The 58,647-nt window shown below is 42.2% G+C and overlaps 2 non-coding genes and 1 pseudogene across 2 annotated transcripts; 2 read left to right on the top strand and 1 right to left on the bottom strand.

Moving 5' to 3' along the window:
- Nucleotides 1-27,870: 27,870 nt before the first annotated feature.
- Nucleotides 27,871-53,872, bottom strand: LOC144458944 (uncharacterized; annotated as a pseudogene).
- trnae-uuc (transfer RNA glutamic acid (anticodon UUC)) lies at nucleotides 29,494-29,565 on the top strand. Its single transcript has one exon. It is a non-coding gene; the product is annotated as a tRNA-Glu (tRNA).
- trnae-uuc (transfer RNA glutamic acid (anticodon UUC)) lies at nucleotides 31,288-31,359 on the top strand. Its single transcript has one exon. It is a non-coding gene; the product is annotated as a tRNA-Glu (tRNA).
- Nucleotides 53,873-58,647: the final 4,775 nt, after the last annotated feature.

The raw sequence follows: 58,647 nt of genomic DNA, 5'->3' as shown, positions 1-58,647 counted from the left end.
ACTTGTTTGGTAGCTACTGTATACCTCCTCTGTCAAGTGAGGCAATGATCCAAACACACTATTCAAACAGACAAAAATGTCCGTCTGGGTGTTGGATGTCTTTTCTTGAACTTTTTGAGTTTCTAGATCATTAATTCACTTTGTCAGCACTGTCATCCATCACTCCACCTTCATGTTTTATTCTTTGTTCGGCTTATAATTTGTTGCAGGAATGATATTGATAAGACTCATCATTTATAACAAACATCTTGGAGAACTGTAGTATGATATTATAAAAATTGCAGATATAGAAATGGACCTGTGCCTGATATTTGCATGTCTAATTCCTAAATGCCCAAACATATATTAGCAGACTGACCGCCACTTCTCTCATCTTAAAACTACTCCAGCCTTTGTCCATTGGTCTTTAATTCCAGAACTGCAGAATCCTATTAGCTCATGTCACCAATAAGAATCAATAGGCAGAGGATATGGTCAATGGCCGCCTCCTCATTAGGAGATACCCACCAGCAGGCCTGAGGGCAGATCAAAAGGGCTGGTCTGAATATCGCCTTCAGGAAGGGAGTTTTTTTTTTTTTCTCAAACACTGCAGTAGTCATGTCTCACTCTGTGAAGCATGTAGGTGTAGCACTGTGCGGGTCATTTGGGTCTGTGTTGGGCTGTTTTTCCTCTGACTGCTCAAACTTGGCTTCACAGGCACAAGGCAGGATGTATCTTGTCCTGTTTTCTGTCTGTTTTGTCCCCCAGAGTGGACGTTGAGACAGGGCATGCGTACATGATGTACTGTTGTTTCACATTTACAAACATGTGAAGGCCATTTATCTATAAAATGTCAGCTCTTTATGAACAGAGAAAAACAGGCTTGTACCAAGCTTTGTGATACTGCATTTTAAAGTTAAGCAAATAAGATTTTAAACATTGTTTATAAGCTTAAGAAGTGGTCACATTTTGCCAGCTCTTAAAAGATAACTGGTATTTTTCAACCTGGACCCTATTTTCCCATGTTTGTGTCTAAGTGACTGATGGGAACAACATTTTTTTTAAAGTGATCAAGTATTGCGTGAGACTGCTGCAGGAGGCAGCCGTGCAAATGGCTGCAATATAATCCCTCAGGGACATCAATGTACATCCACTAAAAGTGCTTGTTTTTGTCACTGACATGCTCAGATTGTCTCAAGTGTCTGACAACATTATGGAAAGGATCCCTACAGAGGTCAACATTTTTGTTAAAGACTAAGATCCTTTTTGTTTAACTAGAGACAGCCCCAAAATCACTCTCACCAAAGCCACCAATCTTTGTTTAAATACACAGTAATTTTGTCATTGTAAGTTAGATGTGAAAATATTGGTAGAGGAGCGGACATCAGGGAAGCAGTCGGGGACAACAGCATGTAGAGCCACTGGAACAGTGAAAAGGTGAACCAAGACAGTTTATGTGAGCTTTACTTTAATTTGTGTCAACTTTAAATTAAGTGTGTTTAACAATGATACAATTATTGTCTATTTATGTGGAGTCTGCCGGCTCTGGCGAGAGCAATATGAGGGCTGTTTCTGGTAAACAAAAGGATTTTACTCTTTAACTACAAAACCCAAAACCAGTGAAGTTGGCACGTTATGTAAATCGTAGATAAAAACAGAATACAATGATTTGCAAATCCTTTTCAACTTATATTCAATTGAATACACTGCAAAGACAAGATGTTTAATGTTCAAACTGAGAAACTTTATTTTTTTTTTGCAAATAATCATTAACTTAGAATTTAAAGGCAGCAACACATTGCAAAAAAGTTGGCACAGGGGCCTTTTTACCACTGTGTTACATCGCCTTTCCTTTTAACGACACTCAGTAAACGTTTGGGAACTGAGGAGACCAATTTTTGAAGCTTTTCAGGTGGAACTCTTTCCCATTCTTGCTTGATGTACAGCTTAAGTTGTTCAACAGTCTGGGGTCTCCGTTGTCGTATTTTACGCTTCATAATGCGCCACACATTTTCAATGGGAGACAGGTCTGGACTACAGGCAGGCCAGTCTAGTACCCGCACTCTTTTACTATGGAGCCATGCTGTTGTAACACGTGCAGAATGTGGCTTGGCATTGTCTTGCTGAAATAAGCAGGGGCGTCCATGAAAAAGACGTTGCTTGGATGGCAACATATGTTGCTCCAAAACCTGTATGTACCTTTCAGCATTAATGGTGCCTTCACATATGTGTAAGTTGCCCATGCCTTGGGCACTAATACACCCCCATACCATCACAGATGCTGGCTTTTGAACTTTGCGCCTATAACAGTCCGGATGGTTCTTTTCCTCTTTGGTCCGGAGGACACGACGTCCACAGTTTCCAAAAACAATTTGAAATGTGGACTCGTCAGACCACAGAACACTTTTCCACTTTGCATCAGTCCATCTTAGATGAGCTCGGGCCCAGCGAAGCCGGCGGCGTTTCTGGGTGCTGTTGATGAATGGCTTTCGCTTTGCATTGTAGAGTTTTAACTTGCACTTGCAGATGTAGCGACGAACTGTAGTTACTGACAGTGGTTTTCTGAAGTGTTCCTGAGCCCATGTGGTGATGTCCTTTACACACTGATGTCGGTTTTTGATGCAGTACCGCCTGAGGGATCGAAGGTCACGGGCATTCAATGCTGGTTTTCGGCCTTGTCGCTTACGTGCAGTGATTTCTCCAGACTCTCTGAACCTTTTGACGATATTACGGACCGTAGATGATGAAATCCCTAAATTTCTTGCAATAGCTCGTTGAGGAATGTTGTTCTTAAACTGTTCGACAATCAGCTCACGCATTTGTTCACTAAGTGGTGACCCTCGCCCCATCCTTGTTTGTGAATGACTGAGCATTTCAGGGAAGCTGCTTTTATACTCAATCATGGCACCCACCTGTTCCCAATTAGCCCGTTCACCTGTGGGATGTTCCAAATAAGTGTTTGATGAGCATTCCTCAACTTTCTCAGTCTTTTTTGCCACTTGTGCCAGCTTTTTTGAAACATGTTGCAGGCATCAAATTCCAAATGAGCTAATATTTGCAAAAAATTACAAAGTTTACCTGTTCGAACATTAAGTAACTTGTCTTTGCAGTGTATTCAATTGAATATAGGTTGAAAAGGATTTGCAAATCATTGTATTCTGTTTTTATTTACGGTTTACACAACGTGCCAACTTCACTGGTTTTGGGTTTTGTAAAAGGTCTGTCTCTGTGTGGATCCTTTCCTTCAAGAATCAGAATACTAGAGAACTACAGAATACTCAGAATAATAATCTGAGTGTGTCAGTGGCAAACACAAGCACTTTTAGTGAACATACATTGGCAGGGTGCAATCACCCCGAGTGGTTATGTTGCAGCCTGTTTCACGGCTGCTGGCTACAGCCTTTTACTGTCATACTAGACCAAATTCAAAAATTGTTGTTCCCATTAGTCATTTATGCACAACAGCATGGGAAAATATCAAAGTTACCCTTTACATTAATTGTTTTATACAAAAAAGTTATACACAGGATTTTCATTGTGACAATATATTTTGTTTTCTGGATTGGGCCTTTTAGTGATTTAGAATACAAAACTAAAAATAAATCACCTGTATATTTGACAGCACCCAGGTGGTGGGTTTACATTATATAGATGAGTGACATATTAGAGGAGAATACTGAATACATGAGTGGAGAAACATACCAGATGCTTCTACACAGGGCACAAGGGCTCACTGAAAGGTCTCCACAGACGTCAGATCTCACCTCAGCTGAACACCTATGGGAGATTTTGGAGCAACATGTTAGATCACAATTTCCACTACCAGCATCATAATATCACCCCTATTCCATATCTCTGGATTGTCCCAAAATGCTCCCTAATGTCTCATGACCAATACACGCCAATAACTAAAGTGAGCAGGATAATCAGTAAGTGATAGACCTGTAACAGCTCCCTCCCTTTGACGAGAAAAGACATGAACATACTAATCCTGGGCTAATAGGCCTGATGTGTGGCATACCCCTATCCAAGATCATGCACTTAAATAAAATGTCTTTTCAGTCTAATACTTCAATACTGTCAAACTGAGCCATTAAAAAGTATAAAAATATGATACAATATTTTAGAAGTATCATCCAGGCCTAAGTGTTGCTTAAACCTTCCTGGAAAACTGAGCTGAATAAGAGCTCTCTCCTGAGGACGCTTACTGTAGAACTGTCTGGATAAACTGCACTTACTGTATGTTGTAAGTCTGTGTGTGTGTGTGTGTGTGTGTGTGTATGCATGTGTCTGGCGGCCCATGTGTAAGGCAGTGGAAAGTGGTCGGGGCTAAATTGCTTTATCGTTTGTGGATGAATTGAATAAAGTCATATCTGGCTTTCTGGAATGTTACCACAGGGTTCAGGAAAATTGGTTAGTGGAGCAATCTCGCAGAAATTTCCAAGATCCTGTTATACACTCACAATGCACTAAGTCAAGGCTGTTGCAGAGAAATATCTTATGGGCTTGGAAAAAGATAAGTGCAACTTCATATGGAGTCATGGCACATTCTTTGAAAGACATCCTGAAAGCAGAGATGTAACTGGAGACAGTGAGACAATTTCAAGAATGTAAAGCTGGAAGACAAGAGGGAAAGCAATCCTATGATCGGACAATGTTTTGCTAATGTACAGTTAATCGTCAGTAATATAGTTGCAAAGTGGTTTGAGTTACTGCAGGCGTCTCTGGTTTCAGAGGTAAACATCCCTGCATTTCCCATAGACAGTGTTGCATGATTCACTTCTACAGCTAAATTATCACAGTTAAATCATCAGTACAAAAGATTAATAACTGTGATGGAAAATAGAAGCTTAAAATTCTGTTACTCAGCGATTGGCGGATGGAAGCTGAAGATAACATGGCTGAAAAACCAGAAAACACACGGTGAATTCCACAAGTATGGCGCTGTGTTTTGTTCCCAGCTATAATGACTAAAACTCTAATTTGCACCTCTGACTGGCTCATGGGTATTGTAGTATGAAAAGCCATCTGGAATGCCGAAATGAGGGACAAAAGAAGATTTCTCAGAAACGAAAATGGCATAATTAAAACTGGGGACAATAACATTAACCTACAGGGTTGTTACATTATCCAGGATAGTCCTGTGCTTCTGTGTTAACATTAAGAGGAGGGTTTTAAGAAGATATTTAAACACTTCCGACACCAGCAGCCCTTCCCACTTTGCAACTCTACAGAAAATCTGGTAAACCTCTTCCCTGAACAGCGATTATCCAACTGTAGCAACTGTAACCAACCATGGCAGGCCTGTCCTGTCTCAGGCCTGTTGAAGCGGTGCGTGGAGCTTTATTAAGAGTAATAGTCGACCTTAAAGACTATGGAGGGTTGTGTCTCCTTTCTGAAACTGAAAACATAAGAGCAAAAGTGTAAGGAAAGGATTCAAGTGTTCATCTGTTCAAATGCAAACTTACACTAACATCCGCTGTACTTGTAAATTCTATCTTTATATCACTGTTTAAATGCACACTGTTTTTAACATGTGTATATCATAATTTTCAAATATATGTATATGTATATATGATCACCAATCTAATGTAGTCTTGTTCAATTAATTATGTTTACAGATTTAATTGATTACATGCACACTAATATTCCCCTATTTTTCCAAATATGACAGCATTCAGAATTTGATGCGGTTCATGTAAACAGCATATTCCATTTTGATTTTCTGAATTAGGCCTTTTTCCAAATTTAGCTTTTTGTCCAATTAAGACATGTGATGCTATGAGATATGCCAGTATTAGACAAGGTTTAATAGCATTTTTTGGGCATGTATACAGCCCATTTGATACATGCATCTCCGCTGAGGTTTTTATCACAGTTTTTGACACATAACCTCTTGTCTGTTTACAGTCAGCTCTGTACGTTGTTATGGATATGCTGAACACAAATTCGCCAACAGTTTGCAAAGCTGGTGTAGAAATGCATGCCGAAAAGAAAAGCCAACATTTCTTATCTGAAGAAGAAACACGCCTTCTTTCAAACATTATGACAAACTTGCATATCAACAGGGTTTTGGATATGGCCAGAGGTGGCTGAGGGAATGCAAGATGAAGGCTGTGCTTGCACGGTCCACCCTGGCTCCAGCTGTTTTATATTTTCATGTGATAAACTACATGTTAGAGCATCTTAATCAGAGTATGCACGGCTGCATGTATTAATGGAGTAGCCATTTTCATTAGTCACGTAAACAGCTTAGTAGGAACATTGTCTTTTTCGAAATAAGGACCAAAACCCAAATATTTTGTGTTGCGTTTAAAGTAATGATGGTCACTCGTTTTTCTTTAGTTAGCTGATTGGTTCTTGCCATAATATGAATTTTAACAGTTGTCCAATAGGGCTGTCGGCTGTGTATTAACCTGACTTCTGCACAACACAACTGATGGTCCCAACCCCATTGATAAAGCAAGAAATTCCACCAATTAACCCTGATAAGGCACACCTGTGAAGTGGAAACCATTTCAGGTGACTACCTCTTGAAGCTCATGGAGAGAATGCCAAGAGTGTGCAAAGCAGTAATCAGAGCAAAGGGTGGCTATTTTGAAGAAACTAGAATATAAAACATGTTTTCAGTTATTTCACCTTTTTTTGTTAAGTACATAACTCCACATGTGTTCATTCATAGTTTTGATGCCTTCAGTGAGAATCTACAATGTAAATAGTCATGAAAATAAAGAAAACGCATTGAATGAGAAGGTGTGTCCAAACTTTTGGCCTGTACTGTATATTTGTATATATGTTTTTTTTTCCAGCTTCTTGTCCTCCTATTCTGTGTATGTACATTAAGAGCAACCGTTAAATTGAGTCAAATTCCCTGTATGTATACACATATGGAGCAGCTTTGAAGGTGAGAGAGCTTGAAGGTGTAGTGACAGGAACTCCAGAGAAGAAGCCATGAGGGATACTCTCTTACCTTTTAAAAAATTTCTAGGAAGCATTAAGTGAGAACTGTCTGTCACAAAATGGGGCTTCAGCTGTAAAGAGTAACCCTCGTCTCACCTCAACCACAACAAACAACAATTTTACTAATGTTACACTAGCCAGGTATGCATTCCATACGTACTATTAATTTTATCCAAAAAGAAGTAAATAAGAGCCTGTATGCCACATGTGCTTGTGTTTGTGCTTGTGCTTGTGTGTGTGTGTGTGTGTGTGTGTCCATCTTTGCAAGGTGGGGCAATTTGATAAATGACGCCAAAGTAGAATAGACTGGTGTTCAGATGGCTTCAGCCTTGTAAAGATGTGACAAATGACGGAGCAGAAAGTATTGATTCCAATCTCTCTCTGGTGCAGTGTTTCACTGTGGAGGCTGCATGCACACAGACACACACACATACACACTTACACACAAACTCACAGTTGCACAAATAAAAAAAGGAGCACAAGGACAGTGCACATGCAATGAACTCATGCATTATGCGTGTGTACATGTACAGAATGTGTGCTTTGTGTGTGAATTTGAGGACACCGACTGTCACTGTGGCCCCAGTGTGTGAAAACAAATGGTGTGTTTGTGTGTGTGTGTGTAAAAAAGATTGGAGTCCATATGTATTTGTGTGTCAGTGACATGTGCAATGTACTGTATATCAATGCTTTGTCCACGTGATTGGGGTCTTTGTTTGTGTGTGTATGTGAGTGCATTTGTATGTGTGTTTCCATTGTTAGTAGTTAGTGTTTGGATGCCAGCAGGAGTCCCTGGTCACACACATTAGAGTCTCATCTCACTGCGTTTTAAACCAGCTGTGTTTCTCCACGCTGTCAGGAACATTCAGTCGCTCAGATGATGTTTGTGTATGTATGTATGTGTGTGTGTGTGTGTGTGAGAGTCAGGGAGTGTGTCAGGCTGTTTGTCAGGGTGCATGGGAGTGTGTGCCGCGTTAGCATGATCACATAAGGGGGCAAAGGTCAAAGACAGCTAACCAGAAGAAGAGAAAAAGGGGGGAGTGGAACTGATCAGATGAGCAGGGAGGAGAGACAGAAACAAACAGAGCAGGAAATAATCCAGCGGAGGGGGGAGGGGAGGACGGTCAGCCATATTGCCTGAGTAGACCTGTGGATGGATGGATGGATGGATGGATGGATAGATGGATGGATGGATGGATGGATGGGTGGATGGAATAGATAGATAGATAGATAGATAGATAGATAGACAGATAGATAGATAGATAGATAGATAGATAGATATTTGATTGGAGCAGCTGTAGTGCAAACAGAGGCTAGAGAAGGAGACTGAATGTGTCCTTTTTTGTGGTGAGTGTGGGGTTTCCCTGTTACATGAAGGCAGACATTAATTATTCAATCAACAGTGTCCTGTGGTTGATTTAAAACCTCCTAGCCTCCTACTTGCCACAAAGAGTCCCTTGAGTCCCAGTGGACTGTTGCTGTCGAACAATGGACGGATGGATGGATGAATGGATAGCCAAACGGATGGCTTTCTTCCAGTTAGAAATCTGTGTGTCTCAAAATCATCAATGATAAAATAAGGTATAAAGATAAACTTTTATTGTGCTCTGATATTACATAAACATGATCGTACCCCAGCATACGTACTGAAAAGCTTAATTTCCATCCTTGCAGAAAAAGGGAAAGTGGGACCTTTCATAACCTGTACCTGAGGAGAATTTGTGTTTCCTAGAATAGCAAAGGAATTACCAGTCCTACTCTCGCTCTGATTGGCTTGTACTTGTTGCCTTCGTTGGTTGGGTTGGGTTGGTTAAGTTTAGGCAAGAGGAGTGGGAATGGTTGGGGTTAGGATATGATTTTTGGGGTTAGCCAACCAGAGGCAGACTAAGGCAGTGTAGGGCGAGTCATACCTTTGCTATCCCAGGAAACGCAAAGTGGCATACCTGAGTGACTATGACATGAGAGGTCACACTCATAAATGTCTAAGAAATACTGAGGAAAGCCTATGGCCTAAACATGTCTTTTTCCTTTTGCTGCTTTGCTTCACTAAAAGTGTTAAATAGCTACTTATTTGTGAGTGCTGATGACGTCATTTGCCCACCCTTACAACCCCTTCATGACTCCTCCCATCAGGCCGCCATCATAAAGACCCTCTCACCAGGACACATATATTTAAAAAAATCACTGCTGTTAACATGACAAACAAGGAGTTATCCATCTTGCCAGTGCCCAGAATTCCCTGCTCATTTGCCAGCAAGAACTACAACATCCGACTGCTGACTCTTGGGCTGTTGCTCAAACTACAGATTGCACTTCCTTATTTTTGAATGCCCGCCTCCACCATGGACACAAAGGGTATAGAAAAGGATTGGGAAACTCAGACCAAAGTCAGATCAAACTGTAGAACTGGGCAGTGCTGATCAAATATAAGCTAAGATTCTGTCACTGTATTGTCTATTTCTTGCCTAAAATATTTTAGAAACATATTTTAGTGCACTGTTTTGTTGTCATATGAGAGTTTGTGAACAGGATGTGGGCGCCAACCTGTTCCCTGCATTGTGAAAGATGGAGACTGAAAAAAATTAGATCAAACAGACAACTTGGGCAGTGCTGATCAAATCTGAACCAAAACTCTGCTATTGCGCTGCCTATTTATTGTCTCAAATATGTTCCGAAAGATATTTTAGCTAACTGTTTAACTGTAAAACAAGATCATTTGTTAACGGCTGGCTGCCATAGCTCTTGTGTAGCTCTTCCTCAGTTCTCTGTGCTCATATTCAATTCAATTCAATTCAATTCAATTCAAAGAACGTTATTTTTCCATTAGGAACTTCGTCTGTGAAGAACGACATTGCATATTAAACAAAATAAATACAAATAGATAAATGATGGATGAGGGTACACAGCTGGACATGGCTCTCTTTGTTTTAAAAGCAAGAGATCTGGAGTTTGTATATAGCACCAATATATAGCACCAATTCCAAAAGTATTTGCTTCTTTCTACTGCATAGACAGGACAGTTTTAGAAAAAGCCATCTTTCCAGCAGTAAATACTACTTTGATTCTATATGATAGATAGATAGATAGATAGATAGATAGATAGATAGATAGATAGATAGATAGACTAAACTGTGCTAGCTCCATGTCATGCTATATGGAAAAAACATAGGAGGCTAACGTGTGTACACACACACACACAAACAATCATTACTGTCTATCAGTCAGTGAAGGGGGAGAGCGTTCAGCAGGGGGTCAGTGCAGAGGTCAAAGGCATTCAGAGGACCAAACACCACTCTCCCCATCCTCCTCACCACCTCCTCCCCTGCATCACCGCCTCCTATCACCCTCGGTCACTCCCAATCAAGCTCTTCACACTCACCTCTCCTCTTCCAATCTCTATGATGTGTGTGTGGCACCCAGGCATGGTGAAACACAGCTCATCCCCCTGATGCTCCTGAAGCTGCCGCGGAGGGGGGGCCGGGGGGAGGCATTACTTCTGACCTCTGACCTGGGGAGAATTGACTCTTCACCAGGCCTGTGGGGTCGCTCACCCTTGACCTCCGAGGTCGTCCAGTCAAAGCCAGCCAATCACGATTGTCTTTGATTCACTCTCTGAGGTTGGGCTTACAGGGGTGGGGGGAGCTGACCATAAAAACATACCACCCTGCTGTGATGGAGCATATGTTGTAGCGTCTGCCTATCATGGCAGATCTGTAGGGTTTCTGTCACAGCAGCCTGCGCTGACAAGCCTCAGCTTGTGTGTGTGTGTGTGTGTGTGTGTGTGTGTGTGTGTGTGGGTGTACACATGCTTAACAAGGTGTACAAAGTAGTGTGAGGTGAAAAAGTGTGATAAGTGTAAATTGGCACTAGACAAACCAGAGAGCTCCATCTGATCCTTCACATTCAACATGACTCCTATATAAAACACATCAGAAACCAGGAACATGCATTCAGCTTGGGATGTATGTCCCTGCCCCATAGCCTCCTGCTGGTCTGGTTAGGTCTCGGGGAATGGAGTTTACTGGAAAGTGATTGAGAATCCTTACGGTCATGACCGTTGGTGTAATCTAATGACCGCTCACTCAGAGCAGGAGGGAGGAGGAGGAGGAGGAGGAGGAGGAGGAGGAGGGAGTGGACAGGAGGAGAAGAGATGAGGGGGGGGATGGTCAGGAAGGATGGGTGATGGAGGTTTGGAAGGAAGGAGGGGGGGCGGGCAATCTTCTGTCCTCAGGACTGACCGGCTGGTGTTGACCTCTATTCGATCAAATCAGATAACCAGCTCTCAGTCAAAGGCATTGTCTTGTCGTGTGGCACTGAAAACCTAATAGAGGCTCAGATTCATCCTGGACTGGACATACAGAAGGTTTCATCAATTATTTACCAGAGAGAGTTTGTAATTCAGATTAACCTTATTCTCTTTCATGCTGGTTCGAGGAGGTTTGTTCTGCTTCTGACTTTATAGAGTGGATTGATCGTAGGTGAGCCAGATAGCACTTAAAATACCATTTGTAGACACAAAAAATATGCTTGAAATGATGGGTGAGACTTTCTGTGTATGGCAGAATATTTTTTATTATTTTGTGGTTATTTCTTTAATGTATAGAGCGTGTGTGTATGCTGCATGTGTGTGTGGCTACCCTGCTGACCTCCAAGGATTTATGGGCTGCAAGTGTGAGAGCTTTGACACAGAGATTTATCTGCAGGACCCATTGTGTTAATGCAGTGTGTGTTTGTGTATGTGTATCTGTCTCTCTTGGTCTCTTTTGCTGTGTGTGTGTGTGTGTGTGTGTGTGTGCGTGTGACAGGGACTAATTCCATTAGTGGTCTAGTGCTACGGGAGATGAGCAGGGATTGACAGAGCTGCAGTCGTAATGAATTGGCTCTGGCAGCATCACTCAGCCTATAAGTTCTCCCTCTCTCCCCTCTTCTTCCTCCACTTCTCTCTCCCTCTCTCCCAGCAACACTTTCACTGCCTTTCAATAAACACGCCCTCGTTAGGGTCTCGCTCGCTAATCACCGCTCTTCATTACGGCCGTGTTCGCTTAACCAGGCGATTTCATTACAACTGCTGTGGCTGCAAAACGCCAAGCTACCTGCATTTGCCAGTTTCCTCTCTCTATTACTGTCGGGGCCACATTCACAAAATGACTAATTATCTCAGAGTCACCCCATCGTATTTTGTTTGAGTAAAGGAATTCTCTGTTTAACACACATGAAACCGGTCCCTAACAATTTCAGCACAGACTTCCATGAATTTCAGATCTTTTTTCACATCTGAGCAACTAAATCTGAGATGATGATGATGATGATGATGATGTTTTTCCCCAGCCTTGCAGATTTCTACTTTCAAACTCTTTGAAACTGTGATGTTCTGCTCTACATTTCAAGTCTTTGTCACTCATAACCTAGGCTTATAAAGATGGAAAAACAAAGAGTTGATGGTTCTAGTGCTGCCTCTGTTCATTTTGTGCCACATTTCTTTCAATATTTTTCTCTGAGGAAGAACCAGCGATGTAATCCAGACATGTAATTACATCTTTAAAAAAATAATCTGTTTATTTTGAAACCACATTGGTACCACAACAATGTGGGTAGTATGGTAAACTTCCGTCAATCTTACCAGCACTGGAGCACCCAGTAGCTCAGGTGCCCCATGTACCAAGGCTGTGTCCTTACCGCAGCACCCAGGGTTCAAATCCAGTCTGTGGGCCTTTGCTGCATGTCATCCCTGCTCTCTCCCCGTCACAGTTAAGCTGTCCTATCAAATAAAGACAAAAAGCCCCCCAAAAAAACCTAAAAATAAAGTTTTACCAGTGCCCAGATCTCCAAGCCCAAATCTGCAGAATGACACATTTTCCGACATATGCCCGCCAGCATGGACACAAAGAGTATAACTGAATTCAGAAAGAGTCCAGCCTCTCTGTTTCTCTTTCAAACTCAGACCAACCTTCAAACAAACTGCAAAACTAGGCCGTGCTGATCAGACATAAACCAAGATTCTGTTTCATTATTGCCTATTTCTTGCGTAAAAATGTCTTTAGAAACATATCTTAGTGCACTGTTTGTCTGTAGTATGAGAATTATGAAAAAAAAGCAGGAACCACACTGTTTCCTGTAATGTAAAAATGGAGGCTGAAAAAACTGACGAACCATAAACCCAAGCAGTGCTGATCAAATATAAACCAAGATTCTGTTGCTGCGTTGCCTATTTCTCGCCCTAATTTTTTTCAGGAACATAGTTTAGCTCACTGTTTTAACTGCAATTCGATATTATTCCTTACCAGCCGGCTGCTATATTGTTCCCTATATCACACACCAGTGGGAGTGTTTACTGGTCCAGTGCTGCACAGTGTATTCTGGTAGTTGTGGGTTTTCTACCCCTTGAGCGAAAACAAATGCCGCAGCTCCTGTTTTCAAAGTATTTGCATCTCTCTACTGCACAGACGGCCCCATTTTTATGAAAAGACCATCTATCCCTCAGTAAAATACTTCTTTAAATGCTATAGCTTCCACGCCTGTGGCATGATATATTAATAAAGGACAGTTGTGGTGGCACCTCAGCTCATAATATTTACGTGTGCCTTTTAAAATCCTAGCAAAACATTCTCCTCTTTCCTGCAGATCTGTACAGCTGTAATGCTTCCACTTCCAGCTTTACAATGAAGACAACTCCATTCCTCTTTCACCCATCACTGAGTTGTTGAGTAAAACTAAACTAAACTTTATCCAAGTGAGAGCATTTGCACTTGCCATTACTTTTGTGCAACACCTACGATTGTGACCATGTCGGTAATGTCAGTGTCTGACCCAACAAAATTCTGACATCAAGAAATGCATTGTACAGTTTCTCATGTTTGAAGTGGATTGGCGGCTGGACAGACAACAGAGAAGCAGAACAGACCAAGGACCTGAAGCCCATGGACAACATCACTGACCTTTAGGTGGAGAAAGCCACTGCTCCTGTAGTGGGGAGAACCCCACTGGTTGCTGCAGAGCCATCCGACCCAGTGATAAAGGAAACCAAAGTGGCGGGGGGCCTCTGAAAGGGCACGCAATGTCGATACAGGAGGAGGAGTGGTCTTCTGGTCCCCCACTAGCACACTGAAGATGAACTCACTCGGGGTCTGTAGGTCTTTATCTGAGCGTCTTGAATCGTTGCCCTTTGTGTGCATTGTGTGATGACTGAATGTGATCCGATGTCACAATCAGGTCTGAATGAACTTCACGCCTGATGACAGCTGATGCAGATGGCACTTTTCTTTCAGTAAAATAGGTTGAGCCTTTCAAGAGCTTTTCAAGATCCCCACAAACATGCAGTGTATTCAGTGGTGTTTAGGAGTTCAGCCACTTTGTGAACAGGCGAAGGGAACCTTTGTGTTACCTCCATGTCTCCCACCCAGCCCACAGTGTAAATTCAACATGAGGAGCTTGTTGATTTATTGAAGCTTTCCCACCTCTTCAAGTGCCAAATTCAAGCATGTTTGAGAGCAGATCTATAGACTCCAATGACAGTATGGTGGCCCGTTGGATTCACTTATTTATTGACAAAAACAATCTCACCACACATGACCACAGTGTCCTGGCACTTTTGATAGTATCGACTAGCCTCAGCAGTTGTCAAGGAAATGAAAATGTTCAAATTCCATTTTTTCTGAGTATAAACCAACCTTTCATGTAATTCACAAGTTACACTGCTTCACTGTGTCTCCTTTGTCTCACAACCCAATTGCCAAAATAAATGTTGGCATTGTACATTTCTGTGAACAACAGATATGTTACATTTGTACTTTTTAAAATTTGCGTTTTTCTTATGTAGCAGATATGCTGATGCCACACTTCTTTATGTTTCAGTTTTCATTTTATATTGTTACAATGCTCTGGTTATCATGTGGTTAGGTTCAAGCATAACATGCTTTAAAAACTGCTGCTTATATTTGTCTCAAACAGGTCCATGTCATTGGTTCGACAGCCCATTGGTTCAACATCCCATTAGTCCGACTGTCCGCGGTGCTGAATGGCTCGCGGCGGGCGTATGGTGCGCCGCGACCGGCTTGAGGCGGAGCAGGCTCACGGCTTATGTGTTTGTCACTTTCTTTTTCATTTTAACCCACACCATGATCTTTTCCTGACCCTAACCAAGTGGTTTTTGTGCCTAAACCTAACCAGACCTTAACCACAGGGCATCATGATGATTTCGGAACGGACTTCGGAACAATGAGTTTAATATGGTCGGAACAATGGGATGTCGAACCAATGGGCTGTCGAACCAATGGGCAGTTCCCATCTCAAACAGCGGTCTGCTGCTGTCTGCAGGTTGGCAGCTGCCTCAAGTAGGTGTCACATCATTCACAGCACGTTCTCATTCCCAACTCTTCAAATGCCATCGTTTTGCCAGTGATCAGGGCATCTGATACCAATACACAGAGGCACCTTTCACAGCAGCATGATATGCACTGGGTGGCGGCAGTTTTTGACACAGCAGCCAACAACCGAACTCATCAAATACAGCTGCTTTGTCAGTGGACATCTGCGTCAGACACTAACACACAAAGACACCTTTAGTGGCGCTACAAAAGGAGGAGGAGGAGTGGTGGTGGAGGGGTCAAACAAACTCTGGACTTTCATCTTTGAGCTTACTGTTTGTTTCTCATGTGAAAACAAAGACAATGGAGTTATTTTAATGACATAGTATGCTATATGTAGCATGCTACAGTAGTGACGTATGTCTCATGACGTTTGTTGCTTGAAGTCAAACTCTTAAGTCAAACTATGATGTTTTTTTCTAAACCTAACCATATTGCCTAAACTTAAGGAAGTAGACATAAAAATTATTACTGCTAATGAGAATTTAACATTTCATACTGCTGCTGCAGTCACATGCAATGTATTTGCAATGGAGTGTTCAGATGAAATGCATCTAACAACTCACTCGGGGTCTGTAGGTCTTTATCTGAGCGTCTTGAATCGTTGCCCTTTGTGTGCATTGTGTGATGACTGAATGTGATCCGATGTCACAATCAGGTCTGAATGAACTTCACGCCTGATGACAGCTGATGCAGATGGCACTTTTCTTTCAGTAAAATAGGTTGAGCCTTTCAAGAGCTTTTCAAGATCCCCACAAACATGCAGTGTATTCAGTGGTGTTTAGGAGTTCAGCCACTTTGTGAACAGGCGAAGGGAACCTTTGTGTTACCTCCATGTCTCCCACCCAGCCCACAGTGTAAATTCAACATGAGGAGCTTGTTGATTTATTGAAGCTTTCCCACCTCTTCAAGTGCCAAATTCAAGCATGTTTGAGAGCAGATCTATAGACTCCAATGACAGTATGGTGGCCCGTTGGATTCACTTATTTATTGACAAAAACAATCTCACCACACATGACCACAGTGTCCTGGCACTTTTGATAGTATCGACTAGCCTCAGCAGTTGTCAAGGAAATGAAAATGTTCAAATTCCATTTTTTCTGAGTATAAACCAACCTTTCATGTAATTCACAAGTTACACTGCTTCACTGTGTCTCCTTTGTCTCACAACCCAATTGCCAAAATAAATGTTGGCATTGTACATTTCTGTGAACAACAGATATGTTACATTTGTACTTTTTAAAATTTGCGTTTTTCTTATGTAGCAGATATGCTGATGCCACACTTCTTTATGTTTCAGTTTTCATTTTATATTGTTACAATGCTCTGGTTATCATGTGGTTAGGTTCAAGCATAACATGCTTTAAAAACTGCTGCTTATATTTGTCTCAAACAGGTCCATGTCATTGGTTCGACAGCCCATTGGTTCAACATCCCATTAGTCCGACTGTCCGCGGTGCTGAATGGCTCGCGGCGGGCGTATGGTGCGCCGCGACCGGCTTGAGGCGGAGCAGGCTCACGGCTTATGTGTTTGTCACTTTCTTTTTCATTTTAACCCACACCATGATCTTTTCCTGACCCTAACCAAGTGGTTTTTGTGCCTAAACCTAACCAGACCTTAACCACAGGGCATCATGATGATTTCGGAACGGACTTCGGAACAATGAGTTTAATATGGTCGGAACAATGGGATGTCGAACCAATGGGCTGTCGAACCAATGGGCAGTTCCCATCTCAAACAGCGGTCTGCTGCTGTCTGCAGGTTGGCAGCTGCCTCAAGTAGGTGTCACATCATTCACAGCACGTTCTCATTCCCAACTCTTCAAATGCCATCGTTTTGCCAGTGATCAGGGCATCTGATACCAATACACAGAGGCACCTTTCACAGCAGCATGATATGCACTGGGTGGCGGCAGTTTTTGACACAGCAGCCAACAACCGAACTCATCAAATACAGCTGCTTTGTCAGTGGACATCTGCGTCAGACACTAACACACAAAGACACCTTTAGTGGCGCTACAAAAGGAGGAGGAGGAGTGGTGGTGGAGGGGTCAAACAAACTCTGGACTTTCATCTTTGAGCTTACTGTTTGTTTCTCATGTGAAAACAAAGACAATGGAGTTATTTTAATGACATAGTATGCTATATGTAGCATGCTACAGTAGTGACGTATGTCTCATGACGTTTGTTGCTTGAAGTCAAACTCTTAAGTCAAACTATGATGTTTTTTTCTAAACCTAACCATATTGCCTAAACTTAAGGAAGTAGACATAAAAATTATTACTGCTAATGAGAATTTAACATTTCATACTGCTGCTGCAGTCACATGCAATGTATTTGCAATGGAGTGTTCAGATGAAATGCATCTAACAACTCACTCGAGGTCTGTAGGTCTTTATCTGAGCGTCTTGAATCGTTGCCCTTTGTGTGCATTGTGTGATGACTGAATGTGATCCGATGTCACAATCAGGTCTGAATGAACTTCACGCCTGATGACAGCTGATGCAGATGGCACTTTTCTTTCAGTAAAATAGGTTGAGCCTTTCAAGAGCTTTTCAAGATCCCCACAAACATGCAGTGTATTCAGTGGTGTTTAGGAGTTCAGCCACTTTGTGAACAGGCGAAGGGAACCTTTGTGTTACCTCCATGTCTCCCACCTAGCCCACAGTGTAAATTCAACATGAGGAGCTTGTTGATTTATTGAAGCTTTCCCACCTCTTCAAGTGCCAAATTCAAGCATGTTTGAGAGCAGATCTATAGACTCCAATGACAGTATGGTGGCCCGTTGGATTCACTTATTTATTGACAAAAACAATCTCACCACACATGACCACAGTGTCCTGGCACTTTTGATAGTATCGACTAGCCTCAGCAGTTGTCAAGGAAATGAAAATGTTCAAATTCCATTTTTTCTGAGTATAAACCAACCTTTCATGTAATTCACAAGTTACACTGCTTCACTGTGTCTCCTTTGTCTCACAACCCAATTGCCAAAATAAATGTTGGCATTGTACATTTCTGTGAACAACAGATATGTTACATTTGTACTTTTTAAAATTTGCGTTTTTCTTATGTAGCAGATATGCTGATGCCACACTTCTTTATGTTTCAGTTTTCATTTTATATTGTTACAATGCTCTGGTTATCATGTGGTTAGGTTCAAGCATAACATGCTTTAAAAACTGCTGCTTATATTTGTCTCAAACAGGTCCATGTCATTGGTTCGACAGCCCATTGGTTCAACATCCCATTAGTCCGACTGTCCGCGGTGCTGAATGGCTCGCGGCGGGCGTATGGTGCGCCGCGACCGGCTTGAGGCGGAGCAGGCTCACGGCTTATGTGTTTGTCACTTTCTTTTTCATTTTAACCCACACCATGATCTTTTCCTGACCCTAACCAAGTGGTTTTTGTGCCTAAACCTAACCAGACCTTAACCACAGGGCATCATGATGATTTCGGAACGGACTTCGGAACAATGAGTTTAATATGGTCGGAACAATGGGATGTCGAACCAATGGGCTGTCGAACCAATGGGCAGTTCCCATCTCAAACAGCGGTCTGCTGCTGTCTGCAGGTTGGCAGCTGCCTCAAGTAGGTGTCACATCATTCACAGCACGTTCTCATTCCCAACTCTTCAAATGCCATCGTTTTGCCAGTGATCAGGGCATCTGATACCAATACACAGAGGCACCTTTCACAGCAGCATGATATGCACTGGGTGGCGGCAGTTTTTGACACAGCAGCCAACAACCGAACTCATCAAATACAGCTGCTTTGTCAGTGGACATCTGCGTCAGACACTAACACACAAAGACACCTTTAGTGGCGCTACAAAAGGAGGAGGAGGAGTGGTGGTGGAGGGGTCAAACAAACTCTGGACTTTCATCTTTGAGCTTACTGTTTGTTTCTCATGTGAAAACAAAGACAATGGAGTTATTTTAATGACATAGTATGCTATATGTAGCATGCTACAGTAGTGACGTATGTCTCATGACGTTTGTTGCTTGAAGTCAAACTCTTAAGTCAAACTATGATGTTTTTTTCTAAACCTAACCATATTGCCTAAACTTAAGGAAGTAGACATAAAAATTATTACTGCTAATGAGAATTTAACATTTCATACTGCTGCTGCAGTCACATGCAATGTATTTGCAATGGAGTGTTCAGATGAAATGCATCTAACAACTCACTCGGGGTCTGTAGGTCTTTATCTGAGCGTCTTGAATCGTTGCCCTTTGTGTGCATTGTGTGATGACTGAATGTGATCCGATGTCACAATCAGGTCTGAATGAACTTCACGCCTGATGACAGCTGATGCAGATGGCACTTTTCTTTCAGTAAAATAGGTTGAGCCTTTCAAGAGCTTTTCAAGATCCCCACAAACATGCAGTGTATTCAGTGGTGTTTAGGAGTTCAGCCACTTTGTGAACAGGCGAAGGGAACCTTTGTGTTACCTCCATGTCTCCCACCCAGCCCACAGTGTAAATTCAACATGAGGAGCTTGTTGATTTATTGAAGCTTTCCCACCTCTTCAAGTGCCAAATTCAAGCATGTTTGAGAGCAGATCTATAGACTCCAATGACAGTATGGTGGCCCGTTGGATTCACTTATTTATTGACAAAAACAATCTCACCACACATGACCACAGTGTCCTGGCACTTTTGATAGTATCGACTAGCCTCAGCAGTTGTCAAGGAAATGAAAATGTTCAAATTCCATTTTTTCTGAGTATAAACCAACCTTTCATGTAATTCACAAGTTACACTGCTTCACTGTGTCTCCTTTGTCTCACAACCCAATTGCCAAAATAAATGTTGGCATTGTACATTTCTGTGAACAACAGATATGTTACATTTGTACTTTTTAAAATTTGCGTTTTTCTTATGTAGCAGATATGCTGATGCCACACTTCTTTATGTTTCAGTTTTCATTTTATATTGTTACAATGCTCTGGTTATCATGTGGTTAGGTTCAAGCATAACATGCTTTAAAAACTGCTGCTTATATTTGTCTCAAACAGGTCCATGTCATTGGTTCGACAGCCCATTGGTTCAACATCCCATTAGTCCGACTGTCCGCGGTGCTGAATGGCTCGCGGCGGGCGTATGGTGCGCCGCGACCGGCTTGAGGCGGAGCAGGCTCACGGCTTATGTGTTTGTCACTTTCTTTTTCATTTTAACCCACACCATGATCTTTTCCTGACCCTAACCAAGTGGTTTTTGTGCCTAAACCTAACCAGACCTTAACCACAGGGCATCATGATGATTTCGGAACGGACTTCGGAACAATGAGTTTAATATGGTCGGAACAATGGGATGTCGAACCAATGGGCTGTCGAACCAATGGGCAGTTCCCATCTCAAACAGCGGTCTGCTGCTGTCTGCAGGTTGGCAGCTGCCTCAAGTAGGTGTCACATCATTCACAGCACGTTCTCATTCCCAACTCTTCAAATGCCATCGTTTTGCCAGTGATCAGGGCATCTGATACCAATACACAGAGGCACCTTTCACAGCAGCATGATATGCACTGGGTGGCGGCAGTTTTTGACACAGCAGCCAACAACCGAACTCATCAAATACAGCTGCTTTGTCAGTGGACATCTGCGTCAGACACTAACACACAAAGACACCTTTAGTGGCGCTACAAAAGGAGGAGGAGGAGTGGTGGTGGAGGGGTCAAACAAACTCTGGACTTTCATCTTTGAGCTTACTGTTTGTTTCTCATGTGAAAACAAAGACAATGGAGTTATTTTAATGACATAGTATGCTATATGTAGCATGCTACAGTAGTGACGTATGTCTCATGACGTTTGTTGTTTGAAGTCAAACTCTTAAGTCAAACTATGATGTTTTTTTCTAAACCTAACCATATTGCCTAAACTTAAGGAAATAGACATAAAAATTAAGTGTTTTACACATGTTGGAAGTCTGTTGTGAAAAGACTGCATGCATTTAATGAGCATAAACTGTGCATTTCCTGTGAAAATGGAAGTGTATTTTGAAAAGACGCAATGTATCTAAGAAGTGTAAATTGACTCTAGGTCCCAGGACGTGCAAAAAAGACACAGGCAGGAGTTTAAGTTTATTTACTTTATTAATCCCCCTGAGGAGAAATTCAATGTTTTCACTCTTGCTTGTCAATTACACACAGGTCTGAAAGACACACACGCACAAACAGGACCTATACATGTACAAAGTGGAGAGATGTCAGAGTGAGGGGGCTGCCCTTGGTGAGGTGCCCCGAGCGGTTGGGGGGTTCGGTGCCTTGCTCAAGGGCACCTCGGCAGTGCCCAGGAGGTGAACTGGCCCCTCTCCAGCCACCAGTCCACACTCCATATTTTGCGGGGACTTGAATAGGCGACCCTCCGGTTCCCAACCCAAGTCCCTATGGAATGAGCTACTGCCGTCCCCTAGCACGTCATATTGTCACATTTAGGTCAGGCAGCAGTATTTAACAAGCTGGGATGAGCAGGTGTAGCCAGTTACCGTCCTTTCCTACTTCTGGTGAGAAACTTAATTTACATGTGATTGTAACTGTGTCACTTAAGAAATGTTGGTAAGTTTGAAAAGCACAAATATAACACATCCTTGGTTTGCAGAAAGGCCAACATTTTATTCTGGTGACTGGGCTGTGTCTCAACTCTTTGTCCATGATTAATTCACTGAAAAAGGCAGTAGAGAGAGAGAGACAGAGAGAGAGACAGAGAGAGAGAGAGAGAGAGAGAGAGAGAGAGAGTGTGTGTGTGTGTGTGTGTGTGTGTGTGTGTGTGTAGGCCATTTCAGCAGCTCTTCCACTGCAAGCTATAAATCCACAGGACTTCTGCGCTGTCATTACACATTAAATAGAATCCATGTAGAAATTAGACTTTTTTTTGGCAAGTACCTTTATATTTTTGAATCAAATAGTTGTGTCTTCTTTTTTGTGTCAGTGCTTTGTACTGTACCTGTCCTCTGTTACTTCCTGATGTTAGCCATTCTTCTGATCTTGTCATTTGCTCTTTTATAAGGACATTGATTCTGTAGGTCAGGTTTGCTGACCAGTCCCCTCCCCCCCTCAGAGACTCTTTCATGTTCCCAGCAGCAACCTGACACCTGCTCTGGACCCCAGCAGTCAGCTTCCATAATCCATACATCACACACGCACACAAACACAGATAGATAGAAACACACAACAGATGCACACACAATGCAAACCGTAAAGTCACAAGCATTCTCTCACAGGCACACATATGGGCATGTCCACATAGGCAAACACACCGTCAACATACAAACACACAACTCGACATGCAGACATTACGCTTTTATTGACACTCGGCCGGACATCAATATTCTGTGACAAATTGATTGGCTCAGTTGTTGTGGTGTATAGAGTGTTTGAACACACTCAAAGCAATTCTCTTTACACTTACACTATACTGGCAACAGGCCATATGGCTTCAGAATAATACAACTTCACAGGCCAACACCTTTTCTACAGTGTACATCAGAGATTACCTGTCCAGAGTGTACCCTTCCCCTCACCCAGTGCATGCTGGGATAAACACCAGCCATGATCAGGATGGGCGGGTATAGAGATGGATGGATAGACTGATGTTTATTGATGCATGTATGGATGGGAAATTTGTCTGAATCGCAAAATATCATCAAGTTCACTGATGGGGAAAAATACTGCTGGAAGAATAAAAAATAAAGACTTACTTACAGGGTGGCACGGTGGTGTGGTGGTTAGCACTGTCACCTCACAGCAAGAGGGTTCCCGGTTCGATCCCGGGTGTGGGAGCCCTTCTGTGTGGAGTTTGCATGTTTTCCCCGTGTCAGCATGGGCTCTCTCCGGGCACTCTGGCTTCCAAAAACAAAGATTGGGGATTAGGTTAATTGGTGACTCTAAATTGTCCATAGGTGTGAGTGTGAATGGTTGTTTGTCTCTATGTGTCAGCCCTGTGATAGTCTGGCGACCTGTCCAGGGTGTACCCTGCCTCTTGCCCAATGTCAGATGGGATAGGCTCCAACCCCCCCATGACCCTCAAGAGGATGAAGCGATTAGAAGATGGATGGATGGACTTACTTACAGGTCCAGTGTGTAGGATTTAGGGGGACCTCCTGAACAATGAACACTGAAGGAGTTCTAACCATGAGAAGTTTCAGCTGGTTGCAATCTGCAGTCCTCACTGCTATAAATGGCACTAAACCCCCTAAACATTACACACTGTTGCTTTAAGTTTACGCTTAAAGTCATAATTCTTAAAATTTCCTTTAAATGTTACTGTATGAATACTATTTATGGTCCAATTTTTTGGCATTAGAAATGAAATGCATTTACATTATGTAATTACCTGTTAAGATATATTTTCATGTTCCTGCCTTGGATCGTAAATGCTTTCACAGGAAGGCAAATTTGAATTCACAGGAAACAGTGCAGCACATAATCCAGCATAACCATTTGTAATTTCGTTCGTTAAATCTATAAAATTACTGCTAATGAGAATTTAACATTTCATACTGCTGCTGCAGTCACATGCAATGTATTTGCAATGGAGTGTTCAGATGAAATGCATCTAACAAATAACACAACAGTCATTTCCCCCATTCTATCATCATCGGTTATTGTAAAGGAGTAATCAAACACGCAGGATTACATTAGATGATAAATAAGACAAACAAATGACAATTTTACATTTTGAATCCAGCTTCTTTGAATTTCTTATTCAGCAAACCTAAGGTAAAGCCAGTGGATAAACCTGAAGAAACTGGATCCATAAAACTTCTCTAACCCATGATATAGTGTTTTTGAGACTTGGTGCACAGTGAGACTTGGCATGTCTCAGTGGTGATTTGTCCTACACTCTACCATCATCACCCTAAAGAAGAAATCATCCTCTTGAGCAGGTGAATTAAGTGTTACTCCTACACAAACATGTGTAATCCTCAGCTGGGACGTCACAGTGACAGGCATTAAAATGATGATTTAACATACATGATTTGCAGGCAGTAAAGATAAAATCTGTTTAATTTCTATGTACATCTCTGGTATAATGTCAAACACTCACTAAGGAAGAAAAACAGCAAGCAGAGTCCAGGAAGTGGAGGCAGTGGGAGAGAGTGAAGACTCCACCAGGACCTTGTCTCATTGTGTGCTAATTGTGTCTTTAACCACACTTTCTGGTGGTGAAGCAGGTGCAGAGCAACGAGTCTTCATGCTGATGGTCTTCCATATATGAAGTACCTTGTTAAGCTAAGGTGGTCGATAGAGTCAACGGTGTTTGTGTGTCCTCATTAGCTGCAGGATGTCCCTCAGTAGGAGAGGGGAGGTAAGGAGGCCCTCATCGATGATGTGTGTGTGAGCGTTTGTGTGTGTGAACCATCACATTGATCGATCCCACTCATAATCTCCCATGACCCCCTAGGCAGCATGAATTACACCAGTGGGCAGTGTTTTCTGTGTGTGTATGTGAGAGCAGGGGGTGGGGGTCTCTATAATTACAGCAGATGGAGATAGTATCTGAGGGACCTGCACACAGGGGAAGCTGAGTGAGGGCAAGTGGATTAAGAGAAAGAAGAGGTGTGAAGACGGCAGAGCAGTGAAGGAGTTCCTCTGCTCTGCTTTACAAAACAGCAGGACCCCTTGCTCCTCTCAAAAAGACTGATCCAGGTGAAAGCTATGATCCCCTTTTGGACTTTTCATCGCTTAAATCCACTTGACACAGAAGTTGTTTGTCTCTTGTTCTCTATGAGCACAGGCCCCAGCATGCAGGTGATGAGATACTTGTGCTGACAGTTTTACCAGCCCTTCTCTGCAAATCACAGATAAGTACAGTTTGTATATAAATGTTTCTAAAGTGATGCCACTCTGATTACATGTATATTAGCTGACATCGTTATCAGGAGGTGGGGAGGATTGTGGATGGTGTGGCGATTGTGGATGCCTTGACGCCTTGGTGAGACAGCTGCCAAGCTGCAGACCACTATTTGAGACTGACAAAAAACAAAAGTGGTTGGTTTTTATTGGGGTCTGACAGAAAGTCCAGCCATGATTGCACCACCAAAACTGGGCATTTTAAGCCAAATGTGATCTTTTCCTGATCATGACCAAGTGGTTTTTCTGCCTAAACATAACCCCAAGTTAACTACAGGGTTGTTGAAACATAAATTAACTTAAGTTTCAACATATCCATTACATACTGCAGAATAACGTTCACATGTAACGTGTTTTGCAGAAACGTACAATTCTGGCAGTTGGGTTTGGTTTTACAGTTTCGCTGATCAACAGTTGGTGCCAAAAACATACAAAGAAATAAAGCAATGCAGCGGCAAAAAGTGGGGAAGAAGACAAAATGCTAGCCTCCTTTAATGTGGGTGTGAAAAGTCATCATTGGAAAAATATTAGTGCCGAGTCATGTACACTGATGGTACACTACTGGCAATGGGAAAGGAGTCTATCACCTATTTTTAACAGGTTTTCCCGCATTTAAAAAAACTGTATACACACGCTACATTTAGTGGGAAAAGGGTTTTACGCTAGTTTGCTAATTAGCACTAAATATAACGTAAGGCTAAGGCTGGGTTGTCATTAATTTTGGTGACTGAACGATTCAAAGTTCAGTCAAGAGATCAATCAAGTTTTTACAGTTCATCTTGAGGGGAACATGTATGTTTGTACCAACGTTTCCATCAACCATTTTAACAGTTGACATTTCACTGAAAACCACAAATGTGAACCTCATGGTTGCACAAGGGTTAAAGTCAGGGGGGTTCAGTAGGCACAGCAGGTATTTTCTAGGCATAGACAATACGTCTTCAAGATGTGATGTTAATCCATCTGATAGCTGTTGAGACATTTTAGTCAAAATGATAAAAAGACTTCACAGAGCCATGTACTGCTAAAAAACTGCAACTACTGCACCTTCAACCATGGTAGTTTTAAATTTACCTAGAATAGAAAAGACATGTTACAGGCCAATCAGTAAAACCTTTCAGCTGCACTAAGGTTCAAGTCCTGAATTTCATCTCCCTACATTTTGTATCGCCTCTGTTATTAGCTCTTTTAGATTAAAAGCTGCTCTGTGTAGCATCTGTGACTGCAGAACTGGGGAAAAACAACTTATGTCCATTATTGTGTGGTGAGTACAACTCATGCTCATAGTGACTGCTCAATAAGCCATTTAAATTTCCATTTAAATCAGACACTTCAAATTTGTATCCCAGAGTGATGCACTCAGAGACAATGGCAGCATTTGATTTAACTCCTACCAGCATCCAACAGCAAATAAGGAGAAGTTCAGATGAAGAGAAGGGCCAGAAATAAAAGTCAGGCACAGAGACTTAATCTGTATTACCTCTGTAGAGGGGGTTATGTTTTCATTTTTTTTGTTTGTCTGTTGTCAGCAGCATCACGGAAAAACTACAAGCCTGATTTACATGAAACTTGGTGGAAGGGTGCAGTATGGACCAAAGACGAACCCATTACACCTTGGAGTGGATCTGAATCACTGGGGTGGATACACAAATTATTTTTCACTTTTGTTAACATCAGGGAAATACACGCAATACATCTTTAAATCCAGTCCATGTTAGTAAAGTTCAATATGGAGACAAGTGACCAGCTAGGAAGAAATATTTTTTTAACCCCTTTTGAATTGTGCCATAGCTTACATATATGTTTGTCAATTTAAAAGATAAAAAAGTTGCAGTTTATCGTAGGTTTGTTGTACTACCACTTAGTTCTGTGTGAACGTGCTCAGTGAACAACATCTCACACAATATATACATTGCCATATACGCCAACACAAGTTAGCCAGCTTGCTAGATTATTTATGTTCCATGCACATTGTAATGTTATCTTACCTGATGTTTGTGATGCCACTTTTTTCTCAAACTAAGGTGTGGCTATGGAAACCAACCAATTATACTTCTACTCATATTCAAATATGAATTGTTTATAATAACGGTACCTGGAATATTAAGGAAATAATGTATGTCCAGACATATATAGAGGTTGTACTTGCAGATTTGCATGTCATACAGACTGGACTATTGGCCTTGGCGTAGGTCTGCGCTGTCCAGGTGCCCTTCTAGTTATGGTTTCTTTTTTATGAGACAAGAGCAAGATCACATCTTCTCCTTCAGTCCTTCAGCCCTACCTGTTAATTTTCTTGGGGAGGAAAGAGGTTGGAGTTATATGAAGGTTGTCATATGAGTCTGCTCATACATCAAACCAGATGACCTTAGCCTCAGTGACAGTCAGGACAGGACGGTGTGAGTGTACCAGCGTGTATTCTTGTGTTACCATGTATGAGCACACAAAACAGACTTGTGTGCTGGAGACTATGTACACACAGTACATCCTGATTTTCCCATAATTTGGCTTGTTTGTCTACGTCACACTCAGCTTCACCCTCTGTTTTTCCTGAGCCTCCTCATTTCCGCATAGCTACGCTGAATATGCTAATCAGAACATGTGAAACAGTGAGCAAAACCAGGAAGCTGTGGGTACGCTCAGGGATATCCTCAGGTATAGGATTACACTGGCTGAAGATTATTATTGATTTGCTCATGGAGCTGTCAGTCTCCTCTCAGCTACCGGGAGCAGGGTGACTGACAGGGACGGGGTTGGGTGGCCCGCAGCCAACCAGGAGGAACCACTCTGCTGGATGGGCTGGGAAGATGGAGGGAGATTGAGAGAAGGATAACACAGAGGGATAGGGGTAATTGATGATTGTTTCAGCAGTGGAGTGGGAGGAGGGAGAGGAGAGTGGAAGAGAGACATACGCAGAGGAAGAAAGGGAGAGAGGCTGATGAATGGAAGATGGAAGAGAAATGACTGAGAGCAGAGAAAGGTAGGTGATGAGACAGACAGACTGTTGTTGTGTCTTCCCTGTCTGTGAAGAGGGACATCCAGTTGGAAAAATATGTAGAATTTGTACATGTTTGAATAGCGTCTTTGCATATGATGTCATACATTGTTGCACTGCCCAGATGAAGGGCGGGTAACTGGAGGCAAAGACTGCCAACACTGCACAACTGTTTATTTTTACAACTGTTCCCATTGATACAATTGGGACAAAACAAGGGCCAATGTTAGTCCCGAAAATATTAGGACGTAAAAGGGAGACGTAAAGAAAAAAAACACACAGAGATGTAGATGAAAAACCTCCATCTTCAGTTTGGAGGAGCAGAGTTAGCTCATTTTTCACGTAAACATTATGGCATTGTCTTTAACATGCCTTGAGCTACAATGTGCTGTTCAAACCTTTCTGTGTTTTTAGCTATCACCAGACTCATGGGAACATAAAAAAAAATAAAAACATTAACAATAGTGGCTAAATTTAGCTAACGTTGGCTAGTAACATTTGCCCGGCAGTGGTGCATCCATGTGCAGAGTTAAAGATATATATAAAAGACAGTTATACTCAAGCATATTTACTCACCTGCAAAAAAAACAAGGCGGCAGTCATTTCAGTCGTCGACCCAACTGCACAAAAAATAGTTATAGCCCTCCAGATTCTTGTACACTTTCATCGGCTCACCATGTAACGTTAGTAACGTTGGGAGGTCTGGAGGATGAGGTTATTTGTAATGACGATCATGTCCACACTACGACAAGGGGCCATATTGAAAAAAATACTTGATTTTGAGAATAAAGTCATAATATTACAAGAAAAAAGTTGTAATATTACGAGATTAAACTATTAAAAACTCCCAGGTTAAAGAAGAAGATGATTTGAGGGTATACTTTATTGACCCCCCAGGGGAAATTCAATTTTTTCACTCTGTGGTCATATACATACACATGCCCGATATACATATACATGCCCGGAATACACACACATGCACAAACAGGACCTATACATGCATTAAATGGAGAGATGTCAGAGCAAGGGGATTTCCCATCGACAAGGACACCCCAGCAGTGCCCAGGGGGGGAACCGACACATCTCCAGTTACCAGTTCATGCTCCATATTTGGTCCGAACAGGGACTCGAGCTGGTGACCCTATGTCCCCATGGATTAAGCCACTGCTGCCCAAAGCCAGTATGTTGAGCACTGCTGAGGTGTCTCTGAGCAGGGCACCGAACCCCCAACTACTCGGGGCAAGCTAGGTGCTTTTGAGTGTGCCTTTTGTGCTTATAGGCCACTGACATGGTGCCGTAAAAAACATGGCATGTGAATGTTGTGTTAATTTAGCTGCATACCAATCCCATATGGTCTAGCGGTTAGGATTCCTGGTTTTCACCCAGGCGGCCCGGGTTCAACTCCCGGTATGGGAGCAACATTTATGAAATGGTAATTGTAGCTCACTTACCGGACCCCAGGAAGAAACCCCAAGTACCCTCAAGGAGGTGACCTTGAAGAGAGTTGTTATGATACTGTTCCTAGGGCACAAAATTATGTCACCAACCTGTCATCCCAAAAGTTAACTCACCCTTTGCAGCATGTGAGCAACTGATCGTTGAGGTGTTCACTGTCCCTGTGTGGTGCCACCACCTCTGGCAGTTTTCACTGCCCCCTCCCTGCTTTTCCAGCAAGTTTTATGTCACCAAACGTGGGTGTTTCAAGCCAAAACATGATCTTTCTCTAATCATAACCAAGTAGTTTTTGTACCTAAACCAACCCTGACCACACCTTCACCACAGTGCTAAGGTGAGGCTAAAGGTTGGGGTTAGCCGTAGTTTTGATGGTTAGGGTTAGGAAGAATTTTGTCTATAAAGGTTCTCAGAAGTATAGAACTTTGTGTCAGCATGTGCTTTTGTACACACTGTGTGTACATTGGTGTATTTTTAACAGTTGGTGCAGGAGTGTTCTGTGTAACATCCTGGCCTTCTTTTTTCAAGGCCCTCTGTTGCAGTGCACAGTACATCCAGTTTTTAGCTAAAAGAAATCTTAAGCTTTAGTGATGTTGTTGAGCCCTATAGGCCTAGAAAATCAGACAGTGTGAGTGTTACGAAAGTAAGCCCCAAGAAACAGTGCTGAGCCATTTGACACTTCTGAACCGTTGAGATGCAGGTCATGTGACACCCTCTGACCCAAAAGAGTTTTTCCCCTGTGTAATATTGCAAAAGAAAAGTTGTAAAGGATGCATGAATTTTCAGTGCATCACACCTCTGTGCAGAATAAAAAATTGAGCCATTAGGTCCAATAAAACTTAAGAAGTCTCAAAGAGTTGTGTGAGGACATTTATTTTCATGTGTGTGGGGAGCCAGCAGGATGTCAGTCAGCTCAGCCATAGAGACTCTAATGCATGTGCTCTGTGGGCCAAAAACACAAAACCATTAGGGTGGGTTTCTAAGCATACTGTGGTTAAATGTAACAGGAGAGGTACCAATATTATATTAAGAGGGATTAATTTTGACTTGCCATAGCAAGTTGATTACACCTGTGATTTCCTGCACGTGTCAACATGTCCACCATATTACACTACATAAATATCTGGTTTTCAAAATGTGCATTTCTGACAGCAACAACACTTTTTCTCAGGACAATTAGTGCTAATATACATACTGCATCTTTTACCACCTGGAAAACATAAGGTCAAGTACTGACTGCTACTTTGTGCCAACTTTCAAGGGCTCAGAGGCAGATTGCACCTGACATTGCTAAGCAACCATAACCAACACCACATCATAGCATCTTGAGTTTGGAGCTGATCGTCTTGCAGGCACTATTTTTGTGTATATTAAAATAATATTTGTGGGACAGATTTAAAGCTCTGAGTGGCCCTGTATTCAACTTCTTCTCCATAGTTAACACAGACTGATGTTTACAAGAGAAAGGGAAAATATCTGCGTGATTGTTCCTTGTCACATGGCATGCAGAGTGCGCTGCTGCATTGTAGAAGTTTTTTTTAATCTCATGGCAGCTGTCTAACCCTTAAAAAATGGTGCTTTTGAGTGTGCCTTCTGCACCTTACATTGACAACAATAAATATAAGACTGTAATAAACATGGCATGTGTATGGCATCTTAGATATTGATATTGTTGTAAGACATCAGTCCCATATGGTCTAGCGGTTAGGATTCCTGGTTTTCACCCAGGCGGCCCGGGTTCGACTCCCGGTATGGGAACAACATTTATGAAAAGGTGGTTGAAGTTCACTTCCTTGACTAAGGAGCACTGAGAACCCTCAAGTAATTGCCCTTGACGCAGGATTCTCTTGCCATTCTGAGGGCAAAAGATTGGGTTAAAAAGGTGTTTTCCCAAAAGTTAACACACCCTTTGCAATATGTGACCCACTCATCTTAGGGAATTTTACCGTCCCTTCATGGCATTTCCTAGCAGGCTTTGAGCCACCATCTCTGCCAGTTTTCACCACCCTGTCCCTGCCTTTCCAGCAAGTTTTATGCCACCAAATGTAGGTGTTTTAAGCCAAAACATGATCTTTTGTAGTTTTTGTGCCAACACCTGACCACACATTCGTCACAGCATTGTTGACAAATGTAACATATCTATGGTTTACAGAAACATACAATGCTTGGTTTGCTTTGGATGTCTAACTGCAGGTATTTTTATTTTTTGAGAAACGGGATTTCAGAGCAATGGCCATTTGTTTTTTGGATGCTGCTGGAGAAAAGAGTTTTTGGTCCAATGGGACATAGAATTCAGGCACCAGACCCTTAACTGCTCGGGGAACCTACTATGCAGCCCTCTGACATTTGTCCACAGTAATGCTTGTCTATAGGTCCAACTGGCCAGTTGCCAGTTGGATCAGGTTTGTAGCGTGTAGTCTGGGGTAAGTGGCCAATGCTGTCCTGTATAACTGCAAAATGATATGAAGTTACACTAATTTCCTCCATTATGGAGTTATTCTGAACACTACCCTAAATTACACGAGTAAATGTCAAGATGCAACTGACTCATTGAAAACTGAGAATAAAATTGAAAGCAAACATTGTTCCAAACAACTATAATCAAACCAACAACCACTCAGACATTCAAGCTTGTGTCAGACATTCAAACTTTAAAAACAAACAAACAAAGCAGCCATGAAAAAAACTGCTGGCCCATAAACATTTAAGTGAGAGAGACGTCTCACCCAGACAACTTTTTAACGTGCTATGATTGTTGGTGCCAGACAGACAGCGCGGTTGCTCCATCTCAGGAAACAGACGCCCTAATTGGATTTTCATGCACTAAAGTGTCTAGTTTTCTAAAAGAAAACACATAGTAAGCTGCTCTGGAGCTTTTATTGTTTACATTTGTGTGTATTATAAAGATGGCATACATTTACGTTTGAGGCATTCAGCTGATGCTCTCTCCGAGAGTGACTTACAATGAGTGGGAGAATAAAACGAGGTGTAGGTATGATATATTGTAAGGAATGACACCTCATTTGTGGAGAGTCTCTGTGTGTGTAAATCTAGTTTGTGTGATGCCTCCTGTATCTGTGGAAGTCCTGCTCCCTGCTCAACACTTACACAGAAGCACTTTAATCAACCATCATCTACTGATGGGCAACAACACACACACACACACACTGGCAGAAATACACACACACTGCAAGTTTATTTTTCGTACTTCTTTTATTCTGGCTTTGCCTTCTCTCACTTCCACATACTCAATCTCTCGGTGTCTTTCTCTCACTCTCTTTTATACACACAAACACATGTAAAGTACGCGCGTGCGCACACACACACACACACACACACACACACACACACACACACACACACAGTGATTCCTTCAGAGTGCAGACGCAGGCAGAAACAGTCACTCTGATATTATTAGACATTGCACTTTAGAAAGCCAGATGATTCATGTTTTTATTTGAGAACCATAAAACAATAAAGTATGATTGCAGCACCCACTGCTGCTGCAGCTTCCTGTTGCGGGACAAGACGGAGGCCAATAAATGACAGCGTTGATTTCTGTTCACACATTACTCTTTGCCATGTAAAATTATCCATATTCATCTGTAGAGACACAGCGAAAAGGGATTTTAATAAAACACTGACAGATGTATTACACTAATGAGCCGTGGTGAACATACAAGTCACACACGAAAAAATAATGCCCATGCACTACACACTCGTGCAAATCTGAAAAACTATTTTGTATTTATAATGGGCTGCAGTGGAGCTGAAATCCAGTAAGATTGCAGGAATTAATGAGAATGAAAAGCTTAAGAAGGTGCTTGAGGTTAGAGAAGTGTGCCATTTTAATCAGAGGTGCAGCAGGAATACTTAAGACAAAGGAGGAAAATACCACTGCTCCAAACTCCAACTCCAACAAACTCCAACTTACTCTTATTGGATGATTGACAGAGCATCAGATTAGTGCTTATCTATTCAGCTACAATATTCAGTTTAAAGGCTCAGACACACCAAACCGACCTCAAAGAACTAGTGGCAACTGTCTGACTGTTGTGTCTCCTTGCGTTGCTTATGTCTCAGCCAAAAAGTTGCATTCAAACACACCGCAAAGACTATGGCCAGCTACCACGTATGTTCTGCGCCTTTGTGAGAGGAAATAACTCTTCATACCAGCAGGCAGCAGTAGCCTGTATTTGACATTAAAAAAGTTAAACCAGAAGGCCGACAGGACGACTCCAGTCAGCCAGTTAGCACATTAACAACGCAATCTGATGTTGAAAGAACTAATATCAATAACACAATTAAACGGTTTCTGCTGATGAGCTCAATGGCTAAAAAAAAAAACTTACTTAAACTAATATAACAAGTTTGTTTCGATCTTACGCCCTCTTGATATGAGCCATTTGTTTGCTTTCCTCACTTCCATTTCTCTTTTCATCCAGTGCCATTCAACATGCTGAATCAGCCAAAAAAAGCGGACAAGAGCCATTAAGTGCCAACAGTGCAGGACACATCACAAAAAGTAGGGCGACATATGATTACAGCCCAACATAAACAGATGTCCGACTGTCAGCTTGGTGTGTCAGGGCCCTGAGGAAATTAAAAGAAAATAATACACTCTAAAAATTATCCGATGGTTCAAGTTTATAAAATTAAGGTAACAATTTGCATTTATCTTTTAAGTGGCCCCAACTCTGGCGTTATTGAGTAAATCCTTTGAGTCTTTTATAGTCTGACAAACTCAATTAGATTGGTACAGCCAACATGATCTTGACCTTGAAATACTTAATTAAGTTGAACCAACTTAATATTCATCCAAAGTTGATATTTAATGATCAAACTATTTTATTCAAGACATTCTAACTCGTTTATTTTAATGCCATCCTACTCAAAAATGTCAAAAATGTTTTTGATTTGGACCAACCTTTTAAAATAAGTTGGCAACTGACTGAAACACATCAGTGAAACAAGTGTACATTTTTTATGTTGGAAATCTTCTTTATTACCTCCGCCAAGGAGGTTATGTTTTCGCCGGTGTTGGTCTGTTTGTCTGTTTGTTTGTTTTTCTGCAAAATAACTCAAAAAGTTCTGAACGGACTTTGATGAAATGTTGATAATGGGACAAGGAACAGATTTTGGTGGTGATCGGTTGAAGCGAAGTGGATAAAATAATAAAATGCTGGGAAATCCGAGCTGCTTGGCGGAGGTCTGCGCTCTCTGAGTGCTTTTCTAGTTTTAATTGTTATCCACTAACCCCATGAATCATTTTTTAGAGTGTTCTTTTCTCGTAACTCTGTTACCTCCAATCTCTGTTGTTTAGAAACTTTGAAAGCTGAAACAGTTGTCCAGAGGGACTTAAAGGCATTAGTATACTTAAAACAAAGAGCTTGTCAAATCTTCAACCTGCATATAGCACATCTTCCCTTCACTCTGTTTTGAAATAGGAATTGGGGAAGGCTGTGTCTGACAGTTGTTCCCAAAACTGGCATCCTAACAAGCAAGGCCACCTCACTCAGCCACTGACCAGGTGTGGGGAGGTGAGAAGGTGGACAAGCTTCAAGCCTCTCCTTTGACATAAGCTATTCTTTCATTCTTCACACTGCCATTCGTGTGTACAACTGAGTGCGACAGCCTGAATGCCTTTTAGAGAGACTGTCTAAAAGTGTGCACTGTTATCCCCATTTGTATGATTCATGCCATCTGCCCCCACTCTCATGACCTCAGGCTTTTTGCCCGGCCTTCGGTGTGGCCATTTGGAGGAGCTATAAACATGTCTGCCGTTAGACATGGTCAGATGACTCATCGCACCAAGTTTGTTTCAAGCATAGTCTTACCTTCATTCCAACAGGTATTGGGACCCTTTAGTGGATAATTTCAGGTATTTAACATCTGAAGAACGTCAATTTTTTGACCATGGGAAAGCTGCATGTTTAATATAACTGCCTGCCCAATGAGATGTCCATTAGATATCACCTCCTCACTGAGTTCAATGCAAATAATTTAACAGTTTTGAGCAGCATTACAGTGTGCTACTGAGAATGCTGTTAAATAATTACAAAACTGTGCATCATGCTCAATGAAGTGATTTTTCAAAATATAGCTACCTAAGGGTAATATACATGTCATTCATTTATATCAGAAATTGACTTGTCAGTATCAAATACTGGATTCTAAGTGTACGAATATCACATCTTTCTCAGTTACAGTACTGTAGAACACGCCAACAAGCGCTACTTTGCCTCACCTGCAAGAACAACTTCACAGGCTTTATTTCACGTAAGACATTTGGCTGAATTCCATCAACCTGCCTCAGGTTAAGGGTCCTGATGCTGTACACACTTGTTCACTCTCACGCTGTCATGACTTCTTGGGACACTTGAATAGACGGTCTCATCTCGCTCACAACGCATCAAAATTGCCCACTTGGGCACCACTTAGCTTCTGTGTGAGCCACTAACCATCTCCAGTGTGAACCTATCCATGTCATTACTAGGTGTTCAGAGAGACTAACCCAAGTTTAAAGAGTGCAAGGGAGGGGAGGTAGATGGATCCAACAACCACTGGACTTTGACCCAGGAGACCTGGTCGAGATCAACAAACATCAACATCAGTTGTGACACTCAAAGCCGGGTTTGTTTTAGTGACACATCGCTACCTTTCTAGCCGCGTTTGTGCCACACAAAGCTAACTGCCAACCCCTTGTCACCGCTGACCACTTCTGCATCAAGATACAAGGCAAAAGACTGCCCCTGCTGTCATTTTAGTAACGCCTTCTGAGATAACCTTAGAATGGACCTGAGCCATTGTTAACGTCATTAGTAACACTTGTGCTTTTCCTAATATGACAAGTCAAAATGCCTACTGTGAAAGAGGTCCTGTTGTATCAGTGAGTGGGTGTGTTTCCATAACTTGTTTGAAAAGGAATATGGGGACTTTAAATAATTTTTAATGTATGGTATTTCCATTCATTATTTTGCGTGCTCTCTGGATAATTCATGTTGCTTTGTAGTTTATTAAACATAAAAAACCTCCCATCAACCTTTGTTCAGAGGCATCACCAGTGGTCTTTACAGCTGCAGGTCTTTTAGAGTCCATTTCTAATCAGGAGTGTCTTCCCTACCACTCTACCCTCAAGGCCAGAAGAGAGCTACAACTTCTTCCAGCTCAACAGATCAACTCTGAAGCTCTCGGTGAAGCCACCGGCTGTTTTCACCACTCTCAGTAATACTCCTTTTTCTCCAGCCAAACTTATGTACAGAGACTCCAGATCTGTGAGTCTCCAAAGTTTCAGACTTCTTCCATTTTAGAAGACTGAAGCCACTGGGCTCTTTTATACCATGCCCTGGGTGTGTTCCTTAACCCAACTCATCTTCAGAGTCTACAGAGAGTTCATGGATCGGCTTTTGCTCAAATGTTCTCTGTGAACTGTGAACTTTTCAAATTAAATTAAATTTGTTACAGGTTAAACATTCTAAAAGGGTTACTAAAACAAAACCAGATGCATGTAGTATGTTTGCATTTAAAATGCACTGAATTTGTACAAGATCTCTCATCATTATGGGTTTTTAGAGTAAATATATTTTAGGCATTTTAGTTAAGCCTGCAACACAAAAACTGAAGCCTGTGTGTACACACAGTAACTGTTTTCTCCAGGTTTTGACTTTCCTCTTCCAGCACACATTATTTACAGACAGCTGGCAACTGTCTGCCACACCTCAAGGTGTTTGTGTCACCGCCAAGCACGCCCGCGCACACACACACACACACACACACACACACACACACTGACACATCACTACCCGAGACACACACAACAGACAGCGTGTCACACAACCCCTGGCCCCACCTCACTCTGTCCCCTTAGCCTGCCACTTCACCACCACCTCCCTCCTTCCTCTGTGTGTGTGTGTGTGTGTGTTGATATACATGTCCGTGTGTGGCTTGGTTGTGTGTGTATTGGAGTGTGAGAGCACACACGTCTCCCTCTCCCACCTGAAATATGGCTGTGTCTGCCCGGTCTGTATATCTTGGCTCGTCCCTTCAGCAGAAAACCTTGGTCGCTGCTGATGGAAGAAGCACCACCACAAATAGCTCAGAGACGCAGCACTCTAACAGGTCACAGGCAAAACGAAGGAGGCATGCACTCAATGACATCTGTGGACTGCATTCACGCACTGTTGATCTGTTACTCATGGAGGAAGGATGATGTATCAAACCATAAAATGTTATGCTTGTAACAAAAATAGATAAAACAATATTAAATCTAATGATCAGAGAGTAACCAGTACAGACCTCTTATCTTTGGATGGTTCTTGTCTGTGTGGGACATCATCCAAGCTATATGTCACAGTCACCTCTTTATTATGTCATGATAATGACATATACATTATGATAATGTAAAGCAATTTAGCCAAAACTCAGTTAAAAAAAAACAATTCATAGATATACAGTTTTTGTCCGTTGCATGAACACGTTTTGCAAAACTTGGCTCACTGTGTCAAAACTCTACACACAAGCAAATAAGACACAACACTGGGAAATAAACCAACTCTGCTATCAAAACCTAACAATCCTTTGTCAAAATGTCACTCTGATGACAAAATGATACCCACTTGCGTCATATGAATACACTTTCAGATCAGCAGCAACACACTAGTCTACTTTATATAAAACACTTCAGTCTTTCGTTTTCACTGTTTTTATTCAGTTCCACAGAAGGCACGTTTTCACAACAACCAAAAAATGAAATACTCAATTCAAAATCATTACATTACAGTAGTGTATTTTACAGTACAGTAAATTCAGTTAAAGCAAAAATAAAACAAAAATAAAACAAACAATACACTACTGTAAACACAGAAAAACACAACTGTGCGCAAGTGGGCTTATGGATCCTGCCGTCTGTTGGGGTCTGGCCACAGGATCTCATCAGCATCACGAGCAATGTCTTTTCTCGCTAAGCATCGGGGAAAATATCCCCTTGTGTGCCAAATCCATCCCTGGATTGACCTTACCTCAATGTCTCCGCAGGCCTGTTCCATTGCCTGCAGAAGAGGCATACGGGCATGTGGTTGGCGGTCATATACGCACCATCTCCAAGCGGAAAAGAATTCCTCTGTAGGATTTAGAAATGGCGAGTAAGGGGGCAAGTACACAACTTCAAACTGATCATGGTTGGTGAACCAGTTCTGGACCAGAGCAGCCCGATGGAAACTAACATTATCCCAGACAACAACAAACCTGGGCTGCTCTGGTCTATCCTGTACAACTGCATTATGAAGTGCATCTAGAAATGTGATTATGTGTTGTGCATTATAGGGACCCAGTTTGGCATGATGGTGCAGTAGCCCTCGAAGACTTACGGCGGCACACAATGTGATATTTCCCCCACTCTGCCCTGGGACGTGCACAATTGCCCTTTGGCCAATTATATTACGTCCCCGTCGTCTGTTTTTGCTAAGGTTGAATCCAGCCTCGTCAATGTAAATACATTCATGAGGCTGGGCAGCTCCATCCATGCCCAAGATTCTCTGAAACAAAAAATAAATATTGTGGATGGCTTTATTCAAAGCACACAACTACACTACTACACATACAGATCCGCCCCACCCCACCACACAGGTACCTGTGTAGCTTTCTGAAAGTATCTATGTGGTACTGATCCAGTGGTACATATTCAGCTGTTACTGGACTGTACCCATTCTGTATTGTAAATGTAAAGGACTGTAACACTTACCTGTACATATTCATGTCGAAGTTCCTTCACCCTGACACCGTTCCTCTCAAATGGGACCATGTACAATTGCTTCATGGTCATGTTGTGCTTTACCAAGATGCGTCTGATAGTGGTAATGCTTACTCGATTTATGTTGTTGAATACTTGCCTATCTGCAAGTATTTGTTGCTGTAGCTGGTGGAGACGGATTGCATTGTTTGCTCTGACTAGGTTCACTATGGCAAGTTCCTGCTGTTGGGTGAACAGGCGTTGGCGTCCACCCCCAGTAAGTCTTCTAGCCATTCTGTAGAAAAAATGCAACCACAAATTGTTATTGTTTGCTTCTTTTTTACAGTACTGTATATAACTGTACTTTCCTGTATTTACCATACACAGTACTGAAACATCTCAAAACGTTATCACGGTATGTTTCACAAAACTACCACTTTTGTTCGAAAAGGAGCATTAGCCACCCTGCAATACAGTACATGTGATACGGTAACGTGGTATGGTACAGTACTGTAAATACTCTAGATACAGTCTGAGTAGAGTAGAGAGCTGAAGACATACCTGTTTTCCAGTCAGAGTGTCCTTATTATGGATGAAACTGTGAAACGGCTTAGATTAGGGTGGAGTCTCTGCCCAGCTTCCCTCATGGTCAGGCCATGGTTTATGATATGGTCCACCAAAGTTGCTCTTATGTCATGCGAAATAATGGTCCTTGCATGGCCTCTTCGACCACGTCCTCCTCTCTCTCTCTCTGTCTTCCTCTTCCTCTGCCTCTAGCTCTCCCTGCCTCCATGCTTGCAAAGTTCTCAAAATGGCTTAACTGAGGCCTTTTTGTAGCTGGCTGATTGGTGTTCAGTTTTGTAAGTAAGTATTTTCAGGTGTGTGTCTAAGTATTTTCAATTAACCAATGTGTGTTGTATTTTGAATAGATGTGTTTTTCCAATGGTACCCTGAGATTTCATTTTTGAACTAAGTGTCTTATGTATGAAATAGTGTGTAGTGTGCAGGAGCAAGTGTGTTGCAGAAAGGAGCAAGTGTGTTACAGAATTGCAACTAAAGTGCAAAGCAGCGCTTTTGTTTAAGGTATGGTTACATTTTGTTTAAGGTATAGTACAACAACTTCAAGTTATGTTACTTTGGTTTAAGCATGTGTCTATAGTGTTCAAGCAATGGGTAAAAACTGTAATAACCAAATGGGAATCTCTGTTTTGGGCTAATCTGGTGATTTAAATAATGTGATCAATACCTGACCCACGTAATAAGGTCAGTATTGGTGCCAATACCAATAAAATACATTGGAAAAATCTCTGACAGTTGACAAGCATCTGATATCTGAACCCTATTAGAGATAACATGTCCTTCCAAGTTTGTCGATTACTGTCTCAATGTCAGCTACATTTGTAACTCTGTCATCAGTCATCACTGTTTAGCTTCACTGATAAAAACACTAATAATGTATCTCACAGCAACAACAGTGAACATTTAATCTATTTCAAAAAAGAGTTCATTGCCTATTTAGCCTTGTGAGAAAAAAGGGTTCTTGTTAAAGGGATAGTGCACCCAAAAATGAAAATTCAGCCATTATCTACTCACCCTCATGCTGAGGAATGCTCTGGTGAAGTTTTAGAGTCCTCACATCCCTTGTGGAGATCGGCGGGGGGAGCGGCCAGCACACCTAATGGCATACGGTGCCCCAGACTAACATCCAAGAACACAAAATTGAATCCACAAAGTATCTCCATACTGCTCATCCGTAGCGATCCAAGTGTGCTGCAGCCCCAACATAAAAAGTTGTTTGGAAAAACGGCATATGAATTCTGTTTTTAGCCTCACTGTAGCCTGTAGCTCTGACTGCTTCTCTGCGCTCCGCGCTCACGTGTGCGCGCTCAGGGTGATCGGTGATGCACAGTCACTGAAGAGCAACAGTCTCGTCAGTACTGATGTCCAGATTCTCAAGTGCAGGCATCGCCAATTCCCAGTCTGAGCAGCAAAGACTTTCCTCACCCGTTGGCACTGCTTTGCATTTGAAACAACTACACCACCAGGTTTCCAGTGTGCGACTCCGGTATTCTGCGGCTGGCTGAGGCTCATGAGCTGCGGCGGCTGCTTCATCCAGTAGCCTGAGTTCCGTACGTATACTCGGGCTCAAACAAATACGGCTCAACAAAGAAATACCGTTCCTCCTCAATTTCAAAGTCTTCAGACATGTTGGGCTGTCCTTTGCTAAAAGACCGTAGTGCAAATTATCTTTTAGCTACTGTGGTTACCATTGTCTCCCCCTGCGGTGCACGTGTCACGTGATGTAAACACGGGTAAGCAAAGCTCATGCTTTCGCTGGTCTCGCTCAAGCGCGCACATGTGAGCACGGAGCACAGAGAAGCAGTCAGAGCTACAGGCTACAGTGAGGCTAAAAACAGAGTTCATATGACGTTTTTCCAAACAACTTTTTATGTCGGGGCTGTAGCACACTTGGATCACTACGGATGAGCATGTTGGAGATACTTTGTGGTTTCAATTTTGTGCTCTTGGACGTTAGTCTGGGGCGCTGTCAACCATTAGGTGTGCTTGCCGCTCCCCCCGCCAATCTCTGCAAGGGATGTGAGGACTCTAAAACTTCACCAGAGCGTTCCTCAGCATGAGGGTGAGTAGATAAAGGCTGAATTTTCATTTTTGGGTGCACTATCCCTTTAAATACACCAAAAACAATGCTGACAATAGAACAGCAAGGTGTATGCAGCACTGATGGTCACATTATTCTGCACATGATATTTAAATGAAACTCGTTCCACTGAATAACAAACACTCCCCAATCCCCTGTTGGCTGTAAAATGTGCCTTTTTAAAGTTTGTATTCATGTCCCTCTGAAAGATTGCAGCTGTCGTCAGTTTCTAGAAAAGCGGAACAAACCAAGTATACGGGTGGACAGTGGAAAAGTGGATTTGTGTGTTGCTGTGGGTGTTTTGATACTTTGAACTGAAGTCCATTCGATTTCAGTCCTTCAGCCACCTTTCAGCACACAGAGGGCGAGTGATACTCAAAAGGTGGATTTGGGGTGGATGGGTGAGGGTTGTGTTAGCTCTGTGTTCAGATGCTTTTCTTCAGATGCTCCAATTTACTCCCACATGCAGCAAGTTGAAAAATTCAGTCAAATTAAACCACAAACTCTAAATTGCCTGTAGCTGTAAATGTATGTTTGTTTGACAGAGTGGTGACCTGTTCATGGTGCACTGGTGCATGCTGGGATAGGCTCAGATTTTAAAGTAAAAAAACATAATGTAAGATTGAATGACATTAAGGGAATACTTCACCCCCAAATGAGCATTTGTTTATCTGTTACTAAGCCTGTGTTATGTTGAATTTGTCAAGAAAACTTTCTTTTTCTTGCATGCCTCCACGGTGAAGCAAGAATCCAGAAACAGAGAGAATTTCTGATTAATTGAATTCATAGGCGACCGCTTTTACCAACAGCAAAATTAGATCGAAACATCTTTACAAACTCTCACACGACTCTCGCAGTATAATCCAAGTCTCATTTATCCAGTCATGCGCTCAATACGTCCCAAACAGACAATTCTTATCAATGAGGAACTGAACAGACCTCGCTTTACGTGAGAGCTGCTGGTCTACCACTGCCTCAATCAGTTAGTTTTTTGTGTCATTGGGTGACTTTAGTGATTCCAGACACACATTAACACAAAAAAACTAACACACAGGCAGCAGTAGACCAGCAGCTACAGTGTTCAGTGAGATAAAATTATTGTTTTTGTCAATTGACCGTGGTGCGCATTGATCAGGGGTAGGCAACCTGTGGCTCCGGAGCAGCATGCAGCTCTTTTTAGCCCCTCTCCAATGGCTCCCTGTGGCTTTAACCAAAAATTAAGTTACATGGAAATGAATCACAGCTATTTTAGAACATTGTCATTTTCATTTATCATTGCTATAGGCCTTATTTGTACATTATCCAATTGTAAAAATGTGTAACCTATAGGTCTACAACAAATTTAAAAAATGTTTTAACATTTTGTCAACTAAAATGTGAGTCATAGCTACGTCTATAGCCTGGTGCCTTTTCTCTGGAACATGAAGATTGGTGCTTGTCTTGAGTCTGCTTTGCGAAGCTAGCCGTGGATTCCAATGCGAGAAAGGAAGTCTTGGAGTCTTAGAGTATAGACAGACTTGTTTACTTTTGCTGCAAGGCATCATATATTCATTAATACTTTACGGCAGAGTAGCCACCTAATGGTCAAACATATTTATGACTAGACCTATTAGCAATGTTGATAAGCTAATTTAGACTTAATAAGGCTGTGTTACCTTTATTATGAGGGTTAAATATATTTTGTGGCTCCAGTTTTTTGGACGAGAAATGGCTCTTCTGGTAGTAAAAGCTGCTGACCCATGACATAGACCGAGAGCATAGACAAGTTGTACTTTCAGTTCACTTTCAAATACTAAATTTTATCAAAAATGCATGTGTTTGGGAAGTACTGGGCATACAACTGGAAGTTTGCTGTTTTTAAATATGGTTTCCTTTTATTTCAATTCATCAAGATCTTTGTTCACCAAAGCAATGCAAAAAAACAAGTTCATTCACGAATTGGGTGACAGCAGGGTGAGTAATTCATGTACAAATGGCCTTTTGGGGGCTGAAGTATTCCTTTAATATGTAATATGTATTTTCTTTGACACAGACTGAGTAAAACCCTTAAAGGAGGCGTGTGATTTTAACATGTATGTGATTATAGGGTGAAAAGCAACATGTGCTTCTTTGACATGTGCTGTCAGGCTGTTACCAGGTCTTTATTCTTTCAAGTGTGTTGTGTCAAACTGCAGTGACATGTTAAAAGGGGCTCATCCTTTTTTTAAAGCATAGGTGTGTTCCACTGCACTGTGGGATTGACTTTCTCTTCACTCCACATATGCACTGTTCTCTCATTAGTGCCACCACAGGCTGCTGGAGCTTTGTTCAAGAGCACTTGACAGGTCACTGAGTGTTAACATCTAATGAGAGCATTGCACAGTAATCTTCAATGTGTCACACAGGCTCTCCAGTAGCATGGTGATGACTGGAGGATGATTGTGGAGGATTATGTAGAAAATGGACCCACTCAGGTAAAGTCCCCTCCAATCTCTCACTCTCTGCTCCGAGTGGCCCGCAGCCTTGTTGCCTGATGAAATCAATTATCAGTTTCCTCAATCAGATCACAGTCTCAACGACGAAAGACTGAAAGACTGGCACCTGCGAAGACTCCAAACAAACAAAATCAAGGAACAATGAATTATTCCGTTTGGAGGAGGAGAGTGACAGACCGCTACGTGGGATGTGTTTAATGAAATGCGGGCGCTCACAATGCTCACACACACATACTGGGGCTGTCAAGATATCGAACCAGAGAGGCCTCGGATACCTCCCATGGCTGCTTCAGAAACAGGATGCACCAATCAGCCTAAGGCGATTCTCTATGCGTGTTTGTGCATTTGTTTGTGTCTGAGAGTTTGACTGTGTGCTTGTATGCAGGTCTCACATGCATGTTCATGCACTTGTATTAATCAGCTTGCATGTTATGTTTTGGAGGAAAAAAATGGAATCATATGCATACGAAGCAATCTGTTTCTTTGTGTGCACTACAAGGATCTGCTCTTTTTAGGTTATTCTCCTGTCGTTACAACTCAGCAGTGCTAGAGGGAGCCCTCCTCCATTTCTCCCACTGACGGCAGCCAAGGACCCAACCTCCCCCCCACCCCCCACCCACGGACCCTCAGCCCCCCTCCCTCAGCCTCGAGGCAGGCAGCAGGGCCACTGGGCCAAGGCCAGTCCAGCCCTTCAGCCACAGAGATGGGCTCGGACGCCCCAGGGGACTCAAGAGGGAGCTGACGGGGCCTGAGCTGTGGTCAGCCACCGGTTGGGACAAAGACAGGAGATGCTGAATGCAATCTGACCCTGTCACTCACACAGTGGAAACAGGGTTGGGAGAAAGAGTAGAAGTAAAGGAGGGAAAATATAGAGAGGGGAAGACGGGGGGAGTCAGACAAAGATAGAGAGCATGACAGAGGTCCTGGCAGGGCTGAACGGATCCATCAATACAGTAAAAAGAAAGAAAGGAAAAAGATTGAGGCCAGGAATTATTTTTGGGTCGGTACAAAAAAACCTCGCCACTTTGCAGATTGGGTGTTTAGTGTAAAAACCCAAGGTCTAAAGCACGGCTGCAGTCTGGGCGCTGAAAAGCCATTCTCTGAATTCTGTTCTTTAAATGGGGAGAAATATTGATCTGGCTCAGCTGGCCCTGTAGTGCTCTGTGTGCATGTGTGTGTGAGTGTGTGTGTGATTCTTTGTCTTTTAGGACCCAGTGGGGGTGACGGTGGGGTGTTACCATGGATACGGCCTCACCCCCCCACCCCCACTATCCCAACACGCACACATATACACACATACATCCACGCACTGCCCCAACCAAGGCTGTAGGTGTAAAGTACACGCACACACACACACACACACACACACGTTTTTAAGGCCTCTGGTCAAAAGATGTAGAAATTTCTAAGGGCGTTTTTAGACGTGTCACAATCCTGGACGTACAGATAAGGATAGAAACTGCCCTAAGGCTACACAAAGCTCACACACACACTCACACACATGCAGTAAGGTCCAAGGAAACAGACAATCATGGTGAAAAAAAAACTGCAGAACACTAATGTGCGACACAGACTCATCGCTCATCATTTCCTTTCAATTTACCCTCTTTGTCTCATCCACCCTCAACACACTCCTCCTTCTCACATACACACACACCATGTTATGCTGTGTCCCTAATATCCTGTACATTTTTTTGTACTTTTACCCTTTTATATGGACTTAAACGCACACACAGAAAGCCATGTATTTTTACAAATGCAAACTAGCACTGTCGCACTGACACACACACAGGCACACACAGGCACACACACACCTGTCTTGTAGGAATGAGACATGAGGAGAGGAGATCAGAGTGGTTTACTGCCAGGTAACTGATATAAATACCCCTCATTACAATGGTGACAGGGGTTTCTTCTCTCCTCTGGCAAAATAGCATCATTAGGAACACACACACTCACTCACACACACACATAGCATGGGCACACCTGCAGATAAACAAAGATGCACACACAGACAAAAAGGCAGCTGATTTAAATGCAGGGACACAAATGCACAAACACTGTGGAGAAAAATACCAGCACAGCGCACACGTAAAGGTACCCAAATAAACACAGACATACAAACAGATGAATACGGTGCGCATTGCTCTTTTTCCTAAATGATGATGACGATGTTGATAATGATAGATCGTGGAGGGTTTCACAGGGTTATTATAAGGCAGGAAGTCGCAGTGCTAGCCGACACAGGGAGATCAATACGCCCAGGGTCAGTTACAATATTTAGGGTTGCATGACTCCAGGACCAAAATAAATCAGGATGTGAAATATTGTTGGGGTGGATGCCAGGATGGGCCTACAACTGAAACGAGTACGAGGGAGGAGAGGGAAGAAATGAGAGGAGGAGAGGAGACAGAGATAGAGAGCGTACAAAAGTGAAAGACGGAAAAATCTGTGGAAAATAAAGCAAACTAATAGTGCATGTAGGACAGGTGTGTGTGATTTAGTTTGACTCAGAGGATGTAAAAAGGCTTCATGAGCACATTTTAAACAATTTCAGCCAATGCATGATTCTCTATCTGCAGCACTCACACAGCCACACAACCACAGCATATTCATTATTATTACAGAATAATCCTTTTACATAATAACAATATAAATCAGTTACCTAAACTGCATTCTAATAACTAACTTTGGATAAAGTTTTGGAATAGTGTGTTAAGTATTAAACACATGAACACATGAAATACATGGAATCATTGTTAAAACAGTGGCGACCCTAAGACAGGGGCTGGGGGGGCCATGGCCCCTAATAGCTTGCCCCCTGGTGAAAAAAAACTGGAGGCCAACATAACTGTTTGCAAGAGGCTGTGGTCGGCTCATTTCTAACGCTATCACCAAGGTATCTTCTGAAACTAGACAACATAAGGCATCCACTGTGTTGCGACTACTATCGATGAAAATGGCCGCCAAGAGGCTGAGTAGGCTTGTAACTGTGACTAATTCAATAAAAGCCATGCTGAAGTCTAAAGATGCATTTTATGGTGGATTATTCAACAAACAATTGAATACCTAACGGAAAATTAAATGAAACAAAATATTACGTGATATGATTATTGTGAACAGAAAATATCAGAGCCAAAAACTCACCCTCTTTGTCCAAAAGCTGCCATGCCAGTGAATGAACAGGTAAAATAATTTGAAACCACACCCACCCCTGTGCCAATTACAACTACCAGAAGTGAAAGTGACAGAAAATGTGCAACTGAAACAAATAATACACAGAGGTTAAATGCACATTCTGGCTCTTACACAGGAACCAACCATGTCGGCATAGCTTGTCAGGAAACAGTGCTCTATAATTAGGCAAAACTCTGGCGAGGAACCGAATGACAAGGCCAATTCAAAGGGGAACTCTCACTTAAAGATATCTGAATGATAATGGGTTCTACGGGTACTCAGGAGTCTCCCCTAAACTTTAGAGGGCCTGTTCCCTGTAAATGTTTTGTTCCTTACAATCGATGTACTCTTTCAAATTAAAGCTGTATATTTGTCTTTTGAATCACTTAACATGTATAGATACATAACATATTAAAACAGGATTGCTGTGGAACTCCAAATGTTAACAGTGCCTGTGTTAGTCTATGCACATCAGATAATCAGTAACATCAACGTAAATAAAAAATCAAGGTATATCAGCTTGCAATTCCTTAACTCTCCATATTGACATAATTTTCAACTGGTCTATAGGAGACACAACAGCATAAGCGAATTCCTGAAATTCAGTCCTGACTTTTGTTTTTGGTGTGGCACCTCAAGTTTTTCAGTGGCCCCATATGGCTACCCCTATTAAAATAAATTATTCAACATCTTCCTACACTGCAAAAAGTCTGTGCATGTGTGCATGTTGTACTGTAGTTGTTGCAGCCATTTTGTAAAGTAAACTAATTCTTTCTTATTAGATACAGAGTAGACACATTTCACTCTAAGAAAACACTTTGAATGTGAGGTAACTGAAATCTGATTATATAATGTAAACACATTGCACTCCCTGCGACCGGTCCCCCGCCCTTACTTAGATTAGATCATATCTCACTTATTAATTTCTGCGATGAGGAGATTTGCTGTTTTGCTGAGTAATGCCACTGCTGTCCAAATGGACAGCGCAGAACAACAAAGGGAAGACAGATGAGCAACGAAAGAGAGCAATTATATTTCCTCTTTATAGTAAAGCTTTTAAACTTTTAGCTGATTCAAACATCCCCCCTCTTCTGTCTCGGTTCAGCAGGAGGAGCTGGTGAGGAGAGAATGATAGATGGACCCACAGATACGTCGTTTAAGGCAAACGCCAGAGCAGAGAAAGCTGCTGCTTAGGTCGTAACTGTTAAGACTGTTTACAGACGCCGTGCTTCCCATTTGTCGTTGACTGATTGTCGATTCACTGCCCCTGCAGAATTATATCTGTTTCTCTTTGGTATGCAGCAGCGCAGCTCCAAACAAAAAAAATGTATTAGCTTATAATAGACTCCTGTGATTCTCGTGTGTGTGTGCGTTTGTACATGCATTCGAATGCAGGCGTGTGTTTCTGTTTGTGTGTGTGTGTTTGCGTAATTGATTGGGGATTTCTGGGTCTATTCAAGAAGAGTTGACCTCTGACCTTCTTAACAAGTAGCAGCTCCGCCCCCCTCTGGCCCTCGAGTCTCTCAATCTCACACTGTGTTAAAAGAAATTAGTCACACACTTAACCACGCACATCCTGCCCATTGTTAAGTGACTCCTAAAGTGTGTCAAAGAGGTTTCATGGTTGCCTCAAACAGCTCTCGTCTCCCTCCCAGGCAATAAGCAGGTTCAACACACAAACACTTCTAGACACTAGAGCCAAGGTACTCAACCTTGGCCCGTGACCCCTAAAAACTAAAAGCATGGCTCAGAGTGAAGTCACACACACACACTACAAACAGTGAATGATGGCACTAATGTGATAGCTCTAATTTCCATTTCTTTAGACGATTTCACAAGAAGGAAAACCTACAAAATAATTTTAAATAAAATCCTACAGAAATCTATTTCCACTTTACTTATTCTATTTTATCATGTCACAACCAACTTGCTGTTGCTGAAGCCAAAACGATCTCCACGAGGCAATTAAAGGGGCACTCCACTGATTTTACATACAAAGTTCAGTTTATTTATCACAAGGAGTAAATTATAAATCTGTCAAAACAGCTGTACAATGTCCTCTTCAGAGGGTGCTCTCCAAATTTTGAAAAGATAACACTGATGATGTCATGGGGTTATTCTCAGATTGGGTTTAAATTTTTTAACAAAAAGTCAATGTTATGAACTTGGGATCAGGAGTTTGGAGGACAAGTGTGTTTGTCAGTATCTAATGAAATATACTATGAAGTTGCTTTATGGGTAATGTAGGATCCAGTGGGGCTTTATTTTTAGCTTGACCCATAAAAGGGACCCTTTTGCTGCTTTGATGTGAGTACTTGTATAAAACATCTCAAACAGTTGTCTGCACAGTGTCAGGTGTGCTAGTGTCAAGACTTTGTAGGCTTATCTGAATTGTCAACTAAAACATCACTGAAATTCAGTTCGGCTCCGACTTATTATCCTTTAATCTGGGTTGTGGAAGAAACCATGTGTTTTACATCAGTGATTCACAACTATTTTGGCTCATGACCTTTTAAAGTGAGGTAATGTCTACGTACGGCTGATTGTGACTAATGACTAAATCAACCAAAGCTTGAAGAAGTGTAGTTATCCAGTAATTTACAGGACAAAAAGCAAATATTAAAGAAATATCTAGTGGGAAAAAAGAATGTAAATTTGTATATGTATAACAGGATAAGAAGACTCAAACTCAAACCCTCCACCACAAGGCCACACCAACAGATATAATTTTGTGCAGCAAATATTTTTCTGCTTTCCTGTTCAGGTAAAAAAAAAAGGTAAAGAATAAAACATTAATTCAGCAAATCTGTAGGCAGAACAGACACACTGTATTTGTAAGAAAGACCCACATATGAGGTGAAATCAAAACAGTTTCTGCCCGTGTGTGTGTGTGTGTGTGTGTGTGTGTGAACACAAACGTGCAATTGTGTGAATTTCCGATCAACACACATGATCACACACACAGATCATGCCGGTGATTGAAAGTGTCTGCCGATTATTGATTTCCCACAGAGAAGTTGCTAAAAGTCTCGCAGCTAATCCTGGCGGGCTGAACACGCTGTAGATAATGACGTGTAATGAGCTAATGACTTGTTGAAATATTTAGTAGAGCCTCAATAAGGTTGCACTATTAGAGGTGGGAGAGGTCATTAGAGGACCGTCTGAGGGACGGCCCTTCGATTAGTAACACCCAGGGCCCTCGTCTGTCTCAGAGCTGCACACACACACACACACACACACACACATACAGGTATGGATAAAAGCATACACACCTACTCAGATACACATGTAGATACACACGCTCATGGTCAAACACACACTCTGAAAAAAAAAAAAGAGAATGGACAAAAAAGCACGGCTGTTAGTATTAGGAGTTGGACCATTGATCGGTCAGCTTTTAAGAGAGTGACCTTTTGCAGAGGGCTCTACTGGCCTTGATAAATCTGATCTGGGGGCCATCTGTGTCTGGGTGGGAGCAGCCTCTGTAGGATGGGACCCCAGAGAGGAGAGAAGTGAAAAGAGGGAGAGGAGAGGAGAGGAGAGGAGAAAGAAGAAAAGGAAAGACAGGAAAGGGTAGGAAAAGACAGACTAAGAGAGGAAAGGTCAAGGGGAGAAGAAAATTGAGGAGACGAGGGAAGTAGAAAGGCTAAGAAAATATAGTAGATGGGAGGACAGAGGGGGGAAGAAAAATGAAAGAAGAAAGAGAAGGAAACAATGGAGAGGGCTAGTTATTTGTTACAGATGGTTAACGAGTTGCTGGACAGCGATCATTAGTTATACATCTGCAGTATGTCTCTGACAGTCAGCACAGCCGCCGTGCAGCTGATAAAGACTCTGTGGAAAGCCATCTAATAGGCTATCAATGCAAACAGCCTAATTGCACAATGACTATTGACACAATAGCTATAAACATCTGAAGAGTTTGCCAGAGCGCGCTAATAGAGATCAGATCGTCTGAGTTGTGGCTTTCTAATGCTTAAATTAGAGTCTGTGTTTTTCTAAATACAGGGAGTAAAATGTAATGAGTGCAAATGAAGTCAGTGTTAGTCTGCACAGCAATCAGGCTTCTCTCACATGGATGTTTCTTCTGAGGAAATTAGAAACTTAAAATTGATTTAAAGAGTGTCATTAAGGCACCAGATGATCTAAAGCATTTTAATTTGTTGAATGATTTTATTAGTGTTATGGTTTTCCTCTCACAAACACTGAGCCAGACTGGACCATGGATCTGACAAACAGAAAAGTAAATTAATGATTAATGTGTGGATTTTAAGGAATGTAATTCACAGCACTCTTCTTCCATGAGAGCTATTACTGAGGCGCTCTTGAGCATGGCGGTAGCTACAACAGAGGACACATCCAACATCTCTCTGGTTCCACACAGACTAAGATATTTGATATAAAATTCTATTTCTAAGTATAGTGAAAAAAAATAGATTTAATATTCTCCGCCAGAGTTGTAAACCTGGCTAAACCAACAGAAAATATAACAACATGAATGATTAACTGAATAAACAGAATATTAAAATTTATGACATTTCAAATACTTAGGACTTTGGTTGTTGGCTGGTGTATTATTTTCCTAGGTGAATTCTGAGGGACGCTGGAACTGTTCTTAAAAATGCTGGCTAAAGTCAAGCCCTTAAGCAAGATAATTAAAGGAGTAGTTCAGTAATTTGGAAAGTAGGCTTATTTGCGTTGTTGCCTAGAGTTAGATGAGAGGATTGATTCCGCCCTCATGTCAAGTTAGAGCCAGGAGATGGTTAGTTTAGCTTGGTGCAAAGACTGTAAACGGGGAAACAGCTGGTCTGGGTCCATTTAAAGATAACAAAATCCACCTACCAGGACCTCTTAAGGTCAGTTATTAAGACATTATATATCATTTGTTTGATCTGTACAAAAGTGTAAGCTTAAAAAGGATCACTTTGTGGGACTATTTCTTGGCACTGTGCAGGCCACAAAGCTGAGACACATTGTAACACGTTATTAATGTTGTGAAACCAACAACAACAAAACTTCTTGGCCAGGTTTAGAAAAAAAAACATCTTCAGGTCAAAGAAAGGGTGTAAGGTGACATTCATTTGTACAAATACGAAAAATACATCAGTACGCGACAATTATACTTAAATTGCCAAACATTTTGTCAAAACAACACCAATTTTTGGTTTCCTGCTGGCTGGACATCGATCCCAACATTAATCATGTGGTGGTTTGGTTCCACCACAGGGATGGAAGACCTGTTGTGTTTGACCCATCCACCTCCCCCGCTTCCTGCCCTGTGTGGACTATCTTTTAGTCTTTATAAAACACAAGCAGCTCTGAACATCAAGTTTTGCCATGGATGGGATTATGAGTTGTTGAAAGCCCGGTGCATCTCATGAAGATGCTAAAGGCTGCCTTCAACGTCAATATCACATGCAGAGGGGTGACAAAGTGGTAGTATTTGACGCACTGGGAATGAGAACAAGCTGTTCCCCCTGTTATGCCAAGCTAAGCTAACCAGCTGCTGGTTGTACCCCGACCCAAGACATACACACATATTCACAGCTGTAAATGAACTGAAGTGATAAATTCATTTTTCAATTCTTTATTTATTGCTACAGACATGTGGGAGAGACATTCAAGAGAAACAATATTTGATCTAATTATCTGTGCTGTTCAACTCCAACAGATTACCAAATACAAATATCTTCTTCTCTTTCACCTTGCCATTTGCACATCAAAGCCGTGTGTACCATAGATAAGGCGTGCACACACACCTACACACACTTTGTCTCTCACAAACACAAACTATAACCCTCACCTGCTGCAGTAAAACAGTGTTGACTAATGGCAAAACCAGCATGTTCCTTACAAACCATCCACTCCTCCTGTACCTTCAAAACTTAACCTTAACACACACGCTCAGACATAAACACACACACACATGCTCACACACACCATTACTCTTTCTTTCTCTCTATCTACTACATTTAATTCCCCTTGGAAAAGACAGGTGCAAACGTTGATTGAGCCTGAGCCAGATTTAGCCCCAGCTCTCAGTGTGCGTCCAGCTGTACTCTCCAACCCACTGAGATCGATGTCCAGCCAGCCAGGCAGCCAGCAGGCAGGCAGCCAGGCAAGCAGCCAGTCAACCAGGCTGCACCCAGCGGGCAGAGGGGGCCTACGGCTTTCCCCCGGCCCCAGATACAGCCGCGCTTCACTGGGCTCATTGGGCAGACCGCAGCGGGGCATCGCACAGTGCCAAGCCCTATCACTGCACCACTGATGCAGGATGTGCTGAAGGCAGGACGGGGAGGGGACCCCAAAAAAGCCTGCTGGACCTCCACCCATTTTCCCCTCACAGCTCCCGCTAAAACCACCTTTTCCTCCACACACTCCTCCCCTCTTCCTGCATCCCTCTCAACGCCTCCACCTCTATTGAACCCTCCCTCCCTCCTCTTCTCCCTTCCTCTCCTCGCTCCATCCATCTTGGAGCTACTTTGATTCAGGTCTCTCTCTTTTCCATCCTCCATCCTCCCAGCCCCAGCCGTTCTCCAGCCAACCACAGTTTCCTATTGATTTATTGATTGCTGTCTGCCTGTGGGAGAGCGGCCGCAGTCTCCCTCTCTCCCTCTGCTCTCCCCCTGCATGGATTTGTCTTCCCTTTCCCCTCCTTTCTTCTCTCCCTCTCTCTTCACCCTCTCCATCTCCCCATCGATGCAGTAGCTCTGAAACATGAATTAGAGAAAGCAGGGGAGTCCAATTTACTGGGAGAAATCGGATTCACCTTCTCCTACGCTCGTTTCTTCTTTCTCCCCCTCGCTCTCTTTCACTTATACCTGTCTTTCGCCTCCATTTTCTGGGGTCTCTTCTGTGTTTTGCTTTTGTCAGCCCCATCCTGTGTGTTGGGTTTTCACCCCGGTGTTGTTACTGATGAGCGTTAATGCAAAGACACCACCAGAAAAATGCTTGGTGTTACATTTGAACTATAATGAGGAATCCTTTACATTCAGTTGTTTCAAATAGTCGGAAAAAAATCTATATTAACACTCCAGCTTGGCTAAATATTCACATTATGGATTGCTGCAGGTATTTCACTTCAAGAGGAGATCAGATAGAGAATAAATAAAATTCAAACACCCAATTATCCATTAAATTACACTGTAAAGACACGTGCATCCTCCACAGTGATATTGACTCGACCAGGTGGAGTTTTTATATTCTTTTATTCCCAGAGTTTGGTTTGTTTGTCTCATATCTGTGCAAAACATATTTATTATTTTACAATGACACACAAACCAGCATTGTCTTACTGCATCTTTGTTTAATGTCCTGCACTGCAGTCTCACCTTCATGTTGTGTTGCATCCCAATTAAAAAAAAAAAACTTCAATTATCAATCCCACAACACCGCAGCACCCCAGTGAGCTTGTCTCTCAGGCTGAGGCGAGGCATGGTCTTATACCACACTGTCCCCTGAACTGCAGGTTAGCACAGGTCACAGAGGAGAGCATCTGATTATCTGACCTCTGGGGTCAACTCGCTGCTCTCTGGTTTTGGAACAATACGATCAGCTATAATGGATGGACGAACAGAATGACAGAGAGAAAGGGAAGATGCTGAGGGGGAACAGGAGCCTCAATCTATCAAATTTACCCTGTATTGCTGCTGAAGTGGAGAATATCTGGACGTTGTTTAGCAGATCATACATATAGGAATGACATACTGCATGTATGCACACATCTTTACACACAAACGTGATGAGTAAAGAAGTAGATTCCATGAGGATGAACTCTAAGGATCACCTCACCTTAATTAAAACTAAACCCATTTTTTTTTACTTACCTCTAGTCTGACAGACACTTTGCTTTGTTTGCCCAGGTTTTCAAGATTTTCTGCCTTCACCTCAACACAATGGCATTTCTTTTGTGGTACTCACAGCATTGAAATACAGCAGTTAAAAGACTCAGTAGCAATGTCACGGTTATTCTGGGTTTCCTCAAACCTCATGGTCAACAGTTTTCATTGGAACTCTTTTCTGTTAAAGAAATGGTACCAATAAAAGTCTGTTGATGGCTTGTTTCAGACAAATAAAATCAAAAGTATCTTCATGTCTAGATACCAAGAGAAATAAGATGGTACTTGTGCAACTGTATACACCCAAGAAGATATAGTAATTTTAACATCAATACATTTGATCTGATAATACTTTCATATTTTAAGTTAAATATTGAACATATAGGATTTGCGATTATACATATTGAAGTATTGCTATTTTCAGTGGCAGATCTTCGCAAGGTGCCATAGGCAGCCGCCTAAGGCGCCACCCAGGGAGGTTACCAAAATTATAGATATGTAAAAAAAAAATTGACATAAAAAATGAACATAAGGAAAAATTATCCAAAGATCTAATGCTAACGGTCAGTTTGTAGTAGGGATATTGGAACATGTTAGAGCATTGATGGGTATGGTGAAGTGAAGTGTGTGTGGAGAGCATTAGAGTAAGAGAAAATGAAAAGGCAAAAGCTATCATGAACACCGTCCAAAAAAAAAAAAAAAAAAAAGAAGAAGAAGAAATCTGCAAATTTGTACTTACCATATTCTGTTTGTTATTATGTACTGATTTCTCATTACCTATTGTTCTTATTTGTAATGAATACAACAAAAATTATAGATAGAAATAACTAAATATTGCGGGTTTTTTGGGGTGTGTGCAGGGGAAGCTAGGGCATCACTGTGTTAGGTCGGGCACTGGCTACTTTTAAAGTAAAGGATCTGAACACCTTTTCCACCTCTGCTGCAGCTGCCAGAGTTGTCGCTGCTCGCCCCTGCTGCCAAAGATGATCCACTGGAAATGATGTTTCATGTCCAGGACAGGAATTCTATATGAGGACAAAATCCCAAATGGGATGCGAGGGTTGATGAGGAGGGGCTGGTAGTTGATGGTTGACAGTAGCTCTTCCAGAAAAGACTAGAGCGCTGGCATTGCCTCACTGCATGGCGCTCTTTGTATTGATAAAATCCATACTCCTGAGATGCCTCTGTGTGCGACAGGGAGCGTGAGATTAGTTTCCTGACTGGAACCTAGTTAATTCCACAGAGGAGAAGACACTCCACACCTGAGGCCCTGGAAGACAGAGGGCACCGACAGGCAGACTGCAGGGGCAGGGCAACCTCTACGCACACACACTGCGGACACACGCTAAACGCCAAATAGAAACACACGTAAACATGCACATACGAGCACACACACGTATGCTTCACGTGCACATGACACAAGCGCACACACACGGACACATGCATGGTCCCCCGGTCTGACGCCACCACCCCGGTAGGAGCAGGGGGGTTAGGTGTCTGCAGGCCAGAGAGTGGCAGCACAAGGACAGACGTCTCCCTGGCTGTCTGGCTGCCGACAGGTCTGATCGATCAATACCCTGACTCTCTCTCTCTCTCTCTCTCTCTCTCCTCCCTCCTGTCTTCTCTCTCTTTCTCTCTTTTTCCTCAATCTCCATCTCTCTTTTACTCTTTCCTCATTATCCGACGCATCCTTCCTCCTCTTTCCCACCTATCACATTTGAGCTTCACGTTTTTTGGCCTTCTCCTTTTGATTTGCTCTCTCACACTCCTCTCTACTGACCACTGAGCCCCTCACCCTGCAGAGCAGCCCCTCCACTCACCCCCAAATCCCCAAAATGACCCCCTCTCCTCTTCCTCCTTTCATTATCGCTCATCTCTCTTTCTCCATCATGCACACGCAAATGTACAAGCAAGAGAGAAAGAGTGTATTTAACAGTCTCAAGGCCTTCCTCCACCTGAACCAAAGCACCTTGCACAATGCAAATTGATATTATTGACTGTCAGCTCCATTAGCAGAGCTCTGAATATAAACAAACTGTAATAAACCTATAACGCTCGCCACTCACACACCCAGGAAATAAAGCGCACCACAAAAAAAAAACAGCACCATGATGTGAGAGCTCACTTTTCAGTGCTGCTTCTTTCAGGTACTTCTCAGGAATAACTGTCCACGTGTGTCTGAAGTGTTTTTTATATTCTGCAAAACCCTGCAAACCTTCATATCAATGTGTCTTTAATGTACGTTTCTGTAATGTGTCTTTCCGTCTTTATTTAAGCAAGGAGGGATCAAGAACATCTTCCTCAGTAGAGCTCTGACGGATGAAAGGGGGACGGGGATAATAGCAAATACAAAGGGAATATAAGAGTTTACAAAGTGTGGAGGATCAGATCAGACAGCTTTAACTCTTTCACTCATTCATGTCAGTGAAAACAGGCTCACTCGGTGTTAAGAATGAATTTGAAGTTAACATAAATTTTTGATTGTATGTCCTTTTTGTGACTAGTTTTAAAGGATAACCAAAAGCTAGAATGGTTGTTCAGTTTTGATGTGTTTAAGGTTGTGAATTTTGTTGCAAAAGCCTGGAAAAGACGACAGGATGGATTATTTAATTAGTACTTATTTTGATGTTTCAGTGCACGGTGAATATTTCTCTGAGTTATCCATGAACTCTGCCCTAAACAATGACAATCTGATTATGTAGGACGCTTTTGTCACTTTGCCCCTTTTTCCTTTTCCTTGATGTCATCTGAAAATATGTAGACTGTTCCTCGCTTCTTTGATTTTATGGTGTCTTGTAGGCCCATGCAGACTGGGCATAATTGTTTGCATGAAGCACACAAAAAATCATTCTTTTATTTATATCATTAAAAGAAGCAAAACTATTGTTACTGTTTTTATTCTTAATATTAGAAATAGTATTGTGAAACATGCATAAAGCCATGAAACCCACACTAAAAGAAAGTCACAGTTAAGTCAGTGTCAATATTAACAAGCTTGTTTGTGTGTGCGTGTGTGGGTGTGTGTGTGTGTGTGTGTGTGTGTGTGTGGGTGGGTGGGTGGGTTTTTTGGGGGCTATTACGTGCAGTTTGGTGTCTGTGATGTTTTTTTGGGCATGACCTCACCCACCGAGGAGAGCTCACGCGTCTCTAATCTCTTTTAGATGGGATGCC

This window comes from Epinephelus lanceolatus, chromosome 2 (assembly GCF_041903045.1).
Source record: "Epinephelus lanceolatus isolate andai-2023 chromosome 2, ASM4190304v1, whole genome shotgun sequence".
NCBI classification, from domain to species: Eukaryota; Metazoa; Chordata; class Actinopteri; order Perciformes; family Serranidae; genus Epinephelus; species Epinephelus lanceolatus.
The sequence above is the reverse complement of the archived record's forward strand: the minus strand, read 5'-3'. Positions and strand labels throughout refer to the sequence as shown.